Below are 72,089 nucleotides of genomic sequence, written 5' to 3'. Positions count from 1 at the left end.
TACTAAGTTGTATGCTACTGTTGCGTGCCTAAAATTAGTTTGCTATGTCTTGTGCTGTTCAAATTTTAAGTTTAAACGTGTCTGTGCATGGGAATCTTTGCTCATCAATCAATGCACTTAACCATTCAATTCTTTTGTTGTCTTATATATATATATATATATATATATATATATATATATATATATATATATATATATTAAAAATAAATAAATACTAAAAATAAAATAAAATAAAATAAAATAAATAAGAAGAAGGAAAGCGAGGGACTCAAGAAAAATAGATTTTACATCTTCTCAAATATGCCCACTGCTACACGAAATTGTAGCCTGCCCGCAATTTTTTTTTCTCTCTCTCGCCATACCCAACTCCTTCCTCAGCCTCTCATCATTTCTCGGTGCTAATCTTACCCATTTTCTGCTTTCAATTTTTTTTTTTGCACCAATCCTTGTTCTTATTTCTCAAGCGCCTCTCCTTCTCAAATTGTCCTTTAAACCCTAATCCTCCATTCATTCCTCATTGCGCTAGAACCCATTTTAAATTCCCGATTCCTCACTGCTTCTGGTTCGCCATCTATGGCTCACACCAAATGTAAAACCCCAGCCGCAGCCTCGTCGTCCTCCTCTTCATCTGAAGAAATCCCAGTTGCTGCCTTAAAGAAGAAATTAAAAGAAAAGAGGAAAATACCAGAAATTGATTCCAATGATGCATCATCTGATTCATCTGAAGAAGTTAAGCTTGCGGTCATGGTACAAGAAAAGAGAAAGGGAAGGAAAGTGTGTGGGATCGACATTCAGCGTGAACAGATTGCTTCAAAATCCTCTGGTTTTCTTGTTGACAAAGCGTTACTAGACTGTACGTTCATAAAGAAGGAAAATTTTGATCAGTTTGATTTTCTATTTAAGGAACTATTTGAATTTCAAGAATGGTTGACTGTATGTGAATGCACAGATGTTTACTATCCTAGACTAGTCTAAGAATTTTATAAAACTTTAGAAGTTATTGATGAAGAAGACAGATTTAAGGTTTCTTTGAATGATAAAATGTATATGGTCTCTGTATATTTGATTGCCAAAGCCTTAAAATTGCCTAATGAAGGGAATAGGATTTCTGCTCATCGTGATATTGCTAGAGTTCCACGTTTTAATTTAACTAAATTTGAGAGTGAAGTCTGTCCTGCCAACACCCACATCAGTGAAAAATCCACTAGCACTAAGGCTCTTCAGCACATTAAGATTATTCACAGTATGGTGAATTATGTATTTTGTCCTAAATCTGGGAGCTATGGATATTTGAGTTATTTGGACATGTGCATTATGTGGCATATTGTTAATAAAGTGAGAATGAATTTGGCCTATTTGATTTTCAAAAATATGTATAAAGCCTATGGAATTCTCAAATTACCATATGCGCATCTTTTGACTGCATTGTTTAGAGAGCTGGATATAGATGTCTCTAAGGAAAGTTCTAGGGCATATTTAATTGTGCTTAGAGAAATTCATTCTGATAATAATGGTAGAAAGAAGCATTTTGAAAAAGGTAGATCTTCTAAAGCCAAAGTTGATTCTGATTTCAAAAATAAAATTATGAGTGAGGTTCAAGGATTGAAAAAATTTATTAATGAGAAATTCAATGCATCTAATCAGTCTCTTGAATTTCTGAGGAAATTTGTGGATATTGTTGATTACAAAGTGAATCATTTACTTACTCAAAATGAGGATTTAAAGAAACTGATTGCAGATCTTAAGTAGGCCCAGGGAAATGATTTTGCAACTAGAGTTGAAACTGATGCACATGCAGGTGATCCTTCTACTCATGATGGTAGTGCTTTTGATCATGGTAGTGTTGAGTGTGGAGGCACTGGGCTTGGTGAGTCTACTGCTGCTGTTGAGCATGATAGTGAACAGGTCATAGAACTTGTAGTTGAACCTACTGTTGAACTTAGAAGTGAACAAGTTATAGAACCTGTAGTTGAGTCTATACAGAAGAATGGTGATTCTCTAAAGGATCAGCACGAGAGTGCTCCACCTGAAATTCCTGTAGTTGCAGCTCCTTAAGCTAAGAGTAGCCAGAAAAGAGTTAAGTCTATAGTGACAAATCCATACCAAAGTCTGTTTGCTGCTCTCCAAAGTCAATCTGATGAGGATGAATCACAGGAGCATGATTCTCATGATACTTTGGTTGTCCAGGTTTCTCAGGCACCTGTTGCCAAACCTTCCAATAAGAAGATAGTGCCTTCCAAAGCTATTCGAATGAGCAAAAGATTTAATGTTTAGATACTGACCTACTCTTTTAGTTTACTAATATGTTTTTTACTATTAGATGGTTTTTCAATTTGCTATTGTTCACTCTACTGTTTTTCAGTTTGTGCTTACTTGGTTCTTTTTGGATTAATATCTCCTGTTTCCTTTTTGGCTGATGACAAAAAGGGGGAGAATGGATGTGTACTTATGTTTTGTGGGAGAATGGATGTGTGCTTATGTTGATGTGTGTGTGTGCAAATTATTTTGAGAATGGATGTATGCTTATGTTTTAGAAGTGTGTATGCAGACTATTGTAGTTTATGTGTGCAAACTATTAAGTTTAACATTTTGCATATTGAAATTGTGGGCATCTTATGAATATTTCTTTTGTAGCATAAATTCAGGGGGAGTTTTGTATAGCTATTAATACTTTTATTTTTTTTCAACTTGTGTGCATATATTTAGGGGGAGTAATTCTCACATACTGACATGCTTGGTTATACATAAACTTACGCACACTTTTATTTATTCTTGATTAATGATTCAATTGAGTTTTGTCATCATCAAAAAGAGGGAGATTGTTGATCCTGTGTAGCTCAAAATGAGTATTGATTTTGATGATAACAAAACTCAACTAGAATATATCTTACTCAATTTCAAGTGATATGTAGATTCTTTCTCTTATTCATGAAGAATCTTTAAAGTTGCATCTAAGGAGGAAGGGCACTCAAAGGCATCTAAAGATGAATCTAAGTTGAGAAAGAACAAGATTATGAAAGCTAAGACTCAAGTTGAAGGTATGAAAATCATAGAGTTAGGAATTGAGTCTTAGGATTTGTGTAAAAAGAATAGATGGAAGTTTTAGTCAATTGAAGCTCAAAAATAATTTCTCTTTCAATTACTTTATAAAATTTTCTCTCATCATGATCTTAGATATTGCTATTGGAATATATATTTATCTTAAGGTCTAAATTAGATTTTTAAAAATTACAATTTGAAATAGGCAACTGGTAAATTAGTTTGCTAACTTATTTGCTAAAATATTAGTTTGCTAATGTTTTTGCTAAAATTATAGTTTGCTAACTAGTTTGCTACTGTTGCAACAAATTTCATTAGTTTGCTACTGTTGCAAAAAATTTTATTAGTTTGCTAAATGATTAGAGTTACTCTACTTCGTGCAAAAAGATAAAATAATAGCTATTTTGCCTAGAACAGAGTATGTAACGTTCCAAAAAAGTTTCAAACAGTCTAAAATAATTTGGGACTATAAGTACACTTTCTTTACTTCATTTTACACTTAATGAAAGCTTACAATTGCAACTCCAATTTTGATTTTTCATTTATTGCTTTCATTCAAGAGCTTTAAAGTGTTTGAGCTACCATTGGCAAATTAACTCATCTCTTCTTTATAGTTTGATTTGTATTGTGTGAGAGTGAGTGTTAAAATATTAAATTGCATTTAAGAGAGGTTGTACAAGCACCTTTTGAAGCTTGTGAGTATGAGTGCTTGAGATAGCATTGTTAAGGTTTCAAGCTATCTTTATAAAGGCTTGGTGTTGAAGAATTTGTAAAGGGTTTTTGGTCTCTTGCCTTTAAAAGAGCAAATAGTGGAGAGAAGACTCAAAGAGGGTTCTTTGAGAGAGTGGATATAGTCTAGTTAAGCTGAACCACTATAAAAATTATTGTGTTTGATTTCTCTAACTCTAATCTCTTTAATTTTGTGTAATTTACTATCCATGCATGATATTTTATGTTGAGAGATATTAATGATAGATTGAGTTGATATATTTGAAGATATATTGATTAGATTGAGAAATTAGTTGAATATTTTATGATGCATGTTGTGTTAGAAATTACTATAAATGTTGATAGAGACTTGAATTACAATTTAGGAACACATCATTGAAACACATATCACTTTCACTATATATAAGAACACCTAGTTAAATTAAATCACAATTTTTTATTAGGCTAAAAGTAAGGGTCGAAAAATTATTTAAAGTCCAATTCACCCATCTCTTGGACTATTTTGGGAAAACACTATGCATCTTACAAAGTGACAATAATTGAAAGTTGCTGGAGGGATAGGTCAGCCACTTGCACTTCTAATCAAGATGTACCCTTTAGTTTCAGCATTATACATGCATGATATAGCAAATGTCAAGGGAGTTGCGACTGACCTTACTCTAAGACACCCTTCTCAAGCTAAATCCTCAAGTCTCCACCATAACAAAGAGCAATTAATTGCTATATGGAGAAGCATAACCCTTCAGCAAAAAAAGAACTTTGAAACTCTTTATTATTCACAAATGCTATTAGAAACAAAAGCAAACCCGTAAAGGAGTTGAATATTCGGATCAGCACTGAATCATGCAGGGTTGAACATAAAAAGCTTTTGAGCTGTCCCTATGCCATGTCCAAAAACATGATACTGATAGTAACCAAAATTCGATTATCTGGCCGAGTCTTGGCGATCAAATTGGAATCCTCACTTTGAGGGGCTACGGCAAACTAGCCTGTAGCAAAGATGGTGAACTTGCAACGATAATTGAAGGCGCGTTTGGAGAAATCGAAGGCTACGAGGTGAGTTGCGCATGGAGGAGAAGTAAAGGGGAAGAAAGGGAGGTTTTAATTGTGAGATGTGAATGAGAGGAAAGTTGTGGCCATGTCAAAGCCACTAACGTGTGAGCTGCATTTTTGAATTGAAAGAGAAGCCAAGAGGGAAGATGATAATGATGAATGAAAAGCTCAATTTTAATTTTGAGTTAATTTTTATTTTTTTAAGATTTTTTTTTGTAAATAGTTATATTAGATAATATTCGACTCATCGTGAGTTAAATTAAAATATAAATTATAATAATTGATCTAATTGACCTTAACTAAATTATGAAGGGTGCATTGTATTATAAATTAATTTACACTTGAATTATAATCCTTTTCTCTCATAATATATATATTAAAAATTAAATAGTTAATTATAATTATTAACTCCGTGCAATTTGTTATTCTTTGATTACCCTTTTTTCTTTAACCCATTCTTTGTTTACCCTTTTAGTTTCATAAATTTACAAATGGAATGCCCTTAAAAATATAACAAAAATATCCATCTATTATAGGATGACAATATGTTCAATATTGACTTAATTAAATTTTAAGAAAATAAATTTAAATAATATATAATCGTATTTAAAATATTTTACTTTTAAAAAATACATTCATTATGAGTTTAAATTGAATTTTAATTTTATATTTTAAATATTTAATTATAATTATAATTATAATTATTTAAGTCATTTATATAAACAATAAATTAAATATAAGATATTTATTTTTATAATAATATTTATAAATTTTATATAATATATTTTAAATAAATAAAATTTAATATTTTACAAAATTATTAAAATTTTAAAATAGAAATTATTTATAAAAAATATTTTTATATAAATTATTAATTAAAATACATAAAATTAGATATATTTATTTATTTTTTAAATAATAAATATTAAATTTAAAATAAATTCAAATAATTAAGCATAAATTATAATCTGATTTAACTGCGGTAAATGTTAAGGTCAAATTTGTCATTATGAACAAATGCATCTTAGCCTCCAGTTGCTCTCCACGTGTCCTTCGTTGAACCACCTTTTACACTAGCAGTCTGGCACAAATACCCTCTTACCTTCACTTGGGCTTTTGTGCTTTTCCACTTTCAGTCGCCAGGAATTCAAGCTCACCCCAGTGGGCTAGTCTCGGAATCGATCTCTTGTCCAAGATCGCCAAATGCCTTGATACTAGCGTCGACATTCTCTGTTTTCGGGCCGTTTGCTACTTGTGGCGGTCATCGATCCCTCCTCCTCCCAAAATCCCATCTCCATGCCCATCTCTTAAGCTCCCTTTCCCCATAGGCCCCAACCCATATCTCAATCCCAACCGCCGCGGCTACTTTTTGCTCATAGAGTCCACCATTTACGCCCTCCAACCTCTCACCAAAATCTCTGACTCCTGTAAGACCACCAAAACCTGGCTAATCAAGATTGAAGAGTCAAAATCAGGTAAGGTGATTCTCAGAGACCCACTTTCCCGATTTCCATTTAAGAATCTTAACAAGAATTTGCCCAAGGTTTTGTACTTACTGGATTACAGAGTTGACGAGATAAGCAAGGCTCATGGGCTGAAGTTTGTTGAGCAAGGGAAAGCCCCTGAGCTTGACTTTAATGAACTCAAGTCTACTACTATGATCAAGAAAGTTGTTACTTCTTCGAATTTAGATAAGATTGGAGATGGTTTTGCGATAATGGCGTTGCATACTGCTGGAAAATTGGGGGTATGGAGGATGGGAGACACGGAATGGCACAATATCAATGATAATCGCGAGCGATCTCATTATTATGATATTGTTTATCATAAGGGGAAATTTTATGCTCTTGATTTCACTGGATTGGTTGTGTCAGTTGATCCTGCTACATTGAAACTTACCGAATTTTCTCCTGTAATGTATGGCTCTTGCTATGGATATGGTGGTCAGGATAAGTATTTGGTGAAGTCTTTTGGGGATCTGTTGCGGATTGATAAGTACCGTCTTGATGATTTTGACCTTTGTGTTTATTCGTCGGATTCTGATGATAACTGTCCTGTTCCAATGATATTCTACAAGCTGGATGAAGAGAAGCATGACTGGGTTCAGATGGAAGGATTGGATAATCGTGTGCTGTTTGTTGGTGATGATGTCTCGTTCTCTATTTTAGCGAAAGGTTTTCATGGGTGCAAGAAGAATTGCGTCTATTATCATGATTATTCATTCTCTGAAGAAAATGATGATCACCCTGCGTTTGATGCTGGTATTTTTTCCTTGGAGGATGGTACTTATGGTCCTTTGGCTAAGTTTCCTGGCTATTCTAAGATTTTCTGGCCTCCTCCAACACGGCTGAAATCGAAACCTCGTGAGCTCCCACGTCAAAAGGGAGTGTTGTTCTAACTTCAGATGTGTTAATTTCTTGATGCTGAAATTCTTTTGTGAGATTAATATTATGTTGTGGCTTTGAAATTCATTGGGATATTTGGTGAGACTTGAATTTGAGATTTTATAGCTATAGAGACCACGTTAGTACTACTAAGCAATAATTCATTGGTTTTATTATCATATTTTGGTTGGTTTTTTAAATCTTTGTTCTATTGTCTCTAACTTTGGTTGAGACAATGCTATTCCTGAGGAGATCTCTTGTTCTATTTAAGTAGAGTACGCATCACTCGTTCATGTAAATTGTAATAATAGCAAAACTCGATAATTCTTTTTGTTTAGCAACTTTCTGTTGCTTTCTTTAGTTATTTATTGAAAAAAAAAATTAAAGAGAGAATGATGGTGGTTTTTAACAAATTTTACGGAAGTTTAACTCTATGTTCGGAAACAAATTTTAGGCAGAAAAGGAGATGGAATGAGAGAAAACTAGAGGAATTAAAAAGATAAAGATGTCATAGGGATGAATTAGTAATTTAGTACGGGAGAAAATCAGAGAGATTTAGCATTAAGTTCCACATCACCCCTCCTTGACGAGGGAAAAATTACTCAAATGATGAAAGATTTTTGTCGGTTACCGACATTACTAACAATATACGTGCTAAGTGCCTGTTTGATTTTTCATTTGGACACAGCAGATAACTGTTTGTTAATAGTTATTACTATTAGCTAATAATTATTATTGTTAGTTGATGATTGTTAATTTATGTTAAGTATTTGATAAAATTATATGTTGATATATAAACTTATTAACAAGGGTATATATTATATAATTTGTTTTATTATTGAAATAAATATAAAATTATAAATTTATTATATTATATTATTTATTTTATTATTAAATTAAATATATAATTATTAAATTAATATATTATATCATTTATCATATTATTAAAATAAAAAAATAATTAACTTTTTTGAAAAAATAATTAAATAATTTTAAAAATATAAATAAAATAATTATTATTGTTAATAAAGAAAAAATTTATAATTAATTTTAATTTTTTAGATATAAATAAATATTTTATATTTTATGTTATTAATAAAAAATATTTTAATTAAGTTGAAATGTGTTAATTAAAATATTAAAATTATAAATAAAAAATATAAAAATATTAATATTATTAATTTTTGAGTTAAATAAAAAAAGATAATATAGCTAAAATAAAAAATCAAATCAAACCAGCTATCAGTTATCAGCTAACGAGAAACAGTTCAAAGAATAGAGTTGATACAAACTGCAGCAGTTGATAGGTACTATATCAGTTACCCATCAGCTGTCAGTTTTATTTTCTTAAACTTACCAAACACTCTAATTTATTTATTTGGGTATCTATCAATTATTAACTGTATGCACAACAGGTGAATCAAATACCCTAAAGAATGATGGATTGGCATTTATATTGTAGGAAAAAAATTATAGACCCTTTTTGTCATCAATAAATTTATCGATCACAAATTTCATCGGTAATTAGTGTTATTAAAGGCGTCATTCTCGGTCGCTAATACTATACTATAATGAAATTAGTGATAACATTACTGGCGGCACAGCTGCTGGTAATTATTGGTCAAAATTTTTTTGTCGCTTTTCACATTTTTAATTTAATTTAATTTTTTAATTTAATTTAATTTTTTAATTTATTTTATTTTAGTTTTTTAATTTAATTTTTTAAAATTTTTATTTTTTGAATTAATTAATTTAATTTAATTTATATTAATTTTATTTTTTAAAATTTAAATGAATTAAAAAAAAATTTGTGAGGTTCTCACATAATGGCTATGTCACATATTGACACAATCTTTTGTGATTTATTATTTATCGGAGGATTACTGATTGAATCATAATTGTAGAAAATTATCGATCACAAATTTGTAGTCAGTAATTTTTCATATTTTTAAATTTTATTTTTTAAGAAATTTTACTGATCTAAAATTTATTGCCAATAATTTTTTTTTTGTATTTTATAAGTATTATTTACTTCAAAAAATTTTACTGGCTACAAATTTATGGTTGATAAAAAATTTTCATTTACTTTAAGAAATTTTGCTAACAAAATCCTTGTGATTAGCAATTTTTTTTTTTGCATTTTAAAATTTTATTTTAATTTACTTAAAAATTTTATCAATGAAATCTTTTTATGGCCTGTTTGGCATTGCTGTTGAAAAAATCACATTTTTAAATATATTAGTTAGAGAGTGTTAAAAATAATTAAAAATTAAATTTGATTAGTTTTAGTCATAAGAACACTAAAATAATAAAACAGCTTCTTTCAAATTGTTTTTCTCAACGGCATTTAAAATAGTGCTTTTATTCAGAAAAGAAGTTTCAAGCTCTGAAACTCAATACCAAGCAGGGCTATAGTCGGTAAGGATTCCGCCGAAATTGTTGTTAGTACATTTTAATTCTTTAGGTATCTTTTTTATCAATAATATATGAAAAATTACTAAAAAAAAAATGTGTGATAAGAAATTGTAGGTTTTTTTTTTTTTGTTTTGTTGTAGCGGAATGGAATGTATAAATTTGCTTAGGGTCTGCTTAGTTTAATTATTAAATATAGCTGATAATTGTTAATTGAGAGCTGTTACTGATAGCTGGTAGCTAATTATAGCTGATTTTTGTAAAGTGTTTGGTAAAATTATGTATAGCTGTTACTATTGATATGTGAGATGATCAATAAGGGTATGTATTGTATAATTTATTTTATTATTAAAATAAATATAAAATTATAAATTTATTATATTATTTATTTTATTATTAAATTAAATATACAATTATCAAATTAATATATTAAATCATTTATTATATTATTAAAATAAAAATATAATTATTAATCTATTATATTATATTATTTATTTTATTATTAAAATAAAAAAATAATTATTTTTTTTTTAAATAATTAAATAATTTTAAAAATATAAAAAGATAATAAAGTAATTATTATTGTTGATAAAGAAAAAACTTATAATTAATTTTAAGTTTTTAGGTATAAATAAATATTTTTATATTTTATGTTATTAATAAAAAATATTTGAATAAAGGTGAAATATGTTAATTAAAATATTAAAATTATAAATGAAAAATATAAAAGTATTAATAATATTAATTTTCGAATTAAATAAGAAATGATAATATGGTCAAAATAAAAAATAAAATCAAATTAGCTATCAGCTGATGAGAAATAACCCTAAAAAATAAAGCTAATGTAAAGTGCAGTTGATGGGTATCATATCAGCTATCCATCAGTTATCAGCTTTATTTTTTTAAACTTATCAAACATTATAATTTACATGTTTGAGTATCTATCAGCTATCAGCTACACCAAATCAGTAAACCAAACACCCTTTAATTTGTCTGATTTGCACTAAATTTATTGAATTGTATTAACAAATCTATTATGTCATGATTGTGAGAACGTTGAATAATATTAATAATGTGTGTTTTCATCTTGATTGTCACAGATTACCTTTTGAAAAGGGTTTTTTAAAGAAGTTGGGCAAACCATGAATGCAGGCAAATCAAAGAAGTCACTGCTGAGTAGCTATATATAGTAGTAAGCCGTTGTCTCTCTCTCTTTTGTTCATCAACTGTGACTCTTGAGCATGTTTGGCTTTTATATAACTAGATGGAAATTAGCAAGCTAATGTGAATGGTCTAACGATATAATACCAATTATGCATGCTTTTGTTAAAAAGGTGGTGGTGGTGGTGGTGGTGGTGGTGTTTGGTTTTGAATTATATTTTTCCTTAATTATGTTTCATGCTCATGTTTATTGAATGTCAATTTAATTTTCCATTTCAAATTTTATGATTTGCAAGAGTCTTCTTGTACTGCTTGGAAGAATTGGAAAGCAGGGCTAAGCTACAAAACCCATTTTCCTTGTATTAAGAAGCGTATTGAATAAATGGTCCCTTTCCCCACAAGAGGCTTTCCATGTTGAGATTGTCTCATGGTTGAATAGAAAAGATGTGCCAAAGTTCAATTGATTCTGTTTCTCTTTCCAATATTGCATTATGATTTCTAACCGACAAATTCTCTCTGTATTTGTAAAATAATATTGAACCAGCCGTACAGAATTCATCCATTCTAATAAATGATCCACATAAAAAAAGGGGAATAAATGTTTTTGTTAACTTTAATTCATCTCATAAATTTATGTTGTATTTCTAGAAAGAATTTATTAATATTTATATATTTAATAAAAACAACTAATAATTCTCAATTATAAAAATATATATATTTACAAATTGAAAATAACAAAAAAAAAATGGTTGCATATATCTAGTAGCTAGTTAGTGATTTTAAAAAATACATAATTCCTTTCTTGAAAGAACAAAAAAAAGGAAATTAAGAAAATTTTGCTTCCTTTATCCCATAAATATAGGTTTTTTTTTTTAAAAAATTATATGCTACTTTTTTAATAATAATTTATTTATTAATTTATTAATATGTCTCTATTTAATATGCATTTAAAAGTAAAATTTATTAAGTTTAAGAAAAATCTAGTAATATAAATAATTTAATTTTTAATGAAACAACATGAGTTGAGAGTATATTAGAAACATAATAGATAAAATTTATTATTTTATTTTTTTAATTAATGTGAAATAAAAAAATATAAAATAGAAATTACGAACTCTTTTCTTAAATTTGGATAATTGTTACACACGATCACTTAATTTTATCAATATTTTTATTAAAGTTACTGAATTTTAATTTCTTTTTATGAAAATATAAAATTCACAAAAATTAAAATTTTTAAATTAATTTATTTACTTATCAATTATTTTATAAATATAATTACTATATTTTATTAATTTCATAAAAAAAATGCATAAAAAGCATTTCAGCTGCCTTCTTAGCTATCAAATCCCTTTTTTTTTCTCTATTTTTTTATCAGTAATCACTAATTAAGTAATTTTATTTATAAAATAATTAATAATATCATAAATTAATATTAAAATTTTTAATTTTCAATCACAATAATTTTTATAAAATAAAATTAAAATTATATAAATTTTATAAAAAAAATTAAAATTTAATAATTTTTATAAAAACACTGATAAAGTTGAGTGATAACTACTAGAGATAATAATGGATAAAATATTAGTAGAAATTTCCCTACCAAAATCAGAATATGATTAATATTTTTAAAACTCAAATCCGATTAAAATTTATTATCAATTGTCTGAATCCAATTATTATTACCTAAAAAATATTTTAATTCATTTAATTTTATATATTTTAATTAATAATTTATATAAAAAATATTTTTATTAATATTTATATTTTAAAATTTTAATAATTTCAAAATATTTAAAATCTATTTATATAAAATATTATTATAAAAATATATATATTTTATATTTAATTAAATATTTATATAAATAAATTCGATACTAAATACTAAACATATAAACTTTAAACTCTTCATGGTATTAAATTTCTGATCTTTTAAATTTAATTATTTATCACACAAACTCGTTTTAGAATTTAACTCAGCCTCTCTAATTATTCCTTAAATCTTAAATCTTAAATCTTATTGGCTGCATAATTTAAAAAAAAAAAAGTTAAAAAAAAAAACCAAACAATTGCACCGCCAAAAGGTCAAACTTCCCCTACGTTTCTCCCCTTTATAGAAGCGCCAACACAATAACGATAAGCGAAAAATCAGTGGTTCAAAGGTTTAGGATTTCTTGATCTCCAGAACGAAGATGGATAGGGTAGCTTGTAATTGGTCTGAACTTCCAAGGGATCTTATGGCTTTCAATCTGAATACGATGTTTAGGGTAAATAAAGTGATTGTTTACCCTGATTTTGCTTGGAATAAAATTGAAGATTGCACAGTTCTTGCGATCACTGAACATGGAAGAAAATCTGGACATGGAAGATTGTGTTATTGGAGATTTGGGGATGAGAATTGGACCATTGTAAATGGTGGGTTTTGTTATTACTGTGATATTATAGTTTATAAAGGGCAATTTTATGTTGTGGACAAATGGGGGATGCTTTCTGTGATTGATTTTTCATCCTCGAGGGCTAAAAAAATTGCAGCTCCATTATATCGTGAAGGTATTGAGAAGTTTTTAGTGGAATCATGCGGAGATCTTTATCTAGTAGATGGATTCGTTAAAGGAGAATGCGATCGTCAATCAAATGCTGAGACACAATGTATGGTGGTTGATTTCAGAGTTTATAAGCTGAATGAGGAAGAACATGATTGGGATCCCGTGAAAAGCATTGGAGATAGAATATTCTTTGTGGGTCACAGTTCTTTCTCTACTTCAGCTCAGGATTTTTCTGAACTAGAAGGAAATTGCATAATTTTCATTGACAAAACTATTTTACCAAAGAAAGGTGGGGGATTTGAAAGCTTTCATGATCAGTTCATGGGCGTGTTCAATTTAGTTGACGGCAGCATTGGGCGGCTAACATTTCCACTTCATAATAGACCTTATTCCCACATATTTGGGCCATCTCCAACCTGGATCAATTCAGATTCATCTTCATCTTCATCTTCATCTGGATGAACGAACGTAAATCTTGATCGAGATGTAAAAGGTTCAATTTCTTAACTTTCCATGATCCGAAGAAAATGAATGAGCTATACATAATTACATACATGTCTTTCTTTTCTTACCTAGCTTTACGAGTTATATTGCTGAAATATTAAGAATTCTGTTCATCTGTCAAACTTCTTCACATACATTTTCTTAAGTAATATTAAGGGTAGGTTATGTAATTTCAATTGGATCAGTATTCTCTTCAATAGTCTCAAATGGGTGTATATTTATATATATATGTATGACTGTGTTGTTTCCTAAGGATCAAGAAAGTTTTGCATGTTACAAATATCAATAGATAAATTGTCTATATATTAGGCCAACGAATTCTTACATTAGTATTTTTATTTGTCCAAATATATTATTAGAGCTATAATGAATTCATCAATTGAGCAATTTTCTCTCATACCTTTCTAGGGAGAGAATCTTCTCTCTAGCTTTTCTTAGTTTCTCTCGAGTTTGGTCGAGCGTCTTGCCTTCAGTAGGCTTCTCTGGCCCTTCAAGGGCGAGGGACGATATCTTCTCTTATCTAGCCATGGTTCTCCCTTCCCATTTTGGGTTGGATTGTTTTATAGTTTTTGTGTTTGGTTTTTTGGGTTGCAAATCTTGAAATTTATGGTGAGGCAGCATGCAGATGGACTAGTTTCCTGAGGCTAGAAGTTTCCTCTGCTTAATAGGAGTGGTTAGTCATTTGCTGAGGTCTTAAAGCTTTTTTCCTCTTTGTTGGAAGCTGACCCTTATCCTTTGTTTGGATCCTTAGAATCTGTTTACTTATGAACACTTTTCTGAAACAGATTTTTATTTTCTATTTTCTGTTTTATATGAAAATTATAATTTTATTTTTTTATAAAAAACAAAGAAAAACATGAAAAACGTATTCATGAAAATTATTTTTTAATTTAAAAAAAATAATTCATATCTTTTATAATTAAAAAATAGGTTATTATAAAAATATATTTAAAATTTTATTTTATTTTTAAAATTTTTAAAATTTATTATTAATTTATTTTATAATAATATAAATTTTTTTTATCATGGTAAATAAATATTTTTGAAATAATTATTTAATTTTAAAAATTAAAAAGTTATAACATAATTTTAGTTATATGAAAGTCATGGTTCTATTTACAAAAAATTGGAAAATAAAATTTTGTTATAAAGAAAACAATTTAAAACCGTTTTTCTAAATTTTAGTTAAATTTTAGAAAATTGGCCTTATTTGGAAAAATGGCATATATGATTTCGTGATTCTGTTTTCTAATTTTTTTAGAAAAATTTTTCATAAAATTATCGCAATTTTCAGCAAGTGAACAGACTATTAGATGTGTAGAGGGAATGAGGATGAATTGGAAAGAAAAGAAAAGAAATTTATTTTATATTATTTGAATATTTTATTAAAATAAAATCGAAATAAAATTTATTTTTTAATAAAATTACTTGTGTTTATAATTTTATTATTATATAATATTAAAAATATACAAATAATTTTAATATAAAATTCCCTTAATTTTCCTTCATTTACTTTAAATTTAAGAAAAATGTTTTGAGAAATTGAATTTTCATTCAATTTTTCTCTCTTTCTATTTTTTATTCAAACAAAAGAAGTTTAGAAATCATCTCTTTTGTTTCTTTTTTCTCTATTTCTTTCCTTTCAAATAAAGGGTTAAGTGGGCCAGATAGCAAGGAGCTCTGCTTGCATCATGAAACACTAGCGGGCTTACATCATAGAGATAGGGTTGTTGGAAAAAAATACAGCTAAATAGCTGGACGTTAACAAAGTCAACAAGGACAATCTACCCTCCAACAATGCTTTGTTTACTCGACGGAAAACGGTTGATCGAGTCAATACAAAAATTTATAGAACAGTCTCTGAAACCTCCACAAACCACCAACCAACATAAAGCTTCTACATCCAGCTGCTTTATCTGCCAATTTCTTCAAAGATGAGCAGGTGGACCGATCTTCCCAAGGAGCTTTTGGAAACTATCTCCAAATGCCTCGATTTTCGTGTCGATGTTCTCCGATTTCGCTCTGTCTGCACTTCCTGGCGATCCTCCGTTCCATTTCCTTCCTTTGATGAAGATATTCCTCCTCTCATCCTTAAACTTCCTATGCCCATCGGCGTCGATGCCGTTCTTTCTCAGGCCACCATTTGCAGAATGGAATTTTCCCGTCAGAGTAAAAATTCTTCTTCTTCCGAATCAAAGCCCAAGGCCTGGTTAACTAAAATTGGAGAGACCAAACTGGGTAAATTGAAGTTTTTTCATCCACTCTCAAATTCCCAAGTCAGGTACTCTCCAATCATGTTGAACTTGCTGGACTTCCGGTTTTTCGTGTTAAGTAAAGCTTTCATGCTTAAATCCCTATCTGGATTCTATCTTTTTGGGATAAATAAAGTTCTTTTATTTCCAAGTTCTGCTAGATATAGTGAACATGAGCTTTCCATTCTTGCCATTTACCACGAAGGAAAATTGGGTTATTGGAAATATGGAGATGAGAGTTGGACGCTTTTAGATGATAAGAATTTTCAATATGATGACATTATTGAATATAAGGGCCAATTTTATGTTGTTGATAGATGGGGTACAGTTTCTTGGATTGATTCGTCCTTGAAACTGATTCAGTATTCCCCTCCTTTGTTCGGTTGTGGTAGCCAGAAGAATTTGGTGGAGTCATGTGGGGATCTTTATGTAGTTGATAGATATCTTGATGGAGATAGGAGAACATGGAATGATTATGAGAATCTTGATGTTAGGCGTCTTAGTTTCTCTTTTCGTCGAAGGAGATACAGGATGTGTAGTCCTAAAGCTATTGCTTTCAGAATTCATAAGCTTGATGAAGAGTGGGGTACATGGGTTGATGTGAAATCATTGGGTGATAGAGCCTTTGTTTTGGGTGTGGATTGTTCTTTCTCCATATCATCTACTGATTTTTTGGGAGGTAAAGGGAACTGTGTTTACTTCACAGACGATGATGATGTTAAGGGAAAAGGATTAAAAAGTGATAGCATTTTCCTGTTCCGATTAGAGGATCACATCATTGAGAAAGTAACAACATTACCTGAGTACTCTGACGTATTCTGGCCACCCAAAATTTTCTCAGCATGACCAAATTTGGCCAGAAGTTTAATGTAAGTTCAGAATATTGTGATATTTCTATCTTATTTCAGTATGGTCTTATTGATCCCTTATAACTGGATTACTTTGTCCTAGCTACTGTGTCTTCAATCACATAAAAGAGCATCATTGTTCTTTTTGACTGTTCTTTTTTAACTTAGCAAATTGAAGGAAAATAATGTTCATTAAATGAATCCAAGACTTCAATGGAGATGATAAGCAGAATGTTAATTCTCAAGCAGAGATAAATTATAACACAAATCTCCTTTACTGTTTTGACGCTTTTGGAGTTCAAAAACTTGTATTATTTAACCTAGATTGATATATTATGTTTAGAAGTATCAATATCTAATAATTGAATTTGATTATTTAAGATTTCTTGTAAACTTTAATATTCAAAAGCTGTAGCTTTTCTATTTAAGATTCTATTTAAGAAACTATGAGTTTTCTTCTTAAATAGGGATTTTCTGCTTGTTTCTTATTTCTGTTAGGTTCAAATTTTCATATGCTGTGATGGTTTGGTGCATATGTATAGGTAAAGATAAAATTATTGTCTTGAAGGCTACTGTTAATCAGTGGCAGACTAAAAAATTTGGCAGGCAAGGGCAGCCAGAGTTTTATCAATTATATCGTAGTTAGATGAATGGAAGTTTTCTTGTTCGTAAAAATGTCCTATTAAAAGATATTAAAATGAATTCCACAAGCAAAAAGTAAAAGTTTTTTATTTTATTTTATTTTTATTTATTAACAGCATTCCTACCTAATCAGTAAGACATAGAGTTTGCTGACATATGACATGTCTATAAGCGTAAGTGCAGAATTTTGACAGTTAATCATTAAATATCATTTACCACCAAATTCAGGGAGGAAAGTCCGTGTTTTCTCTTGCATCTATTTAATCACAAAGGATGAATCTGTTTCAACAATTATGTCTGAACGACCCAAATAAAGTGTTCGCTCCACACCCATTTCATTGCATGCACCTCAGCCACAACCACAAGATATTTGGTCTGCTCCCTTTTTGACGCAGCAAGCATGACCTTTCCATTTCTATTGCGTGCAATGATACCAAACCCACACCCCAACCTTCAAATGTTGTGTCATCAATATTAATATTTGTTTGTGCACTAGATGGGGATTCCTGTTTCTCATTCACTCCACAATCTGAAGACAGCAGATACTAGTAGTGCTTCACAGTGTCTACATGTATGATGACTCCAGCTTTTCTCATGCTTTGCGTAAGACTGAAGGGTTTGTTTATTAATAAGAGTTGTATGCACCGGTTGTGACTAATAAGGAAGTTAGTCAGTCATTACATATATATATATATATATATATATATATATATATATATATATATATATATATATTTCGCTTTTCATTCTCAATTTCTAGTTCTTTTAATATGTTTCAGGATAGCCGAGCTCTGCCACTTGCCTATGTTCTCTGGCAAGATGTTGGGCTTTGAAATTTAGTCTTAGGCAGGGCAAGACTCTATAATAATGCGAGTACTCAGTTGCTTAGTAAAGTGGTAACTTTTGATAAGAAAATGATTATGTGTTATGTTTTGCTTGACAGATAAACAAGACTTAGTTGCTTAGTAAAGTGGTAACTTTTGATAAGAAAATGATTATATGTTAGGTTTTACTTGACAGATAGACAAGTTTAGGTGCTATCAATCCAGAAATTGTTATACAATGAGTTACATGTATCAGATTTTAGGCCTAATTATAAACATATACTACCTCTTACCAAGAAGGTCTGACTGAGAGATCAAGTTGGTGAATTGTTTTTCAAACTTTGAAATGAAATTCCGAAAGGCTCCTGACAGCAAGTGGATGTCACAAAAAAAAAAAGGGCAGTAACTAGAGAGTATTGCAATCCATTCCATTGCTTCTGGTGATGTTATAGAATTTATATTATTTGACATTGAGGATTGATAATTCCTGTATATATTTAATTTGTTTGATAATTCCTATATATTTTGCTAGTTATTATACTCATGCAATAATATTTTGCAATGATTTTCTATAGGTGACCTGTTAAAAGAGCTTTTCTGCAGTTATGAAGACGTAGGCTACTCCAACATGTAAATCTATCAGAATTTAGTTTCAGGCCCTCATGATCAACACCTTCCATCGCATTCTCTCTAGTGTAGTCAATGTTGGTACTTCAATCTTACATAAGCATGTGACTTGGGATGTTGATGAACCACATGAATTAAGGGATGTTTATGTACTATCAACGTGTTTACATAAGCAAGTGCACTGTTTATCTATTTTGTTAAATATAACTCTTATGGAAATTGGATTAGTTGTGAAGGAAGTTGTAGAACCAAGTTGCTGAAATAATTGCAAATTCACCATCTGCCTTTCGAAAACAAGAATGATTCAACTTGCGTCGTATTTAAGAACGGAGCTAGACTGGGAAGGTAAAAAGAAAAGCGAGGGCTTTGTCAATATTATGCAGCATCCATTTGAAATCTAGCTGTGATGTGTCTTAATTCACTGAAGTGGCGGTAGTGCATAGCTCAGGTTGGTGATTGGTGAAGCAACTACTTCTTTTGAGGTGCTTAAAATGGCAGGAGTAATGCAGGGACATCAAATCAAAGACAACCGTATCGGAATTTCAGAAACTCAGATAGGTATATGCAGGGACATCAAATCAAAGACAATTCTCAAACCAGCTCAAGAATTTTTGTCCTTTAATCAGATGATTCTCTCAAAGCATGTCCACCCCTACTAACATAATTCAAAAATCTAAACAATCAATGACGCTAGTCACCAACGCTTCCACTAACGCAAGATAAAGTCGAGCGCATATCATGCAGTGTTAATGACTAAGAAAAAACAAGCACCAATTAATACATTTTTCCTTTCGTTCAGAATACAAATATTGACTTGCAGGAGTCCTAGAGACCAAATTTACTTCTTGTCATGAACCGAATCATGATAAACATGTATAAACAATACGTGAGACACAAAAGTCAGAAGCTTGACGGAAGTTGCTCTTGAGCAACCATGTTGGACTACAATTCTGTATCTGCATGGACTCTCATAAAGTTGGTTAGCCATAGGATCCAAATAAAACAATAAAAACAGAATAACAACCGTTTCCAATTGATCACGGGCAATTCAGGTAGTTCCTTATTTAAGTAAAATGCACAAAATGTTTATGCATCAGGCGCAAACTCCACGTTCATGTACCTCGGCAAACATCTGATGGGGGAAATTGAGAAATTAGGAATCAGCTAGCGATAAGAAACTAGGATAGGAACCTGCACAAGGATATCACATCAAAGACAATCCTCAAATCAGCACACAGATTGTCGCCCTTTGGCTTGGAGGTTCTCTCAAACATGTTCTGGGAAACACTCCACATCTGGAAAACAGAATTTAATAATAAAAGGTTCAGGTTCCATGGTGCTAGCCACTGACAATTTGACTTATGTGGATGCAATTAGAAGCATTGGTCCCTGAAAATATGCTGCCTAGAACCTGCCTCCACATTCCCATTTTTGGGACAAAACCTTGCTTCACCATTTGCTTCAAAACCCAATCAACGTCTCTAATCAACTTCTCCTTGCAAAGCCCATGAATCAACTTCTTGTAGGAAACAAAACTAGGACTATTCCCCTCACAGATCATCATACTCATGAATTCTTTTGCCTCCTTAAACTTCTCGACATCAAGCAAACCATATAAAACCTCTTGATAAGACCCTAAATTTGGTTCACACCCCTTGAACTTCATTGTCTCCAGCAGCTCCATTCCCTCCTCAATCCTTCCTTGCTTCCTCAACCCTGAAATCAAGATATTGAAACTGATCGTATCCACATCAATACCCTCTATTTCCATTCTCTCAAGCAATCGAAATGCCTTGTTCACCTCCCCTTTTCCACATAAGTAATGCATCAAGGTTGAGAATGTTCTCACATTAGGCCTACACCTTTGTTTAGGAAATTCATCGAGCACGTAGAATGCTGCCTCCAAATCCCCATTTTCACATAACCCTTTAATGAGGATATTAAGACAACAAGTATCAATCTCTACACCCAACACTGGAGCTTTCACATATATCTCATGAACTACATTAAAAAGCTTTGCAGATACAAGCAAGTTCAACACAAGATTAAAAGTTTTCACAGTTGGCCAACAATTATAACCCTTTGGCATATCAAGAAGGGTTTCTATTGCTTTCTTGATTCGACCCGCTAAATGGCCATAAATCTTGATCACATTGTAAAAGAAATCATTTGACAAGCGGCAGGACTTTTCAAGTTTGATTCTTTGCATGATATCTTCAATGGCATCAAAGTTTTTAGCTTGTGCAAGCTGGTTCATGACAAGGGTGTAAATAACTTCATTAGGTTTGTAGTCTTTTCGCTTTGAATATTGATTCCAGACGGAGATCACTGAATTTGGGTCTTTAAGGTTTTGAAAAATGCTTAAAACTTCATTTGGAGACAGCCAATCCTTGTGGTTAAGCTTGTAGCGAGTATGAAGAGGATGTTGGGGTGACAATGAACAAGAAGAAGAAGGTACTGAAGAGAAGAAATTAAAAGAAGGGAATATAGCAATTATATTTTGAAGAGGGCGTCTTCGACGAGGTAGAAGACAGTGAGCGATTGAACATTGAGCTTTCTTACAGTGAGCAAGAAATGAAAGATCGTGCATTCTGCTATAGCTTGGGGCTAGAAGTAGATCTTGCAGTCATTATAAAGAAATCAAGGACCGATTACTGTTTATTAGCCTATGAAATTTGAAGAAATTAATCAATCAATTATTGTACAGAAATTATAAAATATTTTTGACGTATAAAAAATGATAAAATATTTAATTTAATTTCTATATTTATTAAAAAATTTAATTTAATTTATTTTTAATTTTTTATTTAATTTAATTTAAAATTTTCAATTTAATATCAATTTAGCAAAACAGATTTATTAACTAAATTTCTTTTTTTTATTTAAATTAAAAATTAAGAAGTAGAGTTTTTTAATTTTGAGACTAAATTTTTTTATTTCTTGGTTTAAGTTTAAAAATTAAGAAATTTAATTTTTTTTTTATTTTTTTATTTTTAAATTAAATTGAGTTTAAATTAAAAATTTTAAATTAAATTAGATAAAAAATTAAAAATAATTAAATCAAACTCTTCTTATAAGGGTTGAATCAAGCTTTAATTCATATAAAAATATAGTATTCTTGCTCATAAAAATAAGACTTTCTAGTTTCGGACTAGAAGTAGAACTTGCAGTCTTTATAAAGAAGTCAAGGATCGATTACTGTTTATTAGTCTATGAAATTTAAAGAAATTAATCAATCAATTTTTATGCAGTAGATTATAGAATATTTTCAGTATATATATAAAAATAATATCCTTCCTCATAAGAGTAGACTCTATAAAAAATATATCTCATAAAATTATGAATGATAATAAATATACACTTAAAATATCTAATAATCTCTCATTTCTGCACTTGTAAAATTAAATTAATTAATTCATAATACTTAATTCTATTAATATTTTAATTTACATATTCACTCTTCTATTAGTCAATAATTAAAAGAAATAGAATTATGATTACAATTTTTCGTGTGAAAAAATTAAAGTGGGAGCCTAGTCTCCCTTCTCAGTGAGAGAAACTCTTTTCCTTGTCTTGGTAGCCTTCCTTTCATCAGTCAGATTTATGGCTATCCCTTGCCCTTACCCTTAGGATCTGTTTGGATGAGATGAGAGAAGGGTAAATAATGAAAGGGTAAAAAAGGGTAAAGAAGGAGAAGGGTAGAGAGAGTTACAATAAAAAAAATCTCATATTTGGAAAAGAGTAAATTAATGAAAAGGTAAGGAGAGGTAATGTATATTCTTTATGTTTGGAAAGAGGTGAAGGAGAGGTAAAATTAAGGGGTTTAAAAATAGAAATATTCGTAACTATACTCTCTCTCTTCTTATTCCCCCCCCCCCCCCTCCTCTCCCTTACACCCCAATATGGAGTTTTAAAAAAAAAAAAAGATTTGAGGGGTAAGGGAGGGTAAGGCTTACCCTTACTTACTCTTATCCCCCATTAACTCACATCTTCCAAAATAAGGATAAAATAATTAATTATCCCTCCTTACCTTTATTTACCCCTCCCTCACCCTCATCCAAACAGACCCTTATGGGTAGGGGATGGCTCTTTCCATGCGGAGTGGTGGCTTATCCCTCTCCCTTTCGGTTTGGTGATGTATGGTTTTGTTTGTGTTGGGTTTTTTGCATATCAGTTTCTTATGCTTGTCTCTGTGAGGGTTTTATTTAGGATATGCGATGTTGAATCTGCAGTCATCCTCTTCATGGCTTGTCTTGTTAATTGGCTGGTACTCTCAAAGGACCTAGATCGTCTTGGCTTGATGAGACTGAGACGCTGAGCTCTGCCACGCCTATTCCCGGTTCATCTGGCATCTCTTTGGTTTGATGCTCCCTTGGTAGAAGATGATCCCTTCCTACCAACTGTGCTTCTAGGTACGATGATCTGGGGAATTCATTCATCATGTTGAGTGTTGCATGCTGCTTGTTTTGGTTGAGTTTCCCATTAGATAGAACACTGTCAAGTGATTCGTGCTTTTCTCTCTGGTAGCCGGTGTTCTTCGTTGTAGGCAGTGGTGGAATGGCTTCTAAAGATGGTTATCGGATTTGGAGAGACGGATCTTCTTGTTAGTGTTTCAGTAGGGTGGCAATTTTGGACATGACTCGCGAACACGAACACGATATGAAAATATAGGGTTTAGATTAGGTTTATTCGTGTTCGTGTTGAATTCGTGTCGACCCACTTATGATACAGTTATAATCGTGCCATGTAACACCCCTATTTGTATAGCCTGGTATATTTCACTGTTCCGATGACCGGTGTCATTCCGGACAATTAAGGGGATTAGAACCATACTTAAGACAACTAGAGAAACCATAAACACAAATAATTAGTAATTGCCAATTAGTTAAGTATAAATAAGAAAAACAGAACATAAGAAGTTAAACGAGCCGAGAGTTACAGCAATGAGTGACCTTCTCGGGAACGACTGCGAAGTCGATTTAAACTCAAATTTCGAACCGTAAAATGTGACGCCGCGGTCCTTAGGACCCTTACGAACACATTGGAAAAGAAAAAATTATGAAAAAGAACTGTTAAGCCAGTCAAATAATTAGGTCAGGGAGCCGAAAGAAATATTGAATTAATTGTAAACCGGGATGAATCGGCGAGGGGTAATTTGGTCAATTGACCCCGAGAGCTGACTCCCGACCTAACTGTCAAATAAAATCAGAGAAAAGAAAATTTTAGAATCGGGAATTAAATTAAAGAACTAAAGAAAAATAAAAAAAAAGAAAAAAAAGTTGAAAAAGGTTGATTACATTATGCATGACATCATGCATGATACAATAAACTTACTAATTTAAGAAATTGAAAATTATGGGATAACTATGTATTAAAAAGGCATAAAATAACAAAAAGAAGAAAAAAAATACTTCTTCTTCTTCGATTTTTCCGTCACCCCTTTCTCTCTTATTTCTCTCATTTCCTTTCCACCATTAACACCCATCTCAAGCTTTCAAAGCTTGATTTTATTTTATAAACTCCCTAACTCCTTTAAGTAAATCTTGTTCTTGGATCTTGACAAGTATCTTGTGAACAAAAAGGAAGAGGAAAGTGGAGAATTGAAGAATTAGAGAATTCACAAATTGAGGTAAGTGTAACTTTAAGCTTAGATTTTTATCAAATGCATGAATTTAAGTTTAAATGTGATGAAATTTCATTAGAAATAAAGAAAACTATGCTTGAATAATGGGAGTGAGAATTTGGCAGCCATGGAATTAGGAGATGTTGAAGTGTTTTAGTTCAATCAATTATGTATGTAAGCTTGATTAAGCATGTAAAGATGATTAGAACATTTTAATTGTATGAATTATGAAGAATTTAGAAAATTAGGGTTTTGGACATTAGAGTTTAGAGACCAAAAATGTGAAAAACTTGTAAATGGTGTCTTTGACCTAATGTGAAGTGAAAAATGGTCATTTGTGACCTAATTAAGTGTGTTAGAAGTGTTTGAATTAAAGCCAAATTCGGAGGGAGTGTGGTCATGCTGCTGGCAGCATGACCAAGTCAATTTTGAAGGATCAAAAATGAAATTTTACAAGTCCAATTGGTATGGGACCAATTGGGAATGAAAATAGACACTAAATTACACAGTTTTTATTCAGGAAGCATGTCCAAAAAGTGACCAAAACCTAGTAAACAAATTGACCAAAGTTGAAAAATCACAGTCTGCCTCTGTACAACTGACCAAATGAACAGTATTTATTCATTTGGTCATAACTTGAGCTAGGCAGGTCAAAATGACCTGAAATTTTACCAGTGGTTAGATGGGATATAGACCTAAAACTTTTATGAAGAACACCAACCAAAATTATTCCATTAAACCAATCAAATCACTGAACAAAGTTGGATCACTGAATCTGCAGGACTGCAGATTTACCATATGAACAGTAAAGTTTCAATGGCTATAACTCTCTCTAGAAAACTCCGATTTAAGTGATTCTTGAACCGATGGAAACCTAAGACATAGTAGAACATTTCATATGAAGAAAATTAGACCAAATTATGGACTTAACTTGATTAAATTGCTGAACAAATTTGGTTCAATAAATCTGCTAGAACTAAAATCTGTAGCATGAATAATAACCGTATTTTGGACATAACTTGAGCAAAAAAACTCCAATTGGAGTGATTCAAAAATAAAAATAAACTTAAGACAATAGGGAACATTTTCTATGAAGAAAGTTTTGACAAATTCCAACGGAAAGATGACCAATAGAACAGTGCAACTGGGGACACCAAAACTGAAAATTTGGCAATTTTGCCTAAAAGACCTAAGTTTTGAGAAAATGACAAAAACCAACAAGTTTAGTGACCAAAATGTGGTATGTGGGTGAAGTTGGAATTCCCATACCTATTAAGCCTTAGAAATTCAACAATTTGACTTGAATAGTATAGTGAATAGTAACCCCGAAACACAAAATTTCAAGAACGTCGAGTTTAGCACGTTAGAGCTAGGTAAAAGTAAAGTTAAATTTATTTTTGGATTTATGCTAAGTTATGGTGCTGAAATACTGTAAAATTGTGTGTTTCAGTTGAAAAGAATACCGAGAAAGAACCCGAGGAACCGAGTCAAGGCCAAGAGGCGACTCGCTTGAGGTTTGTGCACAACATCACTATGCTTTAAAATTCATTGATAAAGTGAATGAAATATGCATTTTACTTTTTCTTTGGATTGTTGAAAGTTTATTGCGATCTTATTTATGATGTTTTGATTCAAATTGTGAAAGTTATTGTGTATATTTGAAATGACAATGTTTAGCAAATTGTTAAGATAAGTTTTGAAACCACAGTGTCATGACCATATATTTGAACACCTCACTAGCACGACTAGTGAGGGTAATTAGTTTCGAATTTTGATTCCTTCTCTGGAGAAGTGTTGAGGTGTGCCAGTAGAAGAGGATGTGAATGGATATTCATATATTTGAGCTAGCTAGCCTTGTGATGTGATTTCTCTTTAGCCTCTGGCTATTGAGATTCTATTTGTTTCGAATGGCATGATCTAACTGTGGGTTTTATGAAATGCTATTTGATACTTCAAAATGAAATTGTTTGGGATTAAAATCTCATAATGAATGATTTGTATTTAATTCTCATTTTCAGTCAAATTTTTGAATAAATGTGATTTAAGTTTTGCATAAAGATTATTTTAGTATGTTGTGCACTACTGAGTCCTAGTACTCAGCGATAGTTTTTATTGTTGTCGCAGATATAGAGACTAGAGAAGCAGCAGATTGAGCTGGTGAGGATTGAGGATCTTCCTGCTTTGAAGCTATCGGGTATAATTTATACCCTGATCGTAAATATTTATTTGATGTATGTATTGCACATAAATATATGAACATGTAAATCGGTCTTGAGCAGCTTGTACAAAGTTTGTATGAAGTTTGTAATAAAAATTTAGTTTGAATTTCTTTTGATGTAAAATTTGTAATGATGTATATATAAATTGTTTTGTCTCTAATGAAATATGAGCGGAACTATTTTATTTAATTTGAATGAGATGAATTGCTAGTATTTTGAGGATTATTGAATTTTGGAAATTGAGAAATGTTGATTGTGAAATCTTGAGATTTGAGATTGATTGAGAGTTTGAAGTAGTGGTTGAGAAAAATTTTTAGAAGTGATTTTTGCAAGTATTTGAAGAACTGTTTTCTCAAAATACAGACGGAACTCTGTCAAAATTTTTATAAAATTTGTGAAAAAATAAGATGGCCAACAGTTTTAACTAGTTTTTAATTTCAATTAAATGTTTTAAATACCTATTAGAAAATGCTCACCACTTAACAAAAGTAAGAAAATTATTTTAAAATCCCTTGTAGGGTACTTAATGAGTTATCGATAGGTGAAGTGCGGTAGTTCATTAGGTATTCTACGGGATCACATTATGCCTTACAGAGGAGTAAGGTGTGACATGTTTTAGTGGTATCAGAGCAAAATTTTTGAAGTATGTTTTAACTTGAGAATTTGTGTCTTTCTTGTTAAGTACAACTGCTCAATGTCCATAATTGTTACATACAGTGCATTACATCATGAATATGAACTAACGGAGGGAAATCTCCTTGTGTTATTTGTTCAGGAGATATCCTACTCTAGACTGAAATGGAAGAAGGGGATTGCTCAGTCGAGCAATTTGTTAAAGCTGAGGCGCAAGGAGAAGCCCCAGCTCTATAGAATGTTAGTGGATCTGTAGCACCAGCACCGCAAATGCCGCAGTTTCCTGCACAGTTCGCACAGCAGATGGCTGCGATATTTCAACAAATGGCTAGGGGTATGCCTGCTCAAGCTCCACCCCAGACACCTATGGCACAACCATTGCCTCCAGCCAGACAGTATGATAAATTACTGAAGTATGGGGCTGCAGAATTTAAGGGTGCAGTAGACCCTTTAGAGGCAGAGCAATGGCTTGAAAGAATGGACAAAGTATTTAAGAAGCTGCACTGCCAAGATGAACTAAAGTTTGAGTATTCCGTGTCGCTACTGCAAGGGGATGCGTATGATTGGTGGAAGACCATCCCTCACAGCTTAGCTGAACCACCAGTGCTGACCTGGGATGACTTCATCAGAGAGTTCAGACAAAAATACATCCCAGATGCATATGTTGATCAGAAATTACAAGAATTTTTTAGTTTGAAATAAGAGAACAGATCAGTAGCAGAGTATGAGAGGGAGTTCTCCCGCTTAAGTCATTATGCTGGGAGTCTCCTTTCCACCAGCAAGGCAAGGTGCAAGAGATTTGAGACTGGTTTGAAGCCCAGTATAAGGATGCAAGTTGTGGGATTCAGACACAGTAATTTTTCAGAACTTATGTCTCAAGCACTTGAGCTGGAGAGAATTGAATCAGAAGCAACCCTAGTGAAAGAAAAATCAAAGAATGCTGAGAAATCAGAAAAAGATAAGGGGGAAAAGTCAGTAGAGCCGAGTTCTGGTGGTACCTCTGGAAAGAAAAAAAAGTTTAGTGGACCCAGCAGGGGTCGAGGTGGAAGATTTAGTAGGGGCAGATTTTCCAGACAGAGACCCCCTAGGTCTGGTCAGCAGTCGAGCAGGGGTTCACATTCTGCCCGCCCCTGTGAGACTTGTGGCAAGATTCATGGGGGGGAGTGTTATTGGGCCACTGGAGCCTGCTTTAACTATGGAGGCAAGGGTCATTTAGTAAGAGACTGCACTAGTGCTCCGTCTCTGAGATATGGTCCAGCTCCTACTACTAAAGAGGGATCTATTCAGAGTCCTGCTCCCAAAGGTTCACAGTCTATTGGCAGAGGAAGAGGCAGAGGTAGAGGGCCTGCTTCAGGCAGTTAGGGTACAGTTGGTGAATTAGCACAAGGAAGTGTTTCAGCCAGAGTTTACACGATGAGACAGCGAGAAGAGGCTGAGACTTCCGATGTGGTAGCTGGTACATTCTCTATCTCTAATCAAGAAGTATTTGTATTGTTTGATCCGGGTTCAACCGATTTATATGTTAGTGCTAGCATAGTCTGTTCACTTGCTGTTCTATGTGTGCAAATGGGTTTTGAAGTGCTAGTAACTAGTCTGTTAGGACAAGAGGTTCAGGTTAACAGAATCTATAGAGACTGTCCTTTGGTGATCCAAGGACATGTTTTCCTGTCAGACTTGATTAAAATGCCCTTCAGAGAGTATGATATCATCTTGGGTATGGATTGGTTAGCCAGGCATCACGCCATGATTGACTGTAGACTGAAGACAGTCACTTTTAGTCTCCCTTTGTACGGTGATGTGGTAATACATGGGGAGAGGCATTTACTGCCGTCAAACATCATTTCGGCTGCACTAGCCAGAAGGATGATTAGAAAGGGGTGTGAAGCATATTTGGCACATGTGATAGACACCCAAGTGGGGAGCCCAGCACTGAGGGACATCCCTACTGTATGTGATTTTCCGGATGTGTTTCTTGATGAATTGCCAGGATTACCTCTAGAAAGAGAGGTGCAGTTTGAAATTGATGTTATGCCTGGTGTGGATCCAATCTCTATAACGCCATATAGAATGGCACCTACAGAATTGAAAGAGTTGAAAGTGCAATTGCAAGAATTGCTTGACAAGGGCTTTATTCTCCCTAGTGTGTCACCTTGGGGAGCGCCAGTGTTATTTGTAAAGAAAAAAGATGGCACTCTCCGCTTGTGTATTGATTATTGGCAGTTGAATAAGGTGACAATAAAGAATAGATATCCATTGCCCCGCATTGATGACTTGTTTGATCAGTCGAGGGGTACAACTGTGTTCTCCAAAATTGACCTGAGATCAGGTTATTATCAGCTGAAAGTACAAGAGCAGAGTATTTCTAAAACTGCCTTTAGAACCCGCTATGGCCATTATGAGTACTTGGTTATGCCATTCGGGTTAACTAATGCTCCGGCTGCTTTTATGGATCTGATGAACACTATCTTCAGACCATACCCCGACCAGTTTGTTGTGGTATTCATTGATGATATATTGGTCTATTCGAGGAGTGCAGAAGAGCATGATAGACATCTGCGGATTGTACTGCAGACTTTGAGGGAGAAACAGCTATATGCCAAATTATCGAAATGTGAATTTTGGCTGAAAAAAAATATCTTTCTTGGGGCATGTAGTATCATAAGAGGGCATCAAGGTAGATCCAAGTAAGATTGAAGCTGTTCTTAATTGGAGGCCACCCAGAAATGTTGCAGAAATTCATAGTTTTCTGGGTTTAGCTGGATACTATCGTAGATTTGTAAAGGAATTTTCCATGTTGGCATCTCCATTGACCAAGCTGCTTAGAAAAGATGTGAAATTTCAGTGGACGGATAAATGCCAATAGAGTTTTGATGAATTGAAGAGATGTTTGACTGAAGCTCCTGTCTTTACTTTACCTACACTGGGTAAAGAATACACAGTTTACAGTGACGCTTCTCACAATGGGTTAGTCTGTGTATTGATGCAAGATCGAAATGTCATTGCATATGCATCGCGCCAGCTAAAACCGCATGAGAGAAATTATCCAACACATGATTTGGAGCTTGCAGCTATTGTGTTTGCTCTTAAGATCTGGAGGCACTATTTGTATGGGGAGAAATGTTACATCTACACAGATCATAAGAGTTTGAAGTATTTGGGCACCCAGAAAGAGTTGAATTTGAGACAGAGGAGATGGTTAGAGTTAATAAAAGACTATGATTGTCTGATAGACTATCAGCCAGGGAAAGCTAATGTTGTGGCTGACGCCTTAAGTCATAAGACTATGGCAAATCTACGGGTTACTCCTTTGTCTTTGGTACATGAGTTGAGATCATTACATGCCAGCTTAGAGATTAATGATGATGGGCAGACAGTAGTTGCATGGCATGTATAGCCAGTGTTAATTGATCAGATCAAGATGGCTGCTTAGAATGATGAAAGGTATCAGAAGCTGATGGAAGAAGTCTGACAGGGTAAGAAATCAGAATTCTCAGTCAGAGATGATGGTCTACTACTACACCAGGGCAGAATGTGTGTTCCTGATGATGTTGATTTAAGGTAGATCATTTTGAAGGAAGCACATGAGTCTCCTTTTGCCATGCACCCTAGTGGCACAAAAATGTATAGAGGGCTAAAGGAGCATTACTGGTGGATGGGTATGAAAAGAGATGTGGCAGAGTTTGTATCCAAATGCCTAACTTGTCAGCAAGTGAAGGTAGAGCATCAAGTACCCACCGAATTGTTACATCCACTACCAGTACCGGAGTGGAAATGGGAGAGAATAACAATGGATTTTGTGATGGGACTTCCAAGGACACAAAAGAGTCATGATGCAGTAAGGGTCGTTGTTGACAGACTGACCAAGTCTGCTCATTTTCTGCCAGTTCGGATGGACTACAGTTTAGAAAGATTAGCCAAGTTGTACATTGATGAGATTGTGAGACTACATGGAGTGCCAGCATCCATCGTATCAGACAGAAATCCTAGGTTCACTTATAGATTTTGGGGTAGTCTTCAGAGAGCCCTAGGAACTAGATTGAACTTCAAGATCGCATTCCACCCACGCAGATGCATGGCCATCGAGAGGTAATTCAGATCTTAGAGGACAAGCTACGGGCTTGTGTGATTGAGTTTGAGGGCAGTTGGGATACACACTTGCCTTTGATTGAGTTTTCTTACAACAACAGCTACCAATCAAGCATTGGGATGCCTCCATATGAAGCTTTGTATGGCAAAAAATGTAGAACCCCGTTGTGTTGGGATGACGTGGGCGAAAGAAAGATGATTGGACCCAAAATTATTTAGCAAACTGAAGAGAAAATCAGGGTGATCCGAGATCGCCTTAAGACTGCATCAGACCGTCAGAAGTCCTACATTGATCTGAAGAGAAGGGATATTGAGTATGTAGTGGGTGAGAAAGTTTTCCTCAAGGTTTCTCCTTGGAAAAGAATTATGAGATTCGGCAGAAAGGGCAAACTGAGTCCTCGTTTCATTGGGCCATATGAGGTTCTGGAAAGAGTGGGTCCTTTGGCATATCGTTTGGCACTACCTCTAGAATTAGAGATGATACATAATGTCTTCCATGTGTCTATGTTGAGGAGGTATCGATCAGACCCATCTCATGTATTACCAGTAAAGGAAATTGAAGTGAATCCAAACCTCACATATGAAGAAGAACCCATAGAGATTCTGGCTTATGAGGTGAAGCAGCTAAGGAACAAGCAGATACTGTTGGTAAAAGTGTTGTGGAACCATCATTCGGGCTAAGAGGCTACTTGGGAATGAGAGGAGGACATGAGGAGACAGCACCCACAGCTGTTCAGAGATTGATACCAGGTAAAATTTCGAGATGAAATTTATTTTAAGAGGGGGAGAATTGTAATACCCCTATTTGTATAGCCTGGTATATTTCACTGTTCCGGTGACCGGTGTCGGTCCGAACAATTAAGGAGATTAAAACCATACTTAAGACAACTAGAGAAACCATAAACACAAATAATTAGTAATTGCCAATTAGTTAAGTATAAATAAGAAAAACAGAACATAAGAAGTTAAACGAGCCGAGAGTTACAGCAATGAGTGACCTTTCTGAACGATCATAAGTCGATTTAAACTCAAATTTCGAACCGTAAAATGTGACGCCGCGGTCCTTAGGACCCTTACGAACACATTGGAAAAGAGAAAATTATGAAAAAGAACTGTTAAGCCAGTCAAATAATTAGGTCAGGGAGCCGAAAGAAATATTGAATTAATTGTAAACCGGGATGAATCAGCGAGGGGTAATTTGGTCAATTGACCCCGAGAGCTGACTCCCGACCTAACTGTCAAATAAAATCAGAGAAAATAAAATTTTAGAATTGGGAATTAAATTAAAGAACTAAAGAAAAATAAAAAAAAAGAAAAAAAAAAGTTGAAAAAGGTTGATTACATCATGCATGATGCAATAAACTTACTAATTTAAGAAATTGAAAATTATGGGATAACTATCTATTAAAAAGGCATAAAATAACAAAAAGAAAAAAATAATAATTACTTCTTCTTATTCCATTTTTCCGTCACCCCTTTCTCTCTTATTTCTCTCATTTCCTTTCCATCATTAACATCCATCTCAAGCTTTCAAAGCTTGATTTTATTTTATAAACTCCCTAACTCCTTTAAGTAAATCTTGTTCTTGGATCTTGACAAGCATCTTGTGAACAAAAAGGAAGAGGATAGTGGAGAATTGAAGAATTAGGGAATTCACAAATTGAGGTAAGTGTAACTTTAAGCTTAGATTTTTATCAAATGCATGAATTTAAGTTTAAAATGTGATGAAATTTCATTAGAAATAAAGAAAACTATGCTTGAATAATGGGAGTGAGAATTTGGCAGCCATGGAATTAGGAGATGTTGAAGTGTTTTAGTTCAATCAATTATGTATGTAAGCTTGATTAAGCATGTAAAGATGATTAGAACATTTTAATTGTATGAATTATGAAGAATTTAGAAAATTAGGGTTTTGGACATTAGAGTTTAGAGACCAAAAATGTGAGAAACTTGTAAATGGTGTCTTTGACCTAATGTGAAGTGAGAAATGGTTATTTGTAACCTAATTAAGTGTGTTAGAAGTGTTTGAATTAAAGCCAAATTCGGAGGGAGTGTGGTCATGCTGCTAGCAGCATGACCAAGTCAACTTTGAAGGATCAAAAATGAAATTTTACAAGTCCAATTGGTATGGGACCAATTGGGAATGAAAATAGACACTAAATGACACAATTTTCATTCAGGAAGCATGCTCAAAAAGTGACCAAAACCTAGTGAACAAATTGACCAAATTTAAAAAATCATAGTCTGCCTCTGTACAACTGACCAAATGAATAGCTGTTCATTTTATCATAACTTGAGCTAGGCAGATTAAAATGACCTGAAATTTTACCAGTGGTTAGATGGGATATAGACCTAAAACTTTCATGAAGAATACTAACTCAAATTATGCCATTAACCAATCAAATCACTGAACAAAATTGAATCACTGAATCTGCAGGACTGCAGATTTACCATATGAACAGTAAAGTTTCAATGGCTATAACTCTCTCTAGAAAACTACGATTTAAGTGATTCTTGAACCGATGGAAATCTAAGACATAGTAGAACATTTCATATGAAGAAAATTAGATCAAATTATAGACTTAACTTGATCAAATTGCTGAATGAAGTTGGATCAATAAATCTGCCAGAACTAAAATCTGCAGCATGAACAGTAACTATATTTTGGACATAACATAAGCTAAAAAACTCCAATTGGAGTGATTCAAAAGGAAAATAAACTTAAGACAATAGGAAACATTTTCTATGAAGAAAGTTTTGACAAATTCCAACGGAAAGATGACTAATGGAACAGTGCAACTAGGGACACCAAAACTGAAAATTTGGCAATTTTGCCTAAAAGACCTAAGTTTTGAGAAAATGACAAAAACCAACAAGTTTAGTGACCAAAATGTGGTATGTGGGTGAAGTTGGAATTCCCATACCTATTAAGCCTTAGAAAGTTAACATTTTGACTTGAATAGTGTAACAAATAGTAACTCCAAAACACAAAATTTCAAGAACGTCGAGTTTAGCACGTTAGAGCTAGGTAAAAGTAAAGTTAAATTTATTTTTGGATTTATGCTAAGTTATGGTACTGAAACACTGTAAAATTATGTGTGTCAGTTGAAAAGAATATCGGGAAAGAACCCGAGAAACCGAGTCAAGGCCAAGAGGCGACTCGCTTGAGGTTTGTGCACAACATCACTATGCTTTAAAATTCATTGATAAAGTGAATGAAATATGCATTTTACTTTTACTTTGAATTGTTGAAAGTTTATTGTGACCTTATTTATGATGTCTTGATTCAAATTGTGAAAGTTATTATGTATATTTGAAATGATAATGTTTAGTAAATTGTTAAGATAAGTTTTGAAACCACAGTGTCATGACCATATATTTGAACACCTCACTAGCACGACTAGTAGGGGTAATTAGTTTCGAATTTTGATTCCTTCTCTGGAGAAGTGTTGAGGTGTGCCATTAGAAGAGGATGTGAATGGATATCCATATATTTGAGCTAGCTAGCCTTGTGATGTGATTTTTCTTTAGCCTCTGGCTATTGAGATTCTATTTGTGTCGAATGGCATGATCTAACTGTGGGTTTTATGAAATGCGATTTGATACTTCAAAATAAAATTGTTTGGGATTAAAATCTCATAACGCATGATTTGTATTTAATTCTCATGTTCAGTCAAATTTTTGAATAAATGTGATTTAAGTTCTGCATAAAGATTATTTTAGTATGTTGTGCACTACTGAGTCCTAGTACTCAGCGATAGTTTTTATTGCTGTCGCAGATATAAAGACTAGAGGAGCAGCAGACTGAGCTGCTGAGGATTGAGGATCTTCCTGCTTTGAAGCTATTGGGTATAATTTATACCCTGATCGTAAATATTTATTTTGATGTATGTATTGCACATAAATGTAAGGACATGTAAATCGGTCTTGAGTAGCTTGTACAAAGTTTGTATGAAGTTTGTAATAAAAATTTAGTTTGAATTTCCTTTGATGTAAATTTTATAATGATGTATATATAAATTGTTTTGTCTCTAATGAAATATGAGTGAAACTATTTTATTTAATTTGAATGAGATGAATTGCTAGTATTTTGAGGATTATTGAAATTTTGAAATTAAGAAATGTTGAATGTGAAATCTTGAGATTTGAGATTGATTGAGAATTTGAAGTAATGGTTGAGAAAAATTTTTAGAAGTGCTTTTTACAGGTATTTGAAGAACTGTTTTCTCAAAATACAGACGGAACTCTGTCAAAATTTTTATAAAATTTGCGAAAAAATAAAATGGGCCAACAGTTTTAACTAGTTTTTAATTTCAATTAAATGTTTTAAATACCTATTAGAAAATGCTCACCACTTAACAAAAGTAAGAAAATTGTTTTAAAATCCCTTGTAGGGTACTTAATGAGTTATCGGTAGGTGAAGTGCGGTAGTTCATTAGGTATTCTACGGGATCATGTTATGCCTTACAGAGGGGTAAAGTGTGACATGCCATGTCATGGGTTAATCCGCTAACTCGACTTGACACGTTTATGATATGATTTAATATTCGTGTCACGTGTTAATCCATGATTCACTAACTCATTTGACCAACTATAATCCATGGCCCACTTATATAGCGTGTTAAATGGGTTAAATCGTATCAAACTGTGTTAAATGAGTTATTTTGTATTAAATGAGTCGTGTTATATTGAATACATCTAATATAATTTAATATTAATTGTGTCGTATCGTGTAACCCATATAATAAAAGGGTCGTGTTCATGTTTAAATTTTTGACACGATTTGTTAATCGTGTGGCGTTCGTGTCGACCTTAATCGTATTCGTATCGCGTGTTGATACGACCCATTAACCTGAATTGCCACTTTGTTTCTTATTGCTAGGCTTTGACATCTTTGTCTGGGTTGGGTTTCGTACTATTTCTGGTTAATGGCCTTTGACATCTATTTATCTAAGTCTTAGCCTAGTGAAGTGGTTAGGATGCTAAAAGGGTTGTGGGCCTGGAGTATTGAAATGTTGTGCGTCTATTTTTTAATGAATGAATTTCTAATGGTTTTGATAAAAAAAATTTAAAGTTCTAAAAATACTGCTATAATCAAAAAAGAATTTTCAATAAATTAAAAAATTATATTTATAAGAAAATATCAAATATTTGAATGATTTTATAATTTTATCTAAATGTTTTAATTTTGAATTAAGTATCCATTGTGTTATATTGAATGCAATTATAGTGAAAATTCAAAATTACTTTAGAAAATTTTAATTTTATCTATTCAACTTACAATTATAATTATAATTATAATTATAATTATAATTAAATATTTTAAATTTTATATTTTATATCTAAATTCATAGAAATCTTTTTATATATTTTTTAAATAAGTTAATTTTATTTTTTTTTATTGATATTGTTATAATTTTTAGCACTTAATTATCAAAGTATAAAATTTTTTAAAGCAATTAGTTATCATATATAATTATAATTTTAGGACATTTAATTACTATATTAATAAATTTAATAGATAAAATTTAAATTTTTCTGTATCAATAATTATATTAAATATTAAAGATTTGAATAATTAATTCAAAATAAAATATTTGAATAACATTGCAAAATAATTCAGTATCAGGGTTCTGCCACCCAGGGTAGGGGTCAAGCTCGGGTTTTCACCCTGACCCACCAGGATGCTCAGGCTTCTAATGCAGTTGTGGCAGGTATTCTTCTAGTCTGTTCCTATGAGGCTCGTGTTTTGATAGATCCGGGTACTACGCACTCATTTGTCTTCCTTGTGTTTGCCATGAGATTGGGTAGAAACCTTACAACTTTAGAATGCCTTTTTTCTGTAGCTATCCCGCTTAGTGACAACATAGATGTAGACATGATTTTTCCGGGTAGCCCAGTAGTAGTGGATGGAAAGATCCTCCCAGCAGACTTGGTTCCTCTACCAGTAATAGATTTTGATGTAATCTTAGGGATGGATTGGTTGGCAACTCATTATGCCACTTTAGACTGTAGGAACAAAAAGGTGTATTTCCACATACCTGGTGTGGAAGAGTTTAGCTTTGATGGTGACAGGAGTGTGGCTCCATATAATTTGGTGTCAGCAATTAGTGCTAGAAAAATGTTGAGGCGTGGATGTCAAGGGTGTTTGGCATTGGTGAGAGATACATCTGTAAAATGTGTCAACATGAAAAATGTTCCTGTTGTCAGAGAATTCATAGATGTCTTCCCTGAGGAGCTTCCAGGGTTGCCACCAAGAAGGGAAATAGAGTTCTGCATTGATATTGTTCCGAGTACAAACCCCATATCAATGCCACCTTACAGGATGGCGCCAGCAGAATTGAAAGAGCTAAAGGAGCAACTACAGGAGCTTTTAGACAAGGGTTTTATACGTCCAAGCACTTCACCTTGAGGTGCTCCTGTTCTATTTGTGAGAAAGAAAGATGGGTCATTAAGGTTGTGTATTGACTATAGACAGCTGAACAAGGTGACTGTGAAGAATAAGTATCCACTTCCTTGGATCGATGATCTGTTTGATCAGCTCCAAGGGGCTAGATTCTTTTCCAAGATAGACCTGCGATCAGGCTACCATCAGTTGAGAATCAGGAATGATGATCTGTCCAAAACGGCATTCAGGACAAGATATGGTCATTATGAGTTCTTGGTGATGTCTTTTAGACTCACTAATGCACCAGCAGCCTTCATGGACTTGATGAACAGGGTGTTCAGGCCATTCTTGGACCGTTTTGTCATCGTATTCATAGATGACATTTTGGTATACTCTCAGACCGAGGAAGAACACATGTGGCACTTGAGGATGGTGTTGCAGACTTTGAGGGAGCACCAGCTGTATGCTAAATTTCCAAAATGTGAATTTTGGTTAGAAAGCATCTCATTCTTGAGACACGTGATTTCTAGTGAAGGCATTCAAGTGGATCCCAAGAAAATTGAAGCTGTAACTGATTGGCTTAGGCCCACAACAGTCACTGAGGTGCGAAGTTTTCTGGGTTTAGCCGGCTACTATAGGCGTTTTGTGCAAGATTTTTCCAGGATAGCGCCTCCCCTAACTAAGTTAACTCGGAAGAATGTTCCATTCATTTGGACAGATGACTGTGAGGAGAGTTTCCAGAAGCTTAAGGAGTGTCTAACCACCACCCCGGTGTTGACACTACCAATGAGTGGTGAAGGATATATCGTGTACTGTGACGCCTCCAGAGTTGGCTTAGGGTGTGTTTTGATGCAGAATGGAAAAGTAGTGGCTTATGCTTTAAGACAGCTTAAGAGGCATGAGTAGAACTACCCCACCCATGATTTGGAAATGGCGGCTGTAGTCTTTGCACTAAAGATCTGGAGACACTACCTGTATGGTGAAATGTGCGAGATATACACCGACCACAAGAGCTTGAAGTACATCTTCCAACAGAGGGATTTAAACTTGAGACAGAGGAGATGGATGGAGCTTCTGAAGGACTATGATTGCACCATCCAGTACCACCCTGGGAAAGCCAATGTAGTAGCAGATGCTTTGAGTAGAAAATCTTCTGGCAGCTTAGCGCACATTTCAGCAAAGAAGAGACCGTTGATTCAGGAAGTACATGAGTTGATGGATCAAGGTTTAATCCTAGATCTTTCAGATGAGGGGGTATTGTTGGCTTATTTTTCAGTGAGGCCAGACTTGCAAGACAGAGTTAGAGTTTCCCAGCACAGAGACCAATAATCGATGAAGATCATAGAAAGAGTACAGTAAGGTGAAGGTGGTGAGCTTGGATTTGCCAATGATGGCGCCCTAGTGCAAGGTTCTATGATATGTGTGTCCGATGTGGACAATCTTAGAAATGAAATCATGTGAGAGGCACACTATACACTGTACAATGTCCACCCAGGTTCCACCAAGATGTACCATGATGTGAAAGATAGCTATTGGTGGAATGGCATGAAGAGAGACATAGCAGACTTTGTGTCCAAGTGCTTCACTTGTCAGAAGGTGAAGTTTGAACACCAAAGACCGTCAGGGAAGCTGCAAGAGCTCCCTATCCCAGAATGGAAGTGGGAAATGATTACTATGGATTTTGTGACTGGGTTGCCTCGTACCACGCGAGGATATGATTCGATAGGGGTAATTGTAGACCGCCTAACTAAATTAACTCATTTCTTGCCTGTAAAGACTACGTATTCTATTGCACAGTACGCCCGGCTCTACATTCGAGAAATAGTCAAATTACATGGAGTTCTTGCTTCCATAATATCTGACAGAAGGGGCTAGTTCACTTCTCGATTTTGGAGGAAGTTGCAGGAGGCACTTGGCATACAGTTGAACTTTAGTACTGCTTTCCACCCTCAGACAGAAGGACAATCCGAAAGGACAATCCAAACACTGGAAGACATACTTCACATAAGTGTTTTGGATTTTGGAGGTCAATGGGATGATCAGCTAGCTTTGGTGGAGTTTGCCTACAACAACAGTTACCATTCCAGCACAGGGATGGCACCCTATGAGGCACTATATGGAAGAAAGTGTAGGTCTCCTCTGTGTTGGACAGAAATGGGAGAAGCGAAGGTGCATGATGTAGACCTAGTGCAGTACACTTCAGAGATAGTTCCTTTAATCAGGGAACGATTGAAAACAGCTTTCAGTAGGCAGAAGAGTTATGCAGACCCCAGACGGAGGGATGTGGAGTTTGCAGTAGGTGACTATGTATTCCTAAAGGTTTCTCTAATGAAAGGAGTCATGAGATTTGGAAAGAAGGGCAAGTTGGCACCTCGGTATATTGGACCTTTTGAGGTTACTGATAGAGTTGGAGCAGTTGCCTACCGGTTAGAGCTACCACCCAACCTTTCTCACGTTCATCCTGTGTTTCACATCTCCATGCACAGGAAATACATTCTTGATCCTTCTCATGTACTATAGCCGGATGTAATAGAGCTAAAAGAAAACCTGACATTTGAGGAGCAACCTGTAGCCATAGTGGACTACCAAGTGAGGCAGCTAAGATCAAAACAGATCCCTATGGTTAAGGTTTTGTGGAGGAGCCAGTCAGTGGAGGAGTGCACCTGAGAGTCAGAACGGGACATGCATTGCAAGTACCCTTATCTGTTTAATGTGCAATCCTGTACTTTATTCTGCCTTGTGTAAAATTTGAGAACGAATTTTCTGTAAGGGGGGAAGAATGTAACACCCCTAATTTTTAAATTTATTATTTTTTAGTAAATATTGATATTTTATTTTTATTTGAATTTTAGTAAATTATTTGAAATTTTTCAAATTTTGGAAATCGTGTTCGATTTTTCGAAAATATAAAACTTTGATGATTTTTAAAAATTAATTTAAAGACCATGTGGCAAAACTAAAAATATATTTGGAGTCTATGAATTTTTCTGAGTTTTTTAGAATTTTTTCGGAATTTTTAGGCCTTGTTTTCAGTCCCAAGGCAGAGTAAAAATTCAAAATTTTGTATCCTGAATCGAACCGGATTGGATCAGACCGATCGAATTGGACCGGCTCCATCTTCCTTTTTCTTCTCCCCGCGCGCGTCCCGACCTCCCTCTCTCTCTCTCTCTCTCTCTCTCTCTCTCTCTCTCTCTCTCTCTCTCTCCAGTTTTCTCTCTTTTCTCTCCTCTCCGTGCCGCGCCGCTGCCTCCCTAGCCACCCCAGCTCGCCGGCGCGCCGCCCCACCACCTCCCCACGGCCGGCCGACACCCCAGGAGGCCGGAAAACACGCCCGAATGCCTCCCCTGCGAACGCGCGATGATTCGTCTTCCTGGCCGAAATCCGACCGATCCGACCACCAATTGGGTCTGGTCTTGTGTCAAACAACATCTACTCGTCGAAAGCTTTCCATAGACACCAAGAACACCGAAATCCATCGAGAAAATCGAGAGTACCAGAGCGCTCCCCTCGTCGAGAGCTTCACGACAATATAAATGTCAAATTTTTTCGACACCGTTTTTTGCTGGGTCCCATGAAACTTCGTAGTATTTTTCTGAGCATTAAATGAGCTCAGAAAATTTTGTAAAATTTATTTACTAACCCCCGTGTTGTGGGCTTCGTGTAGGTATCTTCAATTTGCGAAAATTCGACAGTTGTCCAGGTCTGTGAATTTTTGGCCAGACAGACTAGCTACCGAAAAAGTCTCCAAATTGGATCGAGATTTTGGCTACCCCACCATTGTCAGATGTCTCGAGCGCGTACCCTGAGTCGGAATCAATATAGGTAAACCCGAACTTTACTTTTTCGTAATTTTCTAGTGCTTAAATCGGATTAAAAATTCATAAAATATTCTTGATAGCTCAGAAAATTATGATACTTTTTGCAATAGCCTAGTAATATTGCTAAGGACCGCGGGGCAAAGTTTTAAAATTTTTAGAGCTTATTTGGGCAATTTTTGCAAAAATGTTCAATTATAAGGACTAAACTATAAATTTACATATTGTGATTGAGGACTGTTTGGATGGGCCCAAAAGGGGCTGTGTGATGTGATTGAGTTGTGAGTATATGAATTGCGAATATAGAAGTGCGTTTTGAGCCCTTTTGTAAGTTGGGTAGGTCCTAGGTATAGGGGAGACTCTGCAGGATTTTAGGCACGACTTAGGACGTATTTGGTCTTTTCTTGGTTTGTATTGAGTCAATTGTATTAAATAATTGTAATGTAATTATCAGGTTAGCCGGGATAGCCTTCTTCCTCCGCCCAGCCGCCACAGTGACCGCTGTCAAGTCTGTGAGTAAAATATTAATTTTAATTATAATTTCACTATTATTATATGTTCAAGCATGCCCATGCATCACTTATATGTATATATCTATGTAGTTAAACTCTAGGCACGTTTTATGTTGCATTCACAACTGTTAAAGTGCCATGGATGTTGTTGTGGTAATTTGGAGCAGTGTGCATGCGTTGGCGTGCGTGTGATGTGGTGTTGGCTATGGATAGGACGGGTAGTCACGGATTGAGATCTTCACTGGGACCCGGTCCTTCGGGGTAGTCACGGCTTGAGTTCTTCGCTGGGACCTCGATTTGGTTTATTAAGCGAAACTTGAGTTCTTCGCTGGCACAGGTTGAATTTAAGAGAGTTGTATAGGGGATCAGCTCCCATATATTATGATTGACATTACTGGGTGCGTGAGTGCTCCAAATTGCCTTTTTGCTGTTATGATATGAAAATATTGCTGATGTTGCATTTCACTCTACAAGGTGCATTAGCTTTAGATAGTTATAGAGATTATGGTTAAAATTGATATTTTACTCTCTGAGTCGAACGCTCACTCTTGTTCAATATTTTTCCAGGCCACAGGAGGATATTTTTGAGGTTAACCTGCTTTTCTCCCTCGCAGGTCGTTTATTAATGTTTGTATAAACCTGTTAACTCTAGACTTTCCGCATGTGTTAGAAATATTTATTTGATTTGGGTCTGTAATATAAATTGTTATTTTGGACCTGTAAACTTATTATTTTATCCATGTTGATGGACTGGATGAGGGAGCAGAGCTACCATTTATTTTATGTTGTTATGAGTATGTGGAGGGTAAGCTGAGCTCCCCAAATGATTATATATTGTGTTTACAGATCGGGTGAGTAAAAAACTCTCCGTTGAAATGTCCATTTTATAGCCGGACTCTGTCCAGATGAATTCTTGAAATTGAGCCCAAATGAGCCTTAGAGTTGAGTTAAGGAATAGTTAGGCTTACTACGGGCCTCGGGGGCTTTAGTGTGACACCCCTTACCCGTCTACAGTGTAGCCGAGCAAGCTATGCCACACGGTGTACCGGCACACTCTATTTTACCTTAATTAATTTTTGTCAAGGTTTTGAATATAGTTTGTGAAATATAGTTCATTTATTGAAATTATAATTTATTTGAGGTTCCGAAAATTTTATAGAAAATTCGGCAGAGTACCGGCTAAAAATGGAGAAAACAGTTCTTCGAAACCTGTTAAAAACACTTCCAAAATTTGTATTCAACCATCTCAACAATATTTCTCAATTTCAGTTCTCAATAACCTTTTCATTTCTCAAACATCCATTTCTCATAATACTCATATACAAGCAATAAATAAATGCTCAAATTTTGCATTCATAGTCATAACTTTCATTATTTACATGAACATCAAAATATATTACATAAGTTCAAATACATATGAGAAAGTAAAAATTTGCTACAAAATATCAAAATGACACCTAGTGTCCTACCAATGCACTGCAGAAGTTGAGGTGACAAGGACACCGTGCGTAATCGCAGGATGGACTCACCCGATCACGTGGTCTACTGGGCTCACGATCGGGATCTCCGGTACCTACGCGTGGCAAAAGCACTGCGCTAAGCAATAATGCTTAGTGGTGCAATAATATAATAAAAGAAAATAGCAAGAAAATAAATGTGTATAGAATGTGTATGCTTTCTTTGTTTGGTGTTGGTATATTCATTATTTCATTAACTTTGTTCACTTTTATTCATTTGGTTGCCCCAAGTAACCTACACTAGACATCGGATCGATAACGTAAACCGCACTGGGTATCAAGTACCTCGGGCGTCACACCATCGGTCACATATGCATCTCGGTGTGCAATGAGCGACTAACAAGGCGTGATAACATCAGGCACAAGGCCAAAGCTCAATACAAGGTCAGAATGGCTAAAAACCATAAAATCACAGAATGGCATATTGCCATGTGCAGTACTGCTAACTGAACCCTATTGGCATGCCAAACTATCCAAACCAATCTTGTTAGGTATACTAGGGCATTCGATACTTTAAAATTCTTCAATCTTTGAATTTCAAGTTTCGGTGTCACTATTCACCTCTTTGGTCAACTAAAATGTTGACTTTTAGGTAGAAATTAGGTATATTGGTTTTGGCACTCCCAACATACCACATTTTGCTTTTTACACTTGTTGGGATTGGTCACATTTACCATTTCTAACTTAAAACCAAGAGGGCAGAAAATTTCAATTTTTGAAGCATATATTTACTGTTCCATTAAACACTGTTGCAGTGGGAATTTGAAGAAATGACAAACATGAAAGTTGTTCCTTATTTTGTCTAGTTGAATTTCCTTTTTTGAATCACTCCATTTGGAGTTTTGTAGCTCCAGATATGGCCCAAAGACCACAGCTGGCCGGATTTCCATTCTGCAGAAATTACCATATCTACAGTAGCATGAATAGTGACTGTGATTGCATTTTTGAATTGGTTTTGGCAATAATTTGGGGTAGGTTTCTTCATGAAAGTTGTTTTTCTATGTCTTAACTTGTTGCTGTAAAAATTTCAGGTCAATTGACCATTTCTACAGTGAGTTATGGCCAAATGAACAGTTACTGTTCATTTGGTCAATTCTGCAGAATCAGTTGCAGGGTATCCAGATTGGGGCCAAGTTTTGGTCCTCTTGCTTTGGTCTTTTGGGCATGGTTTCTTCAGCAAAAATGTGCCATTATAAGCCTAGTTTCATGTCCAATTGGCCAAACACCAATTGGACTAACACAGCCAAAGTTATGGCTGTATAATTGGACTGAAATTTCAGTCCATTGCTGCTGTCCCTAGGCAGCATAGTCATTCCCTTTACCATGCTATTTTTCAGTCCATATTATGGTCAAATCTCCTCAAATGGTCACTAATTGACCATTAAAATGTTCTCTAACAATTTCATAAGCCAAATCAATTTTCACTCCCCAAAACCCTAGCTTCACATTATGTTTTCTACAAAATGCCTTAGTTAGCATACCAACTTATTATTCTTATGTTTATAAACTTCCAACATGATTCTAGTTCACTTCAAGCTCATCAAAAACACTCCTTCCTATTCCTTCACTAGGGCAGCCGAAATTCATGTACACATATACATGAATTTTGTTCATTTAAATGACATTTTCTTACTAAATTCAAGTTTCAATTCATGAAATTAAAGAGTTTTAGGTATATAGTGCACTAACCTTGAATAGGGCAGATTTTTCCCAACTCAAAACTTCACTTTCCTTCACTTTCTAGGCTGCCAAAAGGTTGTTTAAGGTGTGGGGTAAAATTTTAATGAAGAGGGGTTAGGGTTTAGTGGTGGAAACAAAGGAGAAATTAAGCTTGCTTGAGTGAACATCAATGGAGGGAGGAAGGAAGGGATTTCGGCTGGTTGTCCAAGGGAAGAAGATGAATTTGTTTTCTTCAATTTTCAGCCTCTTTATTTTGTTTTAAGTGAATTAGTTGTAAGGTGATTGGTGGACCATTTTAAATGATATCATAGTGATGTCATTATTGCATTATTTTGTATTTTCTTTTCTTTCCTCCACTACTCATTTTCAATTTAATTTCTAGCAATGTTTCTTCATATTTTATGTCATATTAATTATTTACTTAGCTGGACAAGTCGGCCAAAAATCACCTCTGAAAGCGAAATGACCAAAATGCCCTCCGTTCGGCTCAACGGGTCAAATTTGTCTGTACCGATTGAAAATTTTTTCTAGGTATTTTCTTGGCATTCTAATGCCATAGGAACCTCAGTAACTCTTCTCTGGAGTCCCAAAAATTATTTTATAATTTTTTCCCTGGGTCTAGGGCTCCTCGTTGCGAGAACCGCAACTTCCCTCTGGTTACCCATCGCTAGGGCACCGGCTCATTTAACTTGGTTGTATTTTATTTCTAAAATTTTTACTAAATTTTTCTTATTAATATTTGAGTTAATTATGATTCTTGACTTTAGTTTAAATATTTTTCCGGACGTTCTAGCTGTCCGGACCGACACCGGTCACCGGAACAGTAGAATGTACGGAGTTGGTACAGGGAGGGTGTTACATTTAGGCTGGCCTCGGGGGCTTTAGGCTGGCCCAGATCCTAGTGCCGGTCCGGCTCATAAATTGGATCGTGACAGATCAATGCAATTTTTAAAATATTTTTTGGACTACAAACTATTAACAAAATTGTCCCTTTATTTTTTAATTTTTAAATTATGATATTAAATAAGTACTCATTTTTATGCAATAACACTTGAAAGTTAGGGAAAACTCATTGTTCTTGAATATCACACACGATAGAAAGTCAATAGACATTAAAAAAAAAAAAAGTTAACTTTACCAAAGGAAAAAAAGAACAAGAATATGCATTATTAAGGTTTATATCATTATTACCACACAGAAGCTAGAATGTAACATTGAAAAAAAAAAATTTACTTATATTCGGTCCATTATAAATTTAAAATACAAACATATGAAATTTATGGGTGGATTTTATTACATATTTTGTATTTTTAGTACATAATAAATCGAATTTAGATAAGAAAAATTACAAGAAATCATTACATATGGTAATTATTTATTCAGGGAGAAAAAAAAAAGGGTTGCAATAGAGAATATATAAAGCCAAAGCCACGCATTTGCTGAAATTCCACAAGCTAGATGTGGACTTGAGCCTCAGCCAACTGACTAAAATTCATTGGAGTTAAGTACCTAGAGTCTCCACGAAATAGGTTTTCAGCTAACAATGCAGCAGCAGCTTGAGACGGATGATACAAGTCCCAAAACAGGTACTCACTCCGATTCTGGCAAAGATTGGGACTGATAGGTTCATAGCATGCTAGCTCTCCATTGTAATTCCCCAGTCCACAGCATGCATTCTTCACATCCTTGAAGCCTACATATAAGATTTTAAAGGAGTAACAAATGAGTGACAATTGCACCATTTTGGCTACCTTAATGAACCGCCAATATCAAGACACAGGGGGAATCTGATTGCTTTACAAATTACAAAATAATTAAGCTAGATCTATATATAGTTAATTTTCACTAAGAATAATTCTATAAACGCAAAAACAAGGACATGCTTACCAAAGAAAGCATAGTTGTCAATGAAATCCGCAGTCATTTCATATACGTTTGCAAGTGAATACTTGAGTTCTGGCAATTCTGAACTCATCCTTTGTAACAGAATGAGAGTTGAGTTATAGAAAGCCTGAGCAAAATCATTCAACAGCTGCATACATGCGTCACCACCACCTTCTTTTTCGTTAATAGCTCGTGCATATGGACAGCAACCAATCGGTGGAACTCCCATAATACCAAATTTTCTTGCACCCATGTTGTACACATTCTGCCATGTAAAAGAAAAAAGACAAACCCCACAAGTTTTTGAAAAAATGAAATGCGAAAATCATTAGCAACAATCTTAAACTTTTTTAGATTTTGCATTGGAGGAGAAAGATGGGAGCACCTTTAAATGGTCTTGGTATGTAGACAGTACGGAAGCGACGAACTGTTCCTTAGGTGCAGTACTTTTGTTTCGCATATAATCGAAGAATTCGTTAGCTCCGACACAAAAGATGTACAAGGATTTAGCGATAATCTTAGCAGTTGCATTCGGACCTTTCACCTCTGTGATATTTCGCATGACTGTTTTAAATTGTTGAATTTGCTGTGACAGAGGTATTACTGCATTCTACAGTTTTGGACCAAATCAAGAATCATTAGTTCGTTTAATTAATTCATCACCCATATCAAAAAGGATGCAACAATCTAACATTAAGCAAAATACACATTGAATTTTTTTTTGTGTTTTTCGACTTTTAGATAAATGCTAGAGACTCGATCAGCTTCAAGCTTTAAGCGCGTGATGTCTCGAATTTGAGTTTTGGTCAAAACCCGATTGTTAAAAAAAAATGTGAGAGACTCATAGAGGTTTTGTAAAGCTGAATCTTACCCAAGCTTTGAATCCGGTTTCATCAAGAATGCCAGCCCCAGCAGAAGCAAAGTTCACACCACGCTGAACCTTCTTCTTAAAATCAATTGACGTGTGGTTGAGAAGGTAGAGAAAAGCTGGTGGACTCTTCTTAAACCCAAACCTCATTGCTAATAATAAACCAAAGAAAAACCACACATTTAACATAACACATTTGATGTATATTATTATAAGTTGATGTCACGTATTAACTTTTACACGTTATATCAAGCTTAACTTCCTAAACCATTTACACTGAAACTATGAGTTTCACAAAGGCAGAAAATATCTCATTATACATATATTGAAAATTAATTGAAATCTTACCTAATTGATCTCCAATATTGAAGCCATTGCTGAACCTTCCTGTTGGTTTTGAGTGAGGAAAATCAATCCCATTATAACGGAAATTAGCCCTTGCATAGGAGTTTAAGAAATTGTTAGTCCCAATATCAATGGCAGAGTCCCCAAAAATGAAAATAGCTGGTAATTTCCTCTCATATGCATCTGCGGGATTGATGGCAACAACACATATAGCTAAGTGGAGAAAATAAGAAGAAAAGTTTTGTTTCTTTGCCATGAGAAATAGAATAATTAGTTGTTCTCTAGTTTGCTTGCCTTTCTTATTTCTGAGAATCTCTCATATATATATGAGTGAGAAAGATCAATTATATATTTATTCTTTTGTTTTATTATACCAAGAAACACCATCAACAAGGAAGAAGCATTGTTATAGGTTACATATTTATTTATTTATCTTTATATCTTTATATGATTGGAAATATATTAACTGGGGGCTTATTATAAGACTAACAACTTCATTAGTTGGGCGGATTACCCTACTGCTAATTTATGCTCATATAACCTCACAAGTATATGCAATTGCTAATTATTTCATTGTTTTTTTCCTTTTATCCTTGTCATGATGTCTGCAACCATTTTTATAAAAATATGATGATAATAATAAAAAATGGGGAAGACGCAACCATGCTGTTCTTTTATCCTTTTGGAACTTTTCCTTTTCCCTTTTTCATTGTTAATTACAATGAATTTGATAAGGGGTATCTTAATTTTACAATGAATTTGATAAGGGGTATCTTAATTTTGTGATAAAGAAGTCTAGACTCATTTAAAACATATATTATTCATTCGATAATCCCGAATTCAAATCTTTATCCTCTCATATTTCTTTACTAAAAAAATTGTGATAAAGGATTATAATTATAATTTAAATAAAGAACCATAATTATTTAGAGCTCTTTAAATGAAGATGGTTTAGTGAAATCTTTTTTTTTTTCATAGAAACATAATTATCTAATTATTTTAAAAATTTTATATTTTAAGTTACAAAAACAAAAACATTTTAAGCTAATTAGTATTATTATGCCAAGTGTTCGATTTTTTGTTAAACCAGATAGTAATTCATGGTTAATCCCCATGTAAGACACATGTTGAATTTTTATTAAGTGGCAACTTATGCTGAATTCATTCCTTAGGGAATAGGGAGTGTTTGGTATAAGTTTAATAAAAGGTAATTATTATTATTTTTAATTTTTTATTTATGTTATTTAAATACTTGAAGAGATTAGATTAAATTTTCATATCATCAATATTTAAGTCTTTTTAAAGGTTGTTAACCTTAGAAGTTAGGTTAATAATTACTCTATTTAAAGATTAAAACTTATAAAAATAATATTCAACTCGTAATCTCTTAACAAACACATTTGAAAAAAAAAAAAAAAAACAGCTTTCACGTACACATATATGGGGCTTAATGTGGTAAAAAAAAGTAAATTTTTTCTAAATTTTAATTATATCTAATCCTTATAATTTTATCCAAATTTCAAGAATTAGTTAAGTCAGGCGTTGATTATAATGAAAATACTTTGCAATTATGAATAATTATGAGATTCATTTCGTGTTTAAAGCGTACAGGTCGAATGTATCCTCCCACTTCATCAAAAGCCATCTCCATACAAGTAGTACAAATTAACTTAAATTGATGCAGCGTCCAGGATTTCCTATGCTCGTGTCAAACAATATAGTGAGTTCATCATTTTTTAATTTTTGAATTTCTAATTTTCTAATATTCAATTTTTAATTGTTTTCATTTTCAATTTTTTTTTCTTAAAAAAAATTGGAAAGTAAAATCCTTTCTAACCAAAATTATTTTAGTTATATATAAATTGGATGGATGATAGAAGAACATGATCTGATAAGTTTGTGGGAACAAAAGGTGGAAGAATGTGGAGGTTGAGAAAAGTAGTGCGAGAAGATAGATAATGTAAAAGGATGCATCTGCTCGCTTAATCTATGCACATTTTAACTTAGATGGATATATATATATATAGGGTTCCAAGTTAGACATAATTATTTTAGAAAATTTAAGATTAGCCTGCATTGCAGCTCTTTATATCCATATGCGTACGTAGTATAAGAGTTAAGAACATATATATATATCAGCAAAATCCAATTAACAGTGGATTTAGCTGAGAAGATAAATATACTAATATATCTTATTGCTGCTCAGAAAAGAGATTTATTGATCTACATGTTTTTCCTTGACTATTCAAATTCACAAATAGATAACTTGGTGATATTAGAAATAAGAAAAGAACTAATAGAGAGTGGTATGTCTACTAGCTACCTATATAATATATAATTTTTGAAGGATATATCATTCTTCTGAGAAGCTCATCTGGCTTTTAATTATTAGTTTCGGAAATTGAGGTGTTAATTAGTCTGCACCAATTGACTAAAATTCATGGGTGTTACATATCTTAGTTCTCCACCTAAGAGGGTTAGAGCTGCCAATCGAGAAGCAGCCTCAGTTGGGTGGAACTGGTCCCAGAACAAGTACTCTTGGCGATCAGGACAAAGGCTTGCACTTGCATTACATGGGAAGTTTCCATTCCCACAGCATGCTTGTTTCACCTCCTTCAAACCTGAATGAGAGGGAAGACGGTTGTTTAGGTATAATACCAGACTATTTGTGGGCTTACAAAAGAAGAAAAATTCAGTATATACCTAGTGCGTACAAATCCAAACTCATAAATAGATACATTGCTTACCAAAAACAAATGGGTTATCTATGATGTCCGACGTCATTGCATAAGCATTTCCGAGTGAGTACTTCATCCCTACAACTTGAGAGCTCATTTTGGTTAACGTGGTTTCAGTGGCATTGTAGAATGACTGAGCCAAATCATTCAATTCCTTTACGCAATCCCCAGTTTTTCCAATGAAACGTTGAAACGGACAGCAGCCAATTGGTGGGATACTCACAATACCGAATTTTCGAGCATCCAAATCATACAGTTTCTGCCATTTCAACATAGAAAAGTTAAGCCTTGTGAAAGAAAAATTATATTTAATTCGAGGATTAGGTCCTCCAGTCCAATCCAACTACTATCAAGGAAGAAGAATATTTTCTTTTTTCTGACCTGTAGATGATTCTGATATGCTTCCCGAAGAGCGTCCAGGAACTCTTGGGCAGTCAGATTAGTACTTGTGTTAGCACTCCTACGTTGGTAATCGAAGATGTCATTGCTTCCAACACTAATGAGAAACAGTGATTTAGAAAGCATCATAGCAGTGTTCTCTTGACCAAGTAACGCTGTGATGTTGTCACGAACTGTGGAAAATTGTTCTATCTGTTCTCTCAATGGAATCACCTACAGATTAATTTGAACATAGCATAGAATTCACTTGAAGTTAGTTCTTCTTCTTAGGCTTAGAAATAGAATACGTTTTAAATTTTAACAAACATATAAAATTTGAACCAAAATTAAGAAGAGCTATTCAACATGAAAAACCTATATTGTTCATCTCATATTCCATACAAAAAAACAACTATGGAAGAAGAAATTCCTCTCATCAGAATCTTCTTCTGTATTGATATCATCTTCTTTAGCCTTTAGGTTTTGATTTGTGTGAACTACTTACGCGTATCAAACATTGCCCTGCAAGTTGACAATTTGAAGCACCACTCATCCTTTGATTCTTTACTTTCTTAAGTAAAACAGAAAAATTTAAATCATATCATCTTCTTCTTTGGATCTTAGTTGATTGTTTGAAGCAGCTGGCAAAGCAAATAACCTTTGTGGGTATCAGACACAGCTCTGTAAAATGAACTTCCAAGCATCGCATGGCTATGCGTACAAGTCTAATATTGAAAGCTGAAATTTTTAATTATTATCTGATTGCCCGACAACTTACTGCAACTGTTGGACCAGATAAAAAGAATGACATTTTAGTGTACAGATAGAGAGCGAACTGAGTGCTGTAAAAATAGCTTACAAACGCTTGGAGCCCTGTTGAGTCAAGAATCCCAGATCCTCCTGATGCAAAGTTAACACCTTTGAGTATTCTCTTCTTGAAACTGAAACTACGGTTGAGAAGGGAGAAAAACGAAGGCGGACTCCTTTTGTAGCCAAACTGCTTCACTGTAAAAGCAAACTTTGATCAGAAAGTTGGTGAAGTATTTATTGTTAATTCTCCTAGATTGAGGTTATATAAGAACAGTTTGCATAATTTTCGCGGAGAAAAAAACACGGTATCACTAACAAGAAATTGCAAGTATGATCAGTCGTACCAATCTGGTCTGCGCTGTTGTAGCCATTGCTGAACCTACCAGTAGGCTCAGAATAAGGAAAATCAATCCCATTGTAAGGGAAATTCGCCTTTGCTTGGCTATCATTTAAGAAATTATTAGTCCCAACATCGAAGGTTGAGTCCCCAAATATGAATATGGCCGGCACCGACGGGGTAGCCTTGGCGCAGTGAAGAGACAAAATGGCTAACATCAACATGCGGAAACAAAGTGATGAAACAGTACTTGTCTGTGCCATGGGAAAAAAGAGTTGGGAGAAGTATCAACAGTAACTTTTAGCTGCGTATATATGAATCTCTGTTATGAACTTTTAACTTGCATATATATATATATATATATATACAGAAGGACCCAAAGAATGGACGAATGGACTTGTAACACCCCTGATTTTTTTATATATTATTATTGGGCTTCGTGTAGGTATCCTCAATTCGCGGAAATTCGACAGTTGTCCGGATCTGTGAATTTCCGGCGCATGCACTACCGGAAAAGTCTCCGAATTGGATCGAGGTTTTGGCTACCCCACCATTGTCAGGCATCCCGAGCGCGTTCCCGAAGTCGGAATCGGCAAAGGTAAACCCGAACCTTGCTTTTTCGTAATTTTCTAGTGCTTAAATAGGATTAAAAATCCATAAAATATTCGTGATAGCTTAGAAAATTACGATTGTTTTTGCAATAGCTTAGTAATATTGCTAAGGACCACGGGGCAAAGTTTTATAATTTTTAGAGCTTGTTTGGGCAGTTTTTGCAAAAATGATCGATAATAAGGACTAAATTGAAATTTTGCGTATTGTGATGGATGACTGATTTGATGGGCCCAGGAGGGGCTGAGTGATATGATTGAGTTGTGGACATATGGACTGTGAATATAGAAGTGTGTTTTGAGCCTTTTTGCAGGTTGGGTAGGTCCTAGGTATAGGGGAGACTCTGCCGGATTTTCGGCATGACTTAGGACGTACTTGATATTTTTCTTTGTTTGTATTGAGTCAAATTTATTAAATAGATGTAATGTAATTGTCAGGTGAGCCGGGACAGCCTTCTTCCTCCGCCCAGCCGCCACAGTAATTTGTCGTCAAGTTTGTGAGTAAAATATTAATTTTAACTGTAATTTCGATATTATTATATGTTCAGCATGCCCATGCATCACTTATATGCATATATTTATGTAGTTAAACTCTAGGCACGAATTATGTTGCATTGATAACTGTTAATGTGCCATGAGTGTTGTTGTGGTAATTTGGAGCAGCAGCGTTGGCGCATGCGTGTGATGTGGTGTGGACTATGGATAGGACGGGTAGACACGGCTTGAGTTCTTCAGGGACCCGTCCTTCGGGTAGACACGGCTTGAGTTCTTCACTGGGACCCCGATTTGGTATTTAAGTTTAAGTCCGAGCCGAATAGTTCTTCACTGCACCGTTGGATTTAAGAGAGTCAGATAGGGATCACCCCATATACTATGAATGTTGTTTCATGGTGTGTGAGTGCTCCAAATTACCTTTTTGATGCTATGATGTGAATATGATGTTGATGTTGCATTTCACTCTACAGGTTGCATTAGTTTCAGATAGTTATAGAGATTATAGTTAAGATTGATATTTTACTCTCTGAGTCGAACGCTTACTCCTGTTCAAAAATTTTTACAGGCCACAGGAGGATATTTTGTTCAGGTTAACTCGCTTTTCTACCTCGCAGTTGTTTATCAATATTTGTGTAATTTTATTTACTCCTAGAATTTCCGCATGTGTTAGCAAGAATTATTTGAATTTGGTCCGTAATATTATTATCATGTTGGACTCAGAAACTAAATATGCTATGCATGTTTGATGGATTGGATGAGGGAGTTGAGCTCCCATTTATTTTATGATGATGAGTATGTGGAGGGTGAGCTGAGCTCCCCAATTGACTATATATTGTGTTTACAGGTCGGGTGAGTCGAAAACTCCCGTTGGAAAGTCCATTTTATGGCCTGACTCATCCGCTTATTTTCTTGATATTGGGCCCAAATGGGCTTTAGAGTTGGGTTAATGAACAGTTAGGCTTACTACGGGCCTCGGGGCTTTAAGTCGCCTGTGTCCTAGTGCCGGTCCGGCCATAGGTTGGGTCGTGACAAATGTGGTATCAGAGCTTAGGCTCCAGATTCTTAGGGAATGTTTGTCTAAAATGTTGGAAAGAGTCTACTAGGACTCACATGCGGAGTATAGGATTCTGTTTCGTCTTTTCCTGTAATTCTTTGTTTCTAGATTCTACGTTATACCCTGGAAATATAAGATTACCTCGCTTAGTGTCTTGATTTTCGTGGAGTACACGTAAATGTGAAATAGAGTTAGTAGACATGTGAGATCTATCATGAGGATACGTACTCCAAGAAATGTTATATTTTTGTCAAGATGGGTTTAAATGGTGTGCCCATTTCGTAAGACACGAGTACATAAAAGTGAGTCTTAAAAGTACATGCTTCTAGATAAGGATGAGGATACCACTCACCGGCAACATCGTAGATGACCCAAATGTAATAAGTTTGTGATAATAGAAGATTCAGAGAGATAAGAAATTAGGAGACCTAGTCCGTCAGACGTATCGTAGTAACTATACAATGTTCTCGATGTCCGCCTGTAGTCGCAGACAAAGATCGACATGAGATTATTGTGTAGAGCCGCGTGCATCCCCGTGGTGCTCCATAATGAGGGTGTTTGAGATGGCTTCGCTTTGGTACAGCTTATGCCGTAACGAGTTCTATATTTGCAGAGGAGTTGGGAACTCCTGCTAAGAGTCTAGAGTTAGAATATTGAAAGGTCACAGCTTGGGTGATAACTAGAGTCGGTGACTCGCCACTCCCAAAGATGAGCTAGAGTTACATCAAGAGTTGCTATCGCACTGCAGGTTTCTGACTAGTTGCAAAGTAAAGGTGACACTTATAGAGTGAGAATAGTATACCTTGTGTGTATCAAGATGGAATAAAGTACAACTCTACTACCTAGAGAAGGTCAAACTATGAATTGATGATTTATAGAGCTATGATATGATAAAAGAGTCATTAACTTGACATGGTTCTGGCAAGGTGATAGATGTAGTACCTTTGTTGCAGCAAGTTAGGATATAGTCCTATCTTTTCAGAATGGATCGAAGGTTATTACTGATAATGATGACTTATGGAATAGTGTCCCAGATGGGACTGTAGAGTGTGGTAGAGAGTAGTTGGCTCTGTATCCCGGAGAGGATACAAGTTCCATTATAGGAATCATATATAATCAGATCACGATGGATGTAAATCCTTTGAATTGGATGACGAGTTTGGGTGCCCGAAATCTTAAGTTTTGGAATTGAGTAAACATGGAAAATAATAATAATAATAATAGTGTTAAGAGTAATAAATTAGCGAAGATAAATCACAGAAGGCCAATGGATAAAGAAAGTGCGAATGAAAGTTTGGGCAATTGATTGCAGATGCAATATAATCTAAATGCTAGTGGAAGTACTAGCTAGAGTGGTCAAAGGACTAAACTGAGTAGCAGGACATATGATAACGCGATAGAGACTCGAAAGATATAGTTAGCAAGTACAATATTATGTTAGGAAGAAGAATGGAACCAGGATAGAATAGTCAAGTTCTATTTTGGGTAAGACAAAGGAAATAAATGAAAGGACAACCTAAAGAGCGCATAATAAAAGGAACAAAGTTAAGATATAGGATAGGCTAAGTGTTATTCTTGGCAAGGAGAATGACAAGGATGGAAAACCCAAAATGGGACCACATTAGTGAGAAAAGTGATGGAGTTAGGGAATACAATAATAATTAGTAAATGTTAGAAGGTGTGCGATGGTATTGGACTACCTAAATAGGTAGAGAAAGAGAAGTTAGTAAGCGATAAGTTGAATAAAAGTCACTAAGGGATCAAATAGGTATGATGAGAGGAAAAGAATGATAGATAATGACACATAGGTTTTAGGTTAGACTTTTGAGATAGTGAGAAGGTAGTTAGAGGTTCGTTATGAATGTCAGGCAAACATTTTTAGTGTGATCAACAGAATCACTTTGTAGTCAAGCAATAACGATGTGACAATAGTAGGGTAGAACGAAAAGTGACAAGTCCGATGGTTATAAATCACTAGAAAGTTCAAGGATCAAATTAATGACCCTAGATAAGGGTGGAATTAGTGTTGAAATAATTTATTAGTGAGAGAAATCTTTCAGGAATCAACAAAAGTTAAGGGCACAATAAAAACGATGATAGATATGAATCATAGATCGAGTATAAGTAAATTTAATAAATTATAATATTTTATGTCAAGAATGAAAATGGTACGAGAAATGGTTCATGCAGATGATACCTTATAGGTAGAGCATAATTGTGCTAGGAGATGATGAAATTTGGAGAGAAAGACCAAGAAACTTAGGTGAAACGTTATAATATGACAATCGGGTGTAGTTGAATATAAGAGGATATTTTCTTTCTTTTCAAGTTTAGCTTGTGCTTTTGGTTCTAGAAGTTTATATAAGGAAATGTAAACCGAGTCAAGGAGACCTAGTTATTGAGAGTTTAGTAGGCACAAATTCATACATAATTTTCTGATATGAGAATGACAGTAAGTGAATACCTAGTATTAAGTATGAAAGGACGAACAGAGTAATGACAGTAGTTAAATTGAGTTAGCTACTAAGGCTTGCAACTGCTTTAAACTATGAGTGGAGGAAGTACTATTTATGGTTGAGATTCAATAGATGAAATTGTTGATGGGTAAATTGAGGTTGAAGTTTAGAAAGCTATGGGCAATATATATGATTATATTAAGGAGAATGAACACGTGAAGTATCTTGTTTGGAATTAAGGCATGACACATATTTCCTACAAATTGTTAGTTCAGATGGAACTTATAGTTTATGGGGCTCATATTCATCCAGGATAAGCAATTTCCTACTAAGGCTGATAGGGAATGATAATGTTCTGATAGTTAAGTTGGAAAAAAGGGGATAAAAAAAAAAAAAAAAAAAAAAAAAAAAAAAAAAAAAATTTCTATGGGTAATTATAAGTGTTACATTGTTACATAAGGTGAAGAATGTGCTGGTAGGAGTAAATCATAGGGTTAGAATTCTTGAAGTAATGAAACTAGTATTCAAGATAAGACTAAGAAATAAAAAGAAAGTTAAAGTTGATGATGGGATAGACATCTTTGAAGGAAAAGGTGTAAGGATGAGATAAGACTAAAATTAAGGAATAAGTACAGCAGGTTGAAATGATACCAACAATACCAAAAAATAGGAAAAGGGAAGTGGATAAGATGCAAAGGACAGGAAGAGAGCTCGATAGAGTCAGTTATAATGATGAGGATAAGGAGTGTCTAACCACTGCCCCTGTGTTGACACTACCTGTGAGTGGTGAAGGATACACCGTGTATTGTGACGCCTCCAGAGTTGGCCTAGGGTGTGTTTTGATGCAGAATGGAAAGGTAGTGGCTTATGCTTCAAGGCACCAAGAGGCATGAGCGTAACTACCCCACCCATGATTTGGAAATGGCGGTGTAGTCTTTGCACTAAAAACTGGAGACACTACTGTATGGTGAAGTGTGCGAGATATACACCGACCACAAGAGTTTGAAGTACATCTTCCAACAGAGGGATTTAAACTTGAGACAGAGGAGATGGATGGAGCTTCGAAGACTATGATTGCACCATCCAGCACCACCTGGAAGGCCAATGTTGTAGCAGATGCTTTGAGCGTAAAATTTTCTCGCGCTTGGTGCACATTTCGAGAGAAGAGACCACCGATTCAGAGGTACATGAGTTGATGGATCAAGGTTTAATCCTAGATCGCTGATGAGGGGTATCGTTAGCTCACTTTTCAAAGTGAGGCCGACTTGAGGGACAGAGTTAGAGTTTCCCAAAGACAGAGACCAACAATTGATGAAGATCATAGAAAGAGTACAGCAGGTGATGGTGGTGAGTTTGGATTTGCCAATGATGGCGCCTAGTGCAAGGTTCTAGAATATGTGTGCCCGATGTGGACAATCTCAGAATGAAATCATGCAAGAGGCACACTACACATCAGACAAAGATCCACCTGTGTTCCACCAAGATGTACCATGATGTGAAAGATAGCTACCGGTGGAATGGCATGAAGAGAGACATAGCAGACTTTGTGTCCAAGTGCTTGACTTGTCGAAGGTGAAGTTTGAACACTGGAGACCGCCGTGAAGCTGCAAGAGCTCCTATCCCGTAATGGAAGTGGGAAATGATTACTATGGATTTTGTGGATCGGTTGCCTCGTACCACGCGAGGATATGATTCGATATGGGTAATTGTAGACCGCTTGACCAAATCAGCTCACTTCTTACTCAGAAGACTACATACTGCGTGGCACAAGATGCCCGGCTCTACATTCGAGAAATAGTCGATTGCATGGGGTTCCGCCCATAATATCCGGCAGAGGGCCCCATTCACTTCTCGTTTTGGAGAAAGTTGCAGAGGCACTTGGCACACGCTGAACTTCAAGATGCCTTCCACCCTCGCATGCACGGACAAATTGAAAGGACAATCCAAACACTGGAAGACATGCTTCGCATGAGTGTCTTGGATTTTGGAGGTCAATGGGATGAGCAGTTAGCTTTGGTGGAGTTTGCTTATAACAACAGTTATCACTCCAGCATAGGGATGGCACCCTATGAGGCACTATATGGAAGAAAGTGTAGGTCTCCTCTGTGTTGGACAGAAATGGGGAAGCAAGGGTGCATGATGTAGACCTAGTGCAAGACACTTGAGTAGTTCCTTTAATCGTGGAACGATCGAGGACATTTTCAAGAGATGTAAGAGTTATGCACCCAGACGGAGGGATGTGGAGTTTGCAAGTGGCGACTATGTATTCTCAAGGTTTCTCCAATGAAGGAGTCATGAGATTTGGAAAGAAGGGCAAGTTGGCACCTCGGTATATCGGACCTTTTGAGGTTACTGATAGAATTGGAGCAGTTGCCTACCGGTTGGAGCTACCACCCAACCTCTCTCACGTTCATCCCGTGTTTCACATCTCCATGCTCAGGAAATACATTTCAGATCCTTCTCATGTACTGCAGCCGGATGTGATAGAGCTAAAGGAGAACTTGACATTTGAGGAGCAGCCTGTAGCCATAGTGGACTACCAAGTGAGACAGTTGAGATCCAAATAGATCCCTATGGTTAAGGTTTTGTGGAGGAGTCAGACCGAGGAAGAGTGCACCTGGGAGTCAGAACGGGACATGCGTAGCAAGTACCCTTATCTGTTCAATGTATAATCATGTGCTTTATTCTGTCTTGTGTAAAATTCGAGGACGAATTTTCTGTAAGGGGGGAAGAATGTAACACCCCTGATTTTTTATATATTATTATTGGGCTTCGTGTAGGTATCCTCAATTCGCGGAAATTCGACAGTTGTCCGGATCTGTGAATTTCCGCCGAACAGACTACCACCGGAAAAGTCTCCGAATTGGATCGAGGTTTTGGCTACCCCACCATTGTCGGGCATCCCGAGCGCTGCTCTCAAGTCGGAATCGGCAAAGGTAAACCCGAACCTTGCTTTTTCGTAATTTTCTAGTGCTTAAATAGGATTAAAAATCCATAAAATATTCGTGGTAGCTTAGAAAATTACGATTGTTTTTGCAATAGCTTAGTAATATTGCTAAGGACCACGGGGCAAAGTTTTATAATTTTTAGAGCTTGTTTGGGCAGTTTTTGCAAAAATGATCGATAATAAGGACTAAATTGAAATTTTGCGTATTGTGATGGATGACTGATTTGATGGGCCCAGGAGGGGCTGAGTGATATGATTGAGTTGTGGACATATGGACTGTGAATATAGAAGTGTGTTTTGAGCCTTTTTGCAGGTTGGGTAGGTCCTAGGTATAGGGGAGACTCTGCCGGATTTTCGGCATGACTTAGGACGTACTTGATATTTTTCTTTGTTTGTATTGAGTCAAATTTATTAAATAGATGTAATGTAATTGTCAGTGAGCCGACACCTTCTTCTCCGCCCAGCCGCCTCAGTAATTTGTCGTCAAGTTTGTGAGTAAAATATTAATTTTAACTGTAATTTCGATATTATTATATGTTCAGCATGCCCATGCATCACTTATATGCATATATTTATGTAGTTAAACTCTAGGCACGAATTATGTTGCATTGATAATCATAATGTGCCATGAGTGTTGTTGTGGTAATTTGGAGCAAGTGCGTTGGCGTGCGTGTGATGTGGTGCGGACTATGGATAGGACGGGTAGACACGGCTTGAGTTCTTCGCTGGGACCCGGTCCTTCGGGGTAGACACGGCTTGAGTTCTTCGCTGGGACCCCGATTTGGTATTTAAGTGGAAGTCCGAAATGAGTTCTTCACTGCACCGATTGATTTAAGAGAGTCAGATAGGGATCGGCTCCATATACTATGAATGATGTTACAGGTGTGTGAGTGCTCCAAATTACCTTTTGATGCTATGATGTGAATATGATGTTGATGTTGCATTTCACTCTACAAAGTTGCATTAGTTTGAGATAGTTATAGAGATTATAGTTAAGATTGATATTTTACTCTCGAGTCGAACGCCACTCCTGCTCAAAAATTTTTACAGCCACAGGAGGATATTTTGTTCAGGTTAACTCGCTTTTCTACCTCGCAGGTTGTTTATCAATATTTGTGTAATTTTATTTACTCCTAGAATTTCCGCATGTGTTAGCAGTAATTATTTGAATTTGGTCTGTAATATTATTATCATGTTGGACCTGTAAACTAAATATGCTATGCATGTTTGATGGATTGGATGAGGGAGTTGAGCTCCCATTTATTTTATGATGATGAGTATGTGGAGGGTGAGCTGAGCTCCCCAATTGACTATATATTGTGTTTACAGGTCGGGTGAGTCGAAAACTCCCCGTTGGAAAGTCCATTTTATGGCCGGACTCTGTCCGTTTATTTTCTTGATATTGGGCCCAAATGGGCTTTAGAGTTGGGTTAATGAACAGTTAGGCTTACTACGGGCCTCGGGGGCTTTAAGCTGGCCCAGGTCCTAGTGCCGGTCCGGCCCATAGGTTGGGTCGTGACAGGACTAATAATTGTATTTTTGATAATTATGTTTTATTAAATAAATATTTTTAGTTTTTTGACACATTCATTTTTTTCTATATGGAATAGAAGAATTATATTATTTTATTGGTAGACATTTTAAATAAAATAAAAAAATTATAGCAAAAATATGGAAAAGGTAAGGCAGTGAGTGACATTTTGAAAGATGGACAATGTAAACAATATTAAAATAAAGGCCAAATCATGGAAAAAAAATTAATTTTTTGGACACTTTTGTGTTTTAATATTATCATTTTAATTTTGATAAAAAAAAGTTAAAATTGAAAGATTTGTAGAAATTTTATCAAATTTAAAATCTAATTTGAGAGAGTGTGATTATGATGATGTGGCATTCTATTTGATATTTTTTATTCTAAAATCACGAGACTTACTTGACATATCATTTTGATAAATCATATAAACAAATCAAATCGATAAAAAACTAACCCATTTCTCTCTCCCTCTCTCTCTCTCAGTAGTCTGTATGTGTGTGCTCATTTTAAGTAGTTAGTCGATTGTAAGTTTATTTTATAATTAATAATATATATTTTTTTTTAATTTTAGGTTTCAGAGTTTTCAAAAAGCTGGAAAGAAACTCATATAATTTCTAGTTATATCATTTATGAGAGAATGAAAAAGAAGTACTCAGATTTTGTTGAACGACTAGAGGAGCATGTTTTGATTTACATTGGAGTATTGGGTGAAGATAACAAACTTTTGTTCCTAATTGGACAAGGATGAAAGTCAATATTTTTTTACCAAAGATAAGAAAGTGGCCGAAGAAAGGTTTGTTCATTATTATTCTATTCATATTTTTGACACGATAAGATATAAATTGTGTTGCGAGTTTAATTATCTTATATTATATTTCAATAGGGTAACTAAACTGAGAATAAAATTGGAATAGTTGAAAGATAGAGTAAAAATGATAATGAGTCCAATAAATAATAGGATTAAAATGTCAAAGCATGCAAAAGTTTAATTTTTTATATAATTTACTAAAATGATGTGTCAAGTGACTCTCATAAAATAAAAAATATCAGACCGGATGCCATGTCATCCGACCCACACTTCTCTTAAATTGAATTTCAAATTTAAATAAAATTTTTACAAACATTTCAATTTTGATTTTTTTCGTCAAAACTAAAATGATAGAATGAAAGCGTAAAAGGGCGCAAAAGATTTTTTATTTATTTATTTGTATATAATTTGGCCTAAAATAAATCTAGGAGAGAGCACCATAAAATAAGAAACTGAACCATCATGGCAAAAAATTATTGCTGGAAAAATTTATGCGGCAAATTGTGCTATTGTTCGGAGTAGGCAATGATTAATTTGTTTGTGGATTAATGCCTTCCCCACCTTGTTTGGAACGATGGCTGTCTATGTCTGGCCGCTCAGCTTTTTGGGCTACCATTCAAGAATTTTGTTTCAGGAATATGCTTTTCATAATATAATTTAAAAATGACCCAGCTTGATTACACAGGTAACATTTATTTGTTCCATCCGAATGTAACTTTCACTATATTTTATTCCCTTCTGGGGTTCTGAGAAATTCTAGGATTTGTGGGAAGAAAATCGATGCAGATTTTATTCCTTTCATCATCAATTTTGTAGTTTTTATCACCATTCCGTCTTATCATTTTTATATTTTAAAGAAAATTGTAGTTCTATCTTTTTAATTATAATTCTCATAGAAATATTCAATTATTTGATGTATATTAAAAATAATGATATTTTTAAATCATAAAAAATAAATAATAAATTATTAGCTATACTCAATATATATGAACTATCTCTATGAAAATATGAGCTTCAACTTCTTATAGTTGCTTTGTAATTTCTTTGCTTAGTTTTCTCCAGATTGATACATTATTAAATATGTAATGGACCATTTTCCCAAGTTCCAGTCTGGATTCACCCACGGCAAGGTTATATCATTAGACTGATACAACATTTGTTTTTAATCTAACTTCCATTGAGACTAAGACAACTCTGACACTCCAAACTTATGCATACAACTAAAATGCTGGCTATCGAGTTGGAATTACAATCAAAACTAAATAAATTACATAAAACATAAATATTGACAATTTACTAATTTAAAAATAGTGAGATATTTCAACTTTTGAGGCTCAAAAGCTACTAAATGATGACATTTTGCAAAATTTTCATTTCTGCAGCCTTGCCAGAATAATAGAATTAGGCCAAAGCAGAGTTGGGAGTCCAAATTATTGTTTTGAATTGGGCTTCTAAGGAGTTTGCATGCATGGACTGGATCCTAACTGCTTCCACTGACATATAAACACCAGTTAGAACTCCCATCTTTTGCCTTTTGCTCGTTTAAGCTTCCATTGGCCAGAAACAGTCACTCATGCCTTTTGTTGATTTGAGCGATTTCAAACAACATTGATCAATGTTGGGAATAGAAACTTTTCTATTAGATGCTTATTTAAGCTTATGTAATTATCCAAGAGATATATTCTCTAACCTTCCACTCATAATATTTCCAAGGATTCTTCGGTCCTTCAATTTAGTTTAAATGGAGCATACTTTATAGGAACCTACTTTCTAACCCCTCCCTTCTATCTCCAACATTCGTTGCTTTTTCCTGCCATCCCTCTTTACATGCTCCAGTACATCCTCAAACAGCAAGTTTAGATTTTAGGCCTTTACAACTTCTCTTTAGCTTGTCAAAAGACCTGCAGTCTGCATAGCATCATCTCACACTCAGATAACCATCACTCTACCATTTAAAGTACATGGAATAGCTAAAGAATAGTCTTATTTGAACAAAAATGTCAAATAAAAGAAATTTATTGCAAAACTTTTATGTTCATAGACAAACTCAAATAGTGGAACGAAAAGCAGCAAGTTCAAGAACAAAAGATACCCTTGCTCCTAAAATAACAGAGTTAACAACAAATATTTTTACATTTGCTACTTCATAAGATGCAAACAGGAGATAATTTCTGGAAATTAGGAATTTATCATGCAGCACTGTCAATGGAAACTACTACCGTGTATGGAAGACAATCTCAAACATAATGATGTTCTCAATATGTCTTTGACAACCCAAAGTCTTCATAATCCAACAGTCAAAGCCAAGTAACCATAGAACATCCAAAAACTTGATGCTACATAGAAGTATTATTCAACACACAAGTAACCATTATTTTACTTATTAGTGATAAAGGTGATATGTAATAGACTAGTAATCACAAATTCTACCTCCATCCTACCGTTGGACATCAAAAGCCAAAAAGGTCTAGATCACTACTAAAATAAAAATTGTCCCTGACTACATCCACTTGTAATTTCTAATAATAACTGAGAAACCTATACAAACAACTAATAAATTCAGGTTTTTACAGGGAAGATTGAGCAAACTAATTATCAAGAGAAATTTATAGTAAGGGGCACCTTTATGTCCTTTACTTTTTCAATAGTTATCAAATGATTAGTTTATTGCCTTGAGATAAGATGAGCATCAAGTAGCTGAGAATAACATAAGAATGCTAAGCTTCAGATAAAAACATCATTGGAATTGAAAAAAAAGGTTAGTTAACATCCTAGAGGAAGTTTCAGAATGAAGGAGAACCATCACAACGAGAAAAGGATTTCTAATGGTATAATAAACGCATATCTATAGAGAGCAAATTAAGGACATCTAGACAAACTTTTTCATTTTTAATAGCAGTTGGACCAAAACCTTCTTGAGCACAGACTTCATTCAAACTGCGGTGTTGCACACATCATATTAAAATAAAGCTAAGTGCCCAAAAAAATCTTCAAAAGCAAACCCCTAAAGCGCAAGGAAACATGAATTCAACTTCTTCACCAATAGACAACCACTTCAGGGAAAAAAAAAAAAAAAAAAAAAAAAGAAAAAACCTAAACCATGAAATTCTAACAGCTCAGTCAATCAACAATAAATAGAAAAAAAAAATCCTACAAGAGCAAACTGCTAGCCAGAATGGGTGTATGTAAAACTGATAAAAGGATATCACAAGAAAATTACCCAACATTATAAAAATAAAATTGTAGCTAGTTATTTCAAGAAAATGAACTGAGCGAGGGAGTTGCTAAAATTTTGTGAAATTAGATTCTAAAAACTACTTACTGGCAGTACTGAAGTATGGAAAGCCCACAAAATTAAGACTCATACCAAAACTTCTAAGGATTAAAAAAAAAAAAAAAAAAAAAAACCTCTACAGTGATTCTCCTCCAAGCTTCGCAGCTTTCACTTCAATTTTGCTGAAGCCATGATGAGCACTCCTAGGATGCCAAGAAACACAACATCTAAATATTGGAACCAAGATCTTTAATCATCCAAACAAGGCAGAATTTCAGATTGAAAACCCAAGTGTCAATACACAAATAGTAACAAGTTAAAGCATATTGATCATCAAAATAAGACTAGCAAATGGTTCATGCTGCCAGAATCCAAGTTCTTTCAAGAAACATGGAAGAAACATAGAAGAAACTCAAGCTCCAGCAATGGAGTTCTCTCCCTAATGCTCACACTTAAACTAGAAAAAATGAAGGCTGCCAATACAATCTGAATATCTTAGGTTATATATAACATCTCTAAAACCCTAAAAGTGTGCCAAAACCCTAAAAGTGTGCCAACATGGCTAAAAAGACAAAAATGCAAGGCTCATCAATCAGATGGGGCGTCTCTATAGGGGGGGACCATTTGGGACCATTTGCTTTATGGCAGCCCTTTATGTAGTGGGGACCATAAGGTGGCAGCAACACTTTAGGTGGTAGCAGCCTTTTTTTAATGTAGTGGGGACCAATAAAAGGTGTCAGCACATAGCAAATCCAAATAAGCATAAGAAGCTCCTCCAATCCACTTGGCCGAATGGTCTTATGCCAAGTCACGTTGATGTGGCGCCACTTGTCAAGTCTCCCATGCCAACTTGTGTGAGAACGATCCACCTAGATTCCAACAATATGCAAGAAAGTCCAACATGGCAATTTTGATCCCCCTTGTGCTCACAATGCTCCAACACCAATGCTTGTAGCTCTCTAGCTCTGGCTTTGGTGATGGGTCCTCTAAATAATGGCATAGGCACTGGTGCTTCTTCATCATCCCCTCCTCCTTTGAAAGAATTCGTCCTCGAATTTGGCCCTGCATCAATGCAAGGGGAAAGATCAGTAATGTTAAAAGAATTGCTAACACCATACTCACCAGGTAAATCAATCTTGTATGCATTGTTGTTGATCCTTTCTAGCACTTTGAATGGACCATCATACCTTGGCTGTAATTTTGACTTTCTTAGGTTTGGAAACCGCTCTTTCCTTAAATGCACCCAAACAAAGTCACCTGGTTCAAACACAAGAGGCTTTCGGCCTTTATTAGCATGAGTAGCATATTGTGCATTTTTCTTTTCAATTTGTAACCTAGCTTGCTCATGCAATTTCCTAACCAAATCTGCTTTCTTTTTACCATCAAGACTATTAATATGATCAACAGGTAAAGGCAACAAGTCTAATGGTGTCAATGGATTAAATCCATACACAATCTGAAATGGTGAAAATCCGGTAGAAGAATGCACTACTCTATTATAAGCAAACTCAACAAAAGGAATGCAATCTTCCCAAGATTTCAAGTTTTGTTTAACCATCACACGTAATAAAGTAGTTAAGTTCCTATTCACTACTTCGCTTGTCCATCACCTGGGATGACAAGTAGTTGAGAACAACAGTTTAGTACCTAACTTACCCCACAACACCCTCCAAAAGTGACTTAGGAACTTAACATCTCTATCACTCACTATAGTCCTAGGTATACCATGTAACCTGACTATCTCCTTAAAGAACAAATTGGCTATGTATGTGGCATCATCTGTTTTGTGACACAGTTGAAGTGTGCCATCTTAGAAAATCTATCAACAACCACAAATATAGAATCATGACCTCTCCTAGACCTAGGCAAACCCAAAATAAAATCCATAGAAATATCAGTCCAAGGTTCCTTAGGAACAGGCAAGGGTGTGTAAACACCATTTGGCATTGCTCTAGACTTTGCTTTCTTACATTCAACACACTTAGAACACATTCGATCAACATCTTTCCTCATATGTGGCCAAAAGAAGTGTTCTTGCAATATGTTTAAAGTCTTAGCAACACTAAAATATCCCATCAAACCACCACTATGTGACTCCAAAACAAGCAAGTCTCGCATAGAGCATTTAGGCACACACAATTTATTCTCCTTAAACAAGTATCCATCATGCCTATAAAATTTCTGAAATGCACTTTTCTCACAAGCAGCATATACATTACAAAAATCAGCATCATCAACATACAATTCTTTCATGAACTCAAAACCAAGCAATTTAGCATCAAGTGTAGACAAAAGTGCATGTCTCCTAGAAAGTGCATCAGCTACAACATTCTCTTTTCCTTGCTTGTATTTAATCACATATGGAAATGACTCCAAAATTTCAATCCATTTAGCATGCCTTCTACTCAACTTATTTTGACTCTTAATATGCTTCAATGATTCATGATCTGAATGTATGACAAACTCTTTAGGCCACAAATAATGTTGCCAAGTTTCCAAGGCCCTAACTAATGCATACATCTCCTTATCATAAGTAGAGTAATTCAAGGCAGCTCCATGCAATTTCTCACTAAAATATGCTATTGGTCGTTTCTCTTGCATGAGAACCGCACCAATTCCTATACCACTTGCGTCACATTCAATTTCAAAAGTCTTATCAAAATTTGGCAAACTCAACAAGGGTGCAGAACACAATCTATCTTTAAGTTCAGAAAATGCATGTTCGTGTTTCTTTTTCCACTCAAATGCAACATTCTTTTTCACCAATTCATTCAAAGGAGCAGCAATTGTACTAAAATTAGGCATAAATCGTCTATAGAAACTAGCCAATCCATGGAAACTCCTAACCTAAGACACATTCTTAGGAATTGGCCAATCTCTAATGGCTTTGATTTTCTCTTCATCAACCTGTACACCTTTACTACTTACAACAAAACCAAGAAAAACAACCTTATCCAAGCAAAATGAACACTTTTTCGCATTCGCATACAATTTCTCATTTCTCAACACATCAAAAACAAGTCTCAAGTGATGCAAATGCTCGTCTATGTTACTGCTGTAAATCAAAATGTCATCAAAATACACAACAATAAATTTTCTAATGAAATTCCTCAACACATGATTCATCAAATGCATAAAAGTGCTAGGAGCATTTGTCAGCCCAAATGGCATCACCATCCATTCATACAACCCATATTTAGTTTTGAAAGCAGTTTTCCACTCATCACCAATTTTCATTCTTATTTGGTGGTAACCACTTTTCAAATCTATCTTAGAAAACACACTTGCACCATGCAACTCATCAAGCATATCATCAAGGCGAGGGATTGGGTGTCTATACTTTACAGTGATTTTATTGATGGCTTTGCAATCCACACACATGCGATAACTCCCATCCTTCTTAGGCACTAGCAACACAGGTGCAGCACATGGGCTCATGCTCTCCCTAACATAGCCCTTCTCCATAAGCTCCTCCACTTGCCTTTGTAACTCCTTTGTTTCTTTAGGATTTGTTCTGTATGCTGGTCTATTCGGTATTTGTGCTCCAGGTACCAAGTCGATCTGGTGCTCAATCCCTCTGATAGGTGGCAATCCTGGTGGCAACTCATTGGGGAAGACATCTTCATATTCCTGTATAAGAGACAAAGCATCACTAGGCAAATGTGAATTAAGGTCAGCAACATATAAATTAACCTCCTTGTACATAAGTACGCAAAGAGGTCTTCCTGAATGTAAAGCCTCTCTAACTTCTCTTTCCTTCACATACAAACTCATTCTTTTCTCTCCACTCTCCTTTTGCCCCGAGCTTTCCTTTTTCTCATTTGCTCTCATTTTCTTTTCTTTTGTTTCTCTTTTTCTCTCTTTTTCTTCTCTCTTCTCTTTCTTTTCACTCTCATCCATTTCTACTCTCTAAGTTTTTCTCTCCAAGTTTCTTTCTTTTCTTCAATGGATCTAAGAATCCTTATTTGATCTTCATGCACTTGAGCTGGTGTCATAGGAAGCAATGAGTATGTTCGACCTTCCTTAGTGACCGTGTACCTGTTCTTCCTACCATCATGCACAACACTTCTATCATACTGCCATGGACGGCCCAACAAAAGATGCGTAGCAACCATAGGCACAACATCACAAAGTACCTCATCATTATACTTGCCAATGGTGAATGACACCACCACCTGTTTTGTAACCCTCAACTTCCCACAATCATTTAACCATTGCAAGCCATATGGTTTTGGATGTGTAGTAGTAGGCAAACCCAACTTGTCCACCAAGAGTGAACTAGCCACATTACAACAGCTCCCACCATCTACAATCACACTACACAACTTGTCATTCACCAAGCACCTAGTATGGAAGATGTTCTCTCTTTGCATTTCATCACCACACTCCATACTCACTTGTGCACTAAGCGTGCGCATGGTGACAAGGATATTGCCGTCCATAGGTGGCTGATCTCCCTCATTGTAGCAATCATCCTCATGCTCATCAACATTATCAGATTCTTCCTCCCTTTCCTCTTCACTTTCTAACTCTCCATTTTCCCTAACAACCATCACTCTTTTATTTGGACATTGTGAGGCATAATGTCCATTTCCCAAACACTTAAAACACTTCAATTCTCTAGCCCTAGTAGGAACTCCCTTGTTCATCTCCTCTACTTTCTCCTTTCCTTTCCATTCTTCTTTCTTGAATTTGGGAACTTCTTTCTCCACCCTTGAAGGAGCAGACCAATTTGACTTCCAATTATTCCTAGGAGCCGAATGGTTGGCTGGTGCATATCTAGCCACATTTTTCCTTTTTAGTTGCTTCTCCACTTTAAGTGCCATTTGTAGCATATCCTCCACCTCCACACAAGGTTGCAGCTCCACAATATTAGCAATTTCAGGATTTAACCCATTTAAAAAGCGAACCATTGTAGCTTCCCGATCCTCCTCAACATCAGCTCTAATCAACGCTATCTCCATGGCCTTGTAGTATTCTTCGACACTTTTAGTACCTTGAGTGAGTTTTTGTAACCTTTGAAGCAGCTCTCTGTGGTAGTAAGGTGGCACAAACCTGTTTCTCAAGATTCCCTTAATTTCATCCCATGTTTCCACGGTTCGTTGCCCATTTCTCCTCCTCCTACTCAACAACTGATCCCACCATACAATTGCATACTCTTTGAATTCTACAGCTGCTAACTTCACTTTCTTCTCTTCAGAATAATGGTGGCACTCAAAAATCAACTCCACCTGTCTCTCCCACTCCAAATAAACATTTGGATTATCCTTCCCATGAAAAGGTGGAATTTGCATTTTTATACTAGCTAAATTCCCATCAACTCTCTCCTCATTCCCATCTCTATCCCAATGATCACCGAACCTAAAATTTATGCCACCCCTTCTTCCCCTAGGCCTTCTACCCCTAGGTGGTCTATACCCTCTTCCACCATAATGGTAGTTGCCATAGTCATAAGCTTCATCATACTCATCATCATTCCATTCAGCTTCTTCATACCCTTCATTCCTATGTTCTGCCCAAAATCTACCTTCATTTCTATTCTGATTTCCCACATTTGCTCCCCCATCATTCCTCCTATTTCTATCTTCTCTGTCCCTTCTCATCTCTTCCATAAACCTGGTCATCTCATTTCTCATTCCCCTCAATACATCCAATTCATCTCTGAAGTCATTCATTTGTAAATTCATCCTTTCAAAGCTTTGTGCTACGGATTCTTTAAAAATTCGATCATCAGGAAACTCCCTTTTTTCTTCATTACCTCCACTACTACCACTTGTCTCTTGGAATTGAGACATGATTTGGCTGCAAGAAAACGAAGTTAATAGAAATGGCTCACCCTCTCAAGTGTTTAGCTCAAGTGTTTTCGCACAAATTTCAGGCTCTTACCCTCTTTTGGCACTCACACACTCTTGCCTTTTACCACTCAACAGTTTGCTTCCCTTGTTCCTTTGGGAACTAAAATTCACAAACAAGCACAAATACTTGCTAATTTTATAAAAAAAAAATCAACAAACGAAACTGGAAGAAATGAAATAGCAATAACCAGAAAGTGTGACACT

At 34.8% G+C, this 72,089-nt stretch overlaps 5 protein-coding genes across 5 annotated transcripts; 2 read left to right on the top strand and 3 right to left on the bottom strand.

Moving 5' to 3' along the window:
* Window positions 1–12,970: 12,970 nt before the first annotated feature.
* On the top strand, window positions 12,971–13,786 carry LOC131182816 (F-box protein SKIP23-like). Its single transcript, XM_058152132.1, has one exon. The coding sequence runs from the start codon at window positions 12,971–12,973 to the stop codon at window positions 13,784–13,786; it is 816 nt and encodes a 271-aa protein (XP_058008115.1).
* Window positions 13,787–15,705: 1,919 nt separating this feature from the next.
* On the top strand, window positions 15,706–19,260 carry LOC131169109 (putative F-box protein At1g65770). Its single transcript, XM_058153114.1, has 2 exons — window positions 15,706–16,949; window positions 18,970–19,260. The coding sequence occupies exon 1, from the start codon at window positions 15,763–15,765 to the stop codon at window positions 16,924–16,926; it is 1,164 nt and encodes a 387-aa protein (XP_058009097.1). The 5' UTR covers window positions 15,706–15,762; the 3' UTR covers window positions 16,927–16,949; window positions 18,970–19,260.
* Window positions 19,261–19,771: 511 nt separating this feature from the next.
* Window positions 19,772–21,645, bottom strand: LOC110647863 (pentatricopeptide repeat-containing protein At3g14580, mitochondrial). The gene has a single exon (XM_058153113.1). The coding sequence runs from the start codon at window positions 21,609–21,611 to the stop codon at window positions 20,361–20,363; it is 1,251 nt and encodes a 416-aa protein (XP_058009096.1). The 5' UTR covers window positions 21,612–21,645; the 3' UTR covers window positions 19,772–20,360.
* A 25,303-nt stretch (window positions 21,646–46,948) lies between these two features.
* Window positions 46,949–48,847, bottom strand: LOC131183369 (GDSL esterase/lipase At5g55050-like). Its single transcript, XM_058154150.1, has 5 exons — window positions 48,595–48,847; window positions 48,250–48,398; window positions 47,764–47,988; window positions 47,382–47,643; window positions 46,949–47,187 (listed from the first exon to the last, which is right to left on the bottom strand). Exons 1-5 carry the CDS (start codon window positions 48,845–48,847, stop codon window positions 46,949–46,951), a joined length of 1,128 nt encoding a protein of 375 aa, XP_058010133.1.
* A 2,153-nt stretch (window positions 48,848–51,000) lies between these two features.
* LOC131183368 (GDSL esterase/lipase At5g55050-like) lies at window positions 51,001–53,117 on the bottom strand. The gene is made up of 5 exons (XM_058154149.1): window positions 52,862–53,117; window positions 52,567–52,712; window positions 51,711–51,941; window positions 51,339–51,588; window positions 51,001–51,212 (listed from the first exon to the last, which is right to left on the bottom strand). Exons 1-5 carry the CDS (start codon window positions 53,115–53,117, stop codon window positions 51,001–51,003), a joined length of 1,095 nt encoding a protein of 364 aa, XP_058010132.1.
* Window positions 53,118–72,089: the final 18,972 nt, after the last annotated feature.

This window comes from Hevea brasiliensis, chromosome 9 (assembly GCF_030052815.1).
Source record: "Hevea brasiliensis isolate MT/VB/25A 57/8 chromosome 9, ASM3005281v1, whole genome shotgun sequence".
Classification (NCBI taxonomy): Eukaryota; Viridiplantae; Streptophyta; class Magnoliopsida; order Malpighiales; family Euphorbiaceae; genus Hevea; species Hevea brasiliensis.
The sequence above is the reverse complement of the archived record's forward strand: the minus strand, read 5'-3'. Positions and strand labels throughout refer to the sequence as shown.

Bases quoted from the DNA above. Each gene is read 5' to 3' on its own strand.
- LOC131182816 (XM_058152132.1), top strand. From the start codon at position 12,971: ATGGATAGGGTAGCTTGTAATTGGTCTGAACTTCCAAGGGATCTTATG.
- LOC131169109 (XM_058153114.1), top strand. From the start codon at position 15,763: ATGAGCAGGTGGACCGATCTTCCCAAGGAGCTTTTGGAAACTATCTCC.
- LOC110647863 (XM_058153113.1), bottom strand. From the start codon at position 21,611: ATGCACGATCTTTCATTTCTTGCTCACTGTAAGAAAGCTCAATGTTCA.
- LOC131183369 (XM_058154150.1), bottom strand. From the start codon at position 48,847: ATGGCAAAGAAACAAAACTTTTCTTCTTATTTTCTCCACTTAGCTATA. The intron at 47,989-48,249 runs GTAAGATTCAGC...CCAAAACTGTAG, and splicing joins AAACCGGATTCAAAGCTTGG to AATGCAGTAATACCTCTGTC. The intron at 47,644-47,763 runs GTGCTCCCATCT...TTTACATGGCAG, and splicing joins CATACCAAGACCATTTAAAG to AATGTGTACAACATGGGTGC.
- LOC131183368 (XM_058154149.1), bottom strand. From the start codon at position 53,117: ATGGCACAGACAAGTACTGTTTCATCACTTTGTTTCCGCATGTTGATG. The intron at 51,589-51,710 runs GTCAGAAAAAAG...TTGAAATGGCAG, and splicing joins CATATCAGAATCATCTACAG to AAACTGTATGATTTGGATGC. The intron at 51,213-51,338 runs GTAAGCAATGTA...CCTCTCATTCAG, and splicing joins AGATAACCCATTTGTTTTTG to GTTTGAAGGAGGTGAAACAA.